Consider the following 60,948-nt stretch of genomic DNA (forward strand, 5'->3'; position numbering starts at 1 on the left):
GAAACCTTAGTTATTCCCACCACTAATTCACTGTGCATCATGCACCAAGCACCATGCTATATTTTAAACAAGTATTACCTCATTTAATCTTCCTCCCAACCCTTCACAGGAAACCAAGGGTTAAGGCTGCATCACTTGCCAAAGATCTCACAGCTAGTAAATGGCAGAGGCAAGATTTAAAACCAATTGTTTCGTTTCCAAAACCCATTTTTTTCATCTTCATGGTATCTAACTCTACTAACCACCCCACCATGGCAAAGCCTTCTGTTCTACCATGAAATATATAAGGCCTCCAGTGCAAATATCCTTGGAAGAACCAGCATAGAAAATACAATAACTCCACACAAGTATTTAAGAAATAAGACCTAATCATCTCTTAAAGGTAACTTGTTATAGAACCTAAGAGCACTAGTGCCTCAAAAGAAGGAGAAAAAAGAATGCAAGCAAACTTTAAAGTTTTATGTCATCTGAGCTCCAAAGCTTAACCTCCATTTTTCAGATCTTCGCACTCTGGAGAGTCTAACATCTGACAGTAAGTGACCTCTGGCATGGTTACTTACTGGCACAACAGATAGGAGAAGTCACCCAACACATGAGGAACACTTCTTTCCCTACCTCAATCAACACACGCACACACACACGCGTGCACACACACACACACATATCACCTATACAGCTAAGAACCACAAAACATATTATCTACAGGGAACAATTCACTTCTTTTTTTCTTTTTAATTTTATTTAGAAAATTAACTTTAACAGGGTGATATTGACCAATAAGAGTACATAGGTTTCAGGTGAACATTTCTATAGCACTTGAATTGTTGATTATGTTGTATACCCATCACCCACAGTCAAATCATTTTCCATTACCTTATATTTGTTCCTCTTTACATCCTTCTCCCTACCCTTCACTTTTCTTCTTTAGATCTAAATTTCTTCCTATCTAAAATAATGTGATTCTACTTGAACTGATCTCTAATGTTCCAACCAAGCCTGAATTTCTGTGTTGAAATAACCATTTTTTTTAACGTTTTATAGCCCAGAACCGTTGGCTTAGTGGTAGAGCATTGGTTGGCCTGGCATGTGGATGTCTTGGGTTCAATTCTCAATCAGGGCACACAGGAGAAGTGCCCATCTGCTTCTCCACCCTTACCCCTCTCATTTTTCTCTCTCTCTTTCTCTCTTTCTCTCTCTCTCTCTCTCTTTCTCTCTCTCTCTCTCTCTCTCTCTCTCTCTCTCTTTCTCTCTTTATCTCTCATCCCCTCCTGCAGCTAGGGCTATATTGGAGTGAGTTGGCCCTGGGCAACTGAGGATGGCTCCATGGCCTCCACCTAAGGCCCTAGGAAGAGCTCAGTTGCTAAGCAACAGAGCAATGCCCCAGATGGGCAAAGCATCACCCCCTGATGAGCTTGCCATGTGGATTCCAGTCTGAGCACATGCAGGAGTCTGTCTCTGCCTCTCCTCTCACCAAATAAAAAACATGTATATATATATTGATTGATTTTAGAGAGAGAAGAAAAAGAATGAAAGTTGAGGAGGTGACCAGGTGGTTGCTCAGTGGATAGAGAGTTGGACTGGGACGCAGAGGACCCACATTCAAAACCCTGAGGTTGCCGGCTTGAGCACGGGCTCATCCGACTTGAGCACTGGCTCACCCAGCTTGAGTGAGAGGGTCGCTGGCTTGAGCATGGGATCATACACATGAGCCCATGGTCACTGGCTTGAGTACAAAGGTCGCTGACTTGAAACCCAAGGTCTCTGGCTAGAGCCCAAGGTTGCTGGCTTGAGCAAGTGTCACTTGCTTTGCTATAGCCCCAAAGTCAAGGCACATATGAGAAAGCAGTTAATGAACAACTAAAGAGCCACAATGAAGAATTGATGCTTCTTATCTCTCTCCCTTTCTGTCTGTTCTTATCTGTCCCTCTCTCTGATTCTCTCACTGTTTCTGTAAAAAAAAAACATATATAAGAAGAGGAAAAAAAGAAAGAAAGGAAGTTAGAGGTGGGGGAGCAAGAAGCATCAACTCTTAGTAGTTGCTTCTCAGATGTGCCTTGACTGAGCAAGCCAGGGGTTTTCAATTATGACCTCAGCATTTCAGGTCAACACTTTATCCACTACGCCACCACAGGTCAGGCTGAAATAACTATTCTTGCAAGAAAATGATGAAAGTTATATATATTCTTATTTCTGTGGGTCTACTAAACAATGGTAGGACAACTTGTCCCCCATCACAAGCTTCCATTGGCTGGAGTGAGAACAGAGGCCCAGAACTCTGCTCTGGCTTCTCTTCACTATTTACGTTCACCACCATGCTGATCTCATCCATGCTTGTAAATATCCCACACTGTCTTGGGCAAAGCATAATTTATCTCTAGCCTAGACCTGTCCCTTGAACCCCAGACTTGTATAAAATAGCTATCTCCACTTGGATGTCTAATAAACATCTCAGACTTACGTGTCCTAAACTAAGCTTTTGATATTCAGCCTCAGGCCTGCTCCTCACCATTCTTTCCCATCACAGTTAATGGCAATTTCACCCTTCTTGAAGCTCAGATGCTTGACTCCTCTTTTTCTCTAATAACCTCCATCTAATCTCTTATGAAATCCTGTTGACACAACTTACAAAATGTATCCAGAATTTAATTATTTGTCACCACCTCCACTGTTACTGTCTTGGTCCAAGTCACTCTCATCTGTCATTTGGGGCATTGAAGTAATCTCTAATTGATCATTTTCCTTCCAACCTGCTCTCCCTAGAGTCTTTTCTCAGGAAAGCATCCAGAATTATCCTCCTAAAACAAAAGTCAGATCATGCAATTTCCCTGCCCAAGCTTCCCAATTGATTTCTTCCTCCTTCAATGGAAAAGCCAAGGCCAGTCTGGCCTTGCATGGCCTCCCTAACCTTCTCTCCCTCCCTTTGCCCTTTTCTCACTCTGCCCTATGCTGTGACTTCTTGGTGTTTCTTCATTTGAACTTTACTCCTCCCTCTGCTTAGAATGCTCTTCTCCAAAATCACACGACTCACTCAATCACCTCTATTAGGTGCCTTCATATTAAAATTGCAACCTCACATGACCAGGTGGTAACGCTGTGAATAGAGCATTGGACTAGGACACAGAGGACCCAGATTCCAAACCCCGAGGTCACTGGCTTGAATGCAGGCTCATTTGACTTGAGTGCCAGCTCACCAGTTTGAGCGCAGGGTGGTTGGCTTGAGAGTGGGATCATAGACATGACCCCATGGTCACTGGTTTGAAGCCCAAGGTCACTGGCTTGAGCCCAAGGTTGCTGGCTTGAGCAAGCGTCCCTCACTCTGCTGTATCCCCTGGTCAAAGCACGTATGAGGAAGCAATCAATGAACAACTAAGATGCTGCTATGAAGAATTGATGCTTCCTGTCTGTCCCTATCTGTTCCTCTCTCTGTTTCTTTGTCTGTCTCTGTCGCAAAGAAAAGAAAAGAAGAGAAGAGAAAAGAAGAGAAAAGAAAAAGAAAGAAAAGAAAATTGCAACCTCACCCTTTACCCACAGCAGTCCTCTTGTCTTAACACTTATCATCTGACATACTACATATTCAATTGATTGATTGATAGATTCTCTCTCTCTCACTCTCTCACACACACTCACATCAAACACACACACACACACAAATACACACACAAGCTCTACAATAGATTACATTTTTCTAAAAAAAAAAAAAGCCCACAATATTGGAGTATGATTGACAGGTACAATGATTTACATTTTTGCTCACTGCTATGTCTCCAATGCCTAGAACTGTGCCTGACACATAGTGGATATATAATATTGGTAAATAAATTGCTTGAGATGAGTAGTATGCTTCCAAATTATGGGTAATGAGTAACCACCCAAGTCTAATAACAATGTGTGTGTCCAGTGTGTACTTACAGGTCTTCATGCTTGCACAGCACTGAGACTGGCAGCTGAATGCATTGTTCAGAGTACCCATAGCTGACCTATCCCATCATTGTCCTTGCAAACTCTGAAGGAAAGCTTACAGTCACACTACCACGTCTCTGAAGTACACTATACCTTGAGTCACAGTGAGTCTGTGATAATTCATTTGGGTCTCTATAGCAGGCACGGTGGATAAACTAATCCCAGATCACCTGGGAACTCCACAGTTGGGTGTTGCACTACCACCTGTTAGCTCCCCTAGCACCCAGCCTGCCATCAGCACAATGAGCACAGGATAGGGTCTCTAGATTCAGAGTTGCTTGAGGTTGAATCCATCAGAGCTTAAGTAGCCTCCTTCTCTATGTCTTTCTAAGACCGAAGGCAGCCAAGAATGTGGTGTGAGCTTTGCGTGATGCTGGGAGCGTGTGTGGGTTTGGTTTTGCACACAGCTTTGATTTCCTCATTTGGGCCATTCTCACACAGTGTACAAAAAGCAACAGGATGTTGGCTCAGAATGAAGCCTCCGCAGCTGAGATTCAGTGTTACAGTGTCTTCTAGAAGAGTTAGTGCCTCCGGCCCAGTGCGTCCTCTGGAGGCAGAGGTGGTGTGAACTGGAGAAGATACAGGGATTAAACAGAGTTTCAAGTTTATTTCTCCCATAGAGGAGAGATCTTTGTTTCCACATCTCTGTCATGGCCATGACCTCTTTTAGACCAGGGACTGAGTCTGGTTTAATTTTTCTTCCTGGGCCCCTGGCTTTGTGCCCTGCACATGGCACGCTCAGTAAATCTGTTGCGTTGCGCTCAGTGCACATAGCTTTCCAAAGGGTTCCCCTTGAAATTAATACTATTCTTTGGGCTTATCATGTCTAATTTAGTTACAACACACAAGGATTGCTTTTGTAATAAGGGAAAAAACAAGTCACTGTCCTTGCCTTTTTGTCTAATAGCATACAAAGCTTAGTCTTTGTGTTTCTCTCCAGAACTGAAAAAGCAAAATAAAATAAATAAATGTCATCAGACAACTTTTGCAGAGTAGGGGAGCATGTGGTATGGTAGAAACTAATTACAGAGGCAAATATTAGAAGTGTAATTTCATGACACTTAGTCATCTTAACTGAGAGTTTTTAAGTACTGCTGCTGACGCAAGAAACACATCAGAGAGCCGGGCTCAGGGAATAAAGCACAATGGCTAGGGGCCAGACTGTGGCATTAGCCAACCTGGTTCCAGCACTTGCAAGCAGGTGATTCTGCATAAGTTACTCAACCTCTCTGAGCCTCAGCTTCTTCATCCCAGAAGTGGACATAAAAAATGGTGCTCACCGTAGTGGGTTGCTATGGGAAGTAAACAACATAATGTCTGTAAAGGGCTCACTTAGCACAAGTACTCAATAAGTGATACTTATCAGTGTCACTATTGTTATGAATTGGACCTCCCCATACTTCCCCTTAGTCTTCTCCTTAGGTCTTATCTCTTTTCCAGTATCAGAGAATCACAGTCTTTTTTAATGCCATTCTAATCAGTGTCCCTTCTTTGAGTGCACTGACATTGATTCCAAGGAAATTCTGACTGTTGAATGTTTTCTCCTGACTTTAAGGAATGGGTCCTACTCTCTCCTCTGTGCATTCTGAAACTTCTCTTCTTTTTTTGTGTGTGTGTGTGTGTGTGTGCGTGTGAGAGAGAGAGAGAGAGAGAGAGAGGCCGAAGAAGGGACAGATAGGGACAGACAGGAAGGGAGAGAAAGAGAGATGAGAAGCATCAATTCTTTGTTGCAGCACCTTAGTTGTTCATTGATTGCTTTCTCATATGTGCCTTGACCGGGGACCTACAGTCAAGCCAGTGATCCCTTGCTCAAGCCAGTGACCTTAGGTTTCAATCCAACGAGCTTTGGGCTCAGGCCAGCGACCATAAGGTGATTGATCTCTATGATCCCACACTCAAGCCAGAAACCCTGTCTTCAAGCTGGTGAACCTACGCTCAAGCTGGTGACCTCAGGGTCTTCTGCATCTCAGTCTGATGCTCTATCCACTGTATCACTGCCTGGTCAGCTCCTTCTTTCTACTTTAAACTCAATTAGAGACTTCTCTTATTAGCTCTAGCACAAGGACTCTTTGCTCAACATTTTCTTACAACATCCACTCTCTCTCTCTCTCTCTCTCTCTCCTAGAATTTTTGAGGTGGTGAATAATTCGGTGGAAAATACAGAGTTTCCATATACCTGCCTCCCCAGTTTTCCCAATTATCTTTTTGCCTACATTTGTTCTACCAATAAACCAATATTGATACATTATTGTCAACTAAGGCCTGTCGTTTGCAATAAGGTTCACTTCCAGTGGTATATTCTTCCCTCATCTCAGTTTGTCCATTCTTTCAGAGCTCTCCCTACTTTCTGACCTACTCCCCTTTCTGTTGAAGGCTCTGCCCCATTCCATCATTTTCCCAAACAGCCTCTAAGTCACTAATGCTTTTGCCAAATCTCCTCTAGCTTCACAGTACAACCTATGTCTTCAAAGCAATCTCTCCGCACGTTTTAAAATAATTGGGTCCTCACATGCACATTTAACACCAGGGTTCACTGGCCCAACCTATACTCTTTTACTTCTCAAAATCAATCTTTCCTCTAGCCTGACCAGGCGATGGCGCAGTGGATAGAGCGTCAGACTGGGATGCAGAGGACTCAGGTTCGAGACCCCGAGGTCGCCAGCTTGAGCGCGGGCTCATCTGATTTGAGCAAAGCTCGCCAGCTTGGACCCAAGGTCGCTGGCTCAAGCAAGGGGTTACTCGGTCTGCTAAAGGCCCGCGGTCAAGGCACATATGAGAAAGCAATCAATGAACAACCAAGGTGTCACAACGAAAAACTGATGATTGATGCTTCTCATCTCTCTCCATTCCTGTCTGTCTATCCCTCTCTCTGACTCTCTCTCTACCTCTGTAAAAAAAAAAAATCTTTCCTCTAAAAAGCCTCCCTGTGGTTCCAGAGTCAGCCAGCCGACACCTGCCTTTGCACAAGTCTAACTAAGGGTAGAATCCACAAGGGAAGGCAAAAGACTGCTTTTCTCACTCTGCGCTGAGGTGCACTTTCCCTGACCACTTATTCTCCATCACCTTTGTCCTCATCAGATCAAAAAGAACAGAAAATGAAATGGATACCAAGACCCTCTGGCCCACACCTTCCTTTCTTCCCAGAGCCCCTTCATTAGCTTAACTAATTAGTTAATGGAAGAATGTCAGCGAACACCCTGGACTTGAAAGGGTAGGCCCGTCAGTATAAGGTGTTAGTGGTGGTGCTGTCATCAGCAGGTGACATGCCCATTCTTCTCAATTTCCCTGTCATTCATGCTTATTAACGCGCCAGGAGTTTGTCTTCAGGTTCAGAGATGTCTTCTTAACAACAGGCCCATCCCCTTGGCAACACCTTGGCTGCAGTTTTTCCACCAACTCCAACAAAACTAGAAATTCAGTACCTGCCAGAGTCCTAATGTTAGGAAGCTGATGTTTGGGGAATGCATGCTGGTTTATTAAAGACTTTCCTATCCAACTCACTGGCTGAGCTTCAGGCCAATGGCACATTTAGTTTACATCAACATGAATCAGTTTGACTGAATTCAGTAAAATATGTGTGCGTATAATTCAACCAGAGAGCTGCATTTTCTTTATCCACATGACACCGGTGATGAATTTTTCACTCTTTAATCAGTTGTTTTGACAAGTGTAGTCATAGATTAAATTACCATTTTGTCTTTCTGTTTTATAGGATCTGAGTTTTAAAAAAAAAAATCTCGGGGCACAAGATATTTAAATGGAATTTTCAAGTTACAGAAGAGAGTTGCCATTTTCCTAACAACCTAAAATGCCTTAAGGATTGAGTTTAATTGCATTCTCACCCCATCTCGCACTGCAAAAAACTTACAAGCCTCGGTGGAGAATTTGGGGCCAAACTCATCGTTAAATAAACTCTGGAATGCCCAGGCAGGATCGTTAACTTGTCTCCACTACAGACTAAATGTCCAAACAGCCACCTCCCTCCTGTGGGTTCCCACGGGGCCCTGGGTGTGCTCCAGATCCTGCCCCCTGGCAGGAGGGGACAATCGGGCCATTATATCTGCACCAAGAGAGAGCAGTCTGCTCAGTTCAGCTCTGTATATAGGGGTGAAAAGGGGGGGGCACCAACTATAGACCACTGGGACAATTTATTTGTCTTAAGAGTGTTTAAGACACACAAGCAAGCCCCAGCAGGTTATAAATGATCAGCTTTGTGCAATTACTACATACGTCTGAAGAGTATTCTATATGGAATCAGTTTAGAAACCCGATGGTGGGTCACTCCATGTAGGTGGTCTTGACAACAGTCTCCCTCTTTGCATCCGTGGCAACCCAGGCAATTAAGGACCCAACACTCTTCTCCACATTGTGTTTAAAATGATTTGTATCAATGTTTTCCCCAAAATGTTAGTTTGAAATTCCCAATTGTTTCCCAGAAATAAAACGTTAAAATTAGTAACTCTTAAAACTTCCAAAAGTTCTGGTCTAAATGTCTAATTTTCAGCAAAGGAAGCTGGTGGCCAGAATGGTTCACACACTGGTTGAGCCAGCTCAATTCTAATTTTAGCTTTATGACCAATTCACAGTTCAGTATTTTTTTAGCCTAGGTTACTATAAGGGATCACCAAAACTGTTGACTGCAAGTGAAATATATACTTGTATGCCTACAAGGCTATTTTAAAAAAGGAAAGACAGGAAGGAGGGAGGGAGGGAAGGAGGAAGGAAGAAAGGAAGGAAGGAAGGAAGGAAGGAAGGAAGGAAGGAAGGAAGGAAGGAAGGAAGGAAGGAAGGAAGGAAGGAAAGGAGGGAGAGAAGGAGGGAGGGAGGGAGGAAGGGACGGAGGGAGGGAAGGAGGGAGGGAGGGAGGGAAGAAGGAAGGTTTAGAGCCTGGTTTTCTCATTCATCCTTTATAGCCTATCTTTTGGGGAGACATACTGGGGGGTCTCCCTTGTTTTCCACCCACCAGAATCCTCTCCCTTCTATCAGAAAGCACTCATTCATTCACAGTTTCTAAGGATTTCAGCTGATCTGGCTGCTCATCCTCTCCTGGAGAAGTCAATGTGCCATCTGTCTATTCCTGCAATTCAGCACAGCGTACTGCAGAAGAGACTCCTGGGGACAGTGCCTTAACCCACAGCAGGAGGAGGCCTCCACCGGCCTGGCAATCTTTGAAGCCCTGGATCACTGTGAGGGGAAAGTTTCCATGCAAGGGCAGCTGCCCATGAAGACAGAGGTGGGCTGGGGTGTGAATAAGTGTAAAGGCTGTGTGAGTGACAGCCGTGAGCTTCTCCCTTAAAGACAAGTGGCTAAGGGATAGAAGCCTGGACAGAGAAAAAAACAAAGCTATGTACAAGCACAGGAATAAGACTGCAAGGTCATTTAGCTTTGTATTCCAACACTGCCATGGACAAAACTAAGCGAGAATGGCAGAGAGGAACTCAAAGCACCTCCTCATCCCACCCCCACCCACGCAGGAAGGGACTGCTGCCATCTACTGTTGACAGAGCTGACTAAGCAGTTCCAAAGCCAGGATGACACACTGAGGTTTTTTTATTTTGTTCTGTTTTTCAAAGTGCCCCATCCACCCTACCTTGCTCTATTCAGCACTCAAGATGTAGACAGTCTCCAATCAGCCCCACAACCCAAGCCAGAGTCAAAGTGGCCACAACCCAGAAAAGCCTGGTAGTAGAAGGGTCTGTCCCCTGGCAGCCTTCTACAGTTTTCTTTGTGTTAAGGTTCCCTCCGTGTGTCCCCACCAATGAGTCCCATGTCTCCCTCTTCCTTGCTCATGGCATTTTGTAAATGCTAAACTTGCAAGATGAAGAATGGAAACACTCGGGACCAAGAGAAGGAACACCTGGTCTGGGCTTCTTTCCACATCAGCAGAGACCAGGAACAAGCCCCTTAACTGGTCTGATCTCTGTCAAACTGGGATAATAACCAGGGAACATAGTTTAGAGTTGAACCTCTTTATAGGTAAGAAATTAGTTGTGCAGCGTGGAGGTCAGAGACTTGCAGTTTAAATCTCAGTTCAACCACTTGCTAGGTGGGTAAACTCTTGTTTCAATTTTCTCTGAAACTGCAAAATGGGGATAATAACATTGTGTCAATGAATTGAGGCAATGTACATGGAAATGAAATATGATAAAGCAGTGTTTTTCAACCTTTTTACACTTAAGGACCAGTGAAAATAGAAAAATTGTTTCAGAGACTGCTATAATCACTCTGAGCATAAGCAAATTCGACTAAGATCATTGGATCCATAAGCTTCATACAGTGTTAGGGTGGCTAACTCATTCGCGGAACCCCCACAAAATTTCTGGTGGACCAGTCTGCTGACTGATGGTTGAGAGACACTGTGATAAAACGTATAAAGTTATTAGCTTGGTGCCTGGTGGGAAGTGAAAAGTCAATAAATGTTAACCAGTCACATGGCCATTATCACCATCCTCTGGTGAAACAGAGGAAAGCGAAATGTTTATGTCTCCCTGAAAAGAATCAAGTGTGACACATATAATTAGCCTTATCACAGGGAGTCTGGATTGCCATTTCCTTCAGTCTATTTCACTATGGGAAACAAAGGGCAAAACCTTATTTCACTCTGGGGAGCTAATTGGGATCTAAAAAACGGACATTTGATTTCAATTCTCAAGGGATTTAGAACAAAAGAAACCTGCAAAGCTCAGATAAACGCAGAACAAAAATTACCAAGATTTACTCTAATGTCCTTGAATCATGAGCATCTCCTAGTGGTAATTTCTCAGAATAACTCTTGAACAATCATCCTGTACAAAGTGAGGGAGAAACCACAGCAGTCACTCAGATTTCCAAGGTAGTCTAGGCAACAGATCAAGGCCATTCACTGAGTTGTTGTATTTATTTATGGTTTTCTTGGTCTGGTGATTTGTTTTTCCAGGTTTATTGAGACATAATTTGCATATAAGTTTGTGTAAGCTTAAGGTATACAATCTAATGATTTGATACACATAATATTGTAAAATGTTTACCACCATAAGGATGTTACCACATCCTTCGCCTCACATAATTACTATTTTGTTGTGGTAGTTGTTATGGTGAGAACATTAAAGCTCTACTCTCATAGCAACTTAACAGGTGTATAATACAGTATCATTAACAATAGTTACTGTAGTATAAATAAAAGCCCCAGAATATATTCAATGTGTCATTGAAAGTGTACACCTTTGGCCAACTTTTCTCTATTTCTTCCACCCCTCAGCCCAGGACAACCACCAACTCTACTCTCTGTTTCTATGAGTTCAATGTTTTAATTCTGCATAAGTGAGAGCATGCATTATTTGTCTTTCTCTGTCTGGCTGATTTCATGTAATGCCCTCAAGGTCCATCATGTCATTACGAATGACAAGACTTCCTTTTTATGGATGAATTATATATCCTTTTCCAGGGATAAACAGAGCCCAATGAGACATTAACTGTGAAAGAATGAAGAAACTAACCTTTAACATGCAACTCCACTCCTAAACTGGAATATTCCTTAGAAGATATTGTCTCTCAACATCAATGTATACATTGTTATCACATTCGCTATCGCATCCACACTGCACGAAGATGTCCTTGGCAGTGTTCACAACTTCGTTTGATGGTAAAAATAGAGTGGTTATATAAATACCACACATTCACACAATGCAATATTGCACAGCCATTAAAGTGCTTATAAAGAAGTTGCTATAACATAGAAAGTGTTTGTGCGGTAACAAAATTTATAATGCAGGAAGAAATTTTGTGTATGCAATATAATCATCACTATATTTAAAATGAAAATAAAGGGTCTGGCAAGAAATATACCAAACTATTAGCTGTCATTTCCTCTATATGGAAATACTTTGATGAATTTATTCTCTATATTTTAATCTTCAAAAATTTCTCTAATTTTAATGTGTTCATTTCATTACAGAAAATAATAAGGTAGATTCAGAAGCTGACAGGAATCAAGATAACAACATAAGAGTTTCTTAAACGTCTCTACTCCAGAGAACGCACCAAACATACAGCTGCACACAACAATTCCCTCTGAGACAAGGGCAGACGCTAGCGGTGGTCCGAAACTAGAAAGCAAGTCTAAGAATAAAACAGGAAACTTTACAATATGTGGAGATTAAACAATATGTACCTGAACAATCAATAGGCCAAATAGAATTCAACAGGAAAAGTCAAATAATATCTCAATTCAAGTGAAAATTCTAAAAATGTTGATTTATGGGATGCAATAAAAGCTGCAAAGATAGAAGCTTATTTTTTTTATAAATTTTTATTAATGTTAATGGGGTGACATCAATAAATCAGGGTACATATATTCAAAGAAAACATGTCCAGATTATCTTGTCATTCACTTATGTTGCATACCCATCACCCAAAGTCAGATTGTCTTCTGTCACCTTTTATCTAGTTTTCTTTGTGCCCCTCCCCCTGCCCCTCCCCCTCTCCTCCCTCCCTCCCGCACCCCCCCTCCCCCCATCCCCCGGTCGCCACCACACTCTTGTCCATGTCTCTTAGTCTCGTTTTTATGTCCCACCAATGTATGGAATCATGTAGTTCTTGGTTTTTTCTGATTTACTAATTTCACTCTGTATAATGTTATCAAGATTCCACCATTTTGTTGTAAATGATCCGATGTCATCATTTCTTATGGCTGAGTAGTATTCCATAGTGTATATGTGCCACATCTTCTTTATCCAGTCTTCTATTGGAGGGCTTTTTGGTTGTTTCCATGTTTTGGCCACTGTGAACAATGCTGCAATGAACATGGGGCTACATGTGTCTTTACGTATCAATGTTTCTGAGTTTTGGGGGTATATATCCAGTAGAGGGATTGCTGGGTCATAAGGTAATTCTATTTTCAGTTTTTTGAGGAACCACCATACTTTCTTCCATAATGGTTGCACTACTTTATAGTCCCACCAACAGTGAATGAGGGTTCCTTTTTCTCCACAGCCTCTCCAGCATTTGCTATTACCTGTCTTGTTGATAATAGCTAATCTAACAGGTGTGAGGTGGTATCGCATTGTAGTTTTGATTTGCATTTCTCTAATAACTAATGAAGATGAGCATCTCTTCATTTATCTGTTGGCCATCTGTATTTCTTCCTGGGAGAAGTGTCTGTTCATGTCCTCTTCCCATTTTTTATTGGATTGTTTGTTTGTTGTTGAGTTTTATGAGTTCTTTGTATATTTTGGATATTAGGCCCTTATCTGAGCTGTTGTTTGAAAATATCATTTCCCATTTAGTTGACTGTCTGTTTATTTTGTTGTCAGTTTCTCTTGCTGAGCAAAATCTTTTTAGTCTGATGTAGTCCCATTCATTTATCTTTGCCTTCACTTCTCTTGCCTTTGGAGTCAAATTCATAAAATGCTCTTTAAAACCCAGGTCCATGAGTTTAGTACCTATGTCTTCTTCTATGTACTTTATTGTTTCAGGTCTTATATTTAGGTCTTTGATCCATTTTGAATTAATTTCGTATAAGGGGACAAGCTGTAGTCGAGTTTCATTCTTTTGCATGTGGCTTTCCAGTTTTCCCAGCACCATTTGTTGAAGAGGCTTTCTTTTCTCCATTGTGTGTTGTTGGCCCCTTTAAGATAGAAGCTTATAGCAATAAATGCCTACATTAAGAAAAAATGAGGCCCTGGTCAGGTGGCTCAGTGGATAAAGCATCATCTGAAGACTATACTTTCAGGGATCATTTCTATAGTTTGTTAAAGCATCATCTGGGCACACCGATGTCATGGTTCAATCCCCAGTCAGAGCACATATGAGAAGTAATCTATGAGTACACAACTATATGGAACAGTGAGTTGATGCTTCTCTATTCCTCTCTCTCTGTCAAGCAACAGAAAAAAATTTTTTTAGAGAAAACAGGAAAGGCCCTGGCTGGCGGCTCAGTGGATAGAACATCAGCCTGGAGTATGGATGTCCCAGTTCAATTCCAGGTCAGGGCAAACAGGAGAAACAACCATCTGTTTCTCTCCTCCTCTCTCTCCCCTTCTCTCCCTGATCCCCTTCTACCGTCAGTGGCTCCATTGGTTCAAGCGTGACCTCAGGCACTGAGAATACCTCCATTGGAGCACATCAGCCTCAGACATTAAAAATAGTTTGGTACTCAAGCATCAGCCTCAGACAGGGTTGCTGGGTAGATCTCAGTGGGGGCCCATGTGAGAGTCTGCCTCACTATCTCCTCTCCTCTCACCTAAATAAATAAAGAAAAAGAAAAAGAAAATAAGAAAGCTCTCAAACAACTTAATTTTACTCCCCAAAGAACTAGAAAAATAAGAACAAACTAAGCTAAGCCTGAAGTTACTAAAAAGAAGTAAATGTAATTTTAAAATAAATTCTATTAATGTGAAAGTATAAAGCTCTCAGATGAAATTATACTAGTAAAAATATTGTTGAAACAAGTCAATAGGTCTTTACTCCCAACTGAAACTAGGTCAGTTGGCCACTAAAGGACAGAAAGAAAGAAAATGAAATCAAGCATGGCCTGACCTCTCCCAAGTTGCTCGCCTCTGGCGATGGTAGTGTGCAATAGAACCCATGAGGAGAAACAGCCGTGTCCTTGCCTACCAGATGGCCAGAACGGATGCCAAACTAGGAAAGCATTGTGAGTTAGGCACTCATCTCAGCTATAATGACTAAGAACCACGAGGACACGCTAAGAAACGTCAGGCCTGGAGTAAAGTGATGTCCCATATAGGGACACTTAGCTCCCTTCCAGTGTTAACCTGGCACAGATGTGCTTGACCCTAGAATTTCCTACACACAACATGGCCTCAAGCCTTCCTGTTGGGCAATTAAATACAATCAAATCACACAATTTTAAAACTAAAATATAAAATTTTCAAATAAATTAAATTAACTTTGCTCTCCCATCAAGCTACTATACCCTTCCTTTGACCATCAAGTTTTTCAAAAATTTGCCTATGCTGACTCCTCTTCCTCAGTACTTAGAGCAATGATTTATTTAAGTAGCCATTCCCAAGGGGGGTATTTAAAAGATTTAACAATGGAAACAGCAGCAATTAGCATGGAGCCTACATCAAGCAGACTGGGCAGCAGCCGTGAGGAGCCAGTGTGGCTGCAGAGGGGGCACCAGTGAACAGCTGCCCCCACACACCCACCTGCACACAAAATTTCCGGGACTGTAAAAGTTTCATTAACAAAAACATCCAATTTAATATTAACACAAGGACAAGTATCAGATGAGGGCAAATTCTCTCTCTCTTAATTCCGCATAGTATTTTTCCAGGTCTTCAAGTTTATGTCCTGACTTACAATGTCAACCCCACTCCATTCTCATGCTTTATACTCCACCGCCCACCCACAGCTTGGAAATACAGAACCACTGCATAATCTCTCCTTCTCTCTCCCCAAGAAACTCCAGGACACTCAGTAGCTACTATGAGTTGAATGTATTTGCCCAAAAAGATATGTTGAACTCCTCACCCCCTGTACCGAGTACTCCTATACCCCAGACCCATTGAGTTGTTTCAACAATACTTTTACTAGTATAATTTCATCTAAAAGTTTTATACTTCTGAATTCAGAGAATTTATTTTAAAATTACATTTTCTTCTTTTTAGTAACTTCAGGGTTAGTTTGTTCTTATTTTTCTAGTTTGGGGGGGAGTAAAATTAGGTTGTTTGAGCTCTTTCTTGTTTTCTTTTTATTAGTTAAGGTGAGGTCAGACTGGAGTAAAGAGGGTCCATGATCCAATATGACTGGTGTTTTTATACAGAAGACTGAAATTTGAAGAGAGACACAGAGGGAAGATAATGATGGAAGTAGAAATTGGAATGATGCTGCCACAAGCCAAGGGACACCTGAGACGACCAAAAGCTGTGGAAGCAATGAAGGATCTCCCTGGAAGCTTCGGGGGGAGGATGAGTCTACCAGAATCTTTATTTCAGATTTCCAGCCTCTAGAACTTTAAGAGAATGGATTCCTATTATTTTAAGCCATTCTGCTAGTGCTGCTTTTTACAGCAACCAAAGGAAACTGATACAGCAGCTATTGGAGAACACTTGAGTTGTTTCCACATCTTGGCTATTGTAAATAATGCTACAATGAACATGGAGGTGGAGATATATATATATATGTATATATCTCTTTTCAAACTACTGTTTTCATTTACTTTGAATAAATGCCAGAAGTGGACTTGCAGGGTCATATGGTAGCTCTATTTTTAATTTTCTGAGGCATCTTCATACTGTTTTCCATAGTGGCTGCACCAATTTATCATTCCCACTGACAGTGCGCAAGGCTTCTCTTTTCTGCACATCTTCATCAACACCTGTTATTTCCTGTCTTTTTTTTTTATCATATCCATTCTAATAGGAGTGAGGTGGTATCTCACTGTGGTTTTCATTTGTATTTCCCTGATGATTAGTGATGCTGAGCACCTACTAGGTACCTGCTGTCCACGTGTATGTCTTCCTTGGGGAAATCTCTATTTACTTCCTCTGTCCATTTTTTAATTGGATTGATTGGGGGGGGCGGGTTTGCTTTTGAGTTGTACGAGTTCTTTTTATATATTTTGCATATTAACCTACTTTACATAGATGATTTGTAAATATCTCCTCCAATTCTGTATGTTGCCTTTTCATTTGTTCATGGTTTCCTTTGCTGTACAGAGCTTTTTAGTTTGATGACACCCGCCTGTTGATTTTTTGCTTTTGTTGCCTTTGCTTTAGGTGTCAAATCTTAAAAAAAAAAAATTTTTTAAACACTGCAAGACCAATGTGAAGGAGCTGACTGCTTATGTTTTCTTCTAGGAGCTTTAAGGTGTTAACTAATCTTACTGCGGTAAACTTTTTTTTTTTTTTTTTTTTTTTCTGAAGCTGGAAACGGGAGGCAGTCAGACACTCCCTCATACGCCCAACCGGGATCCACCCACCAGGGGGCGATGCTATGCCCCTCAGGAGCGTCGCTCTGTCGAGACCAGAGCCACTCTAGCACCTGAGGCAGAGGCCAAGGAGTCATCCCCAGCGCCCGGGCCATCTTTTGCTCCAATGGAGCCTCGGCTGCGGGAGGGGAAGAGAGAGACAGAGAGGAAGGGGAGGGGGAGGGGTGGAGAAGCAGATGGGCGCCTCTCCTGTGTGCCCTGGCCGGGAATCGAACCCAGAACTTCCACACGCCAGGCCGACGCTCTACCACTGAGCCAACCGGCCAGGGCCACGGTAAACATTTTACAATATAGTATCAAACCACATTGTACACCTTAAATTTACACAATATTATATATCAATTTTATCTACATAAATCTACACACTACAGCCTAGATAAACCTCAAAAACATTATGCCAAGTAAAGAAGCCAAGGTCTATTGTAAAGACACATGCAGCCCCATGTTCATTGCAGCATTGTTCACAGTGGCCAGGACATGGAAACAACCAAAAAGCCCATCAATAGATGACTGGATAAAGAAGATGTGGCACATATACACCATGGAATACTACTCAGCCATAAGAAATGATGACATCGGATCATTTATAGCAAAATGGTGGGACCTTGACAACATTATACGGAGTGAAATAAGTAAATCAGAAAAAACCAGGAACTGCATTTTTCCATACATAGATGGGACATAAAAGTGAAACCAAGAGACATTGATAAGAGTGTGGTGGTTACGGGGGGGAGGGAGGAGAGGGAGAGGGAAGGGGGAGGGGGAGGGGCACAGAGAGAACTAGATAGAGGGTGACAGGTCAATCTGACTTTGGGTGATCGGTATGCAACATAATTGAACTTTAAGATAACCTGGACATGTTGTCTTTGAATATATGTATCTTGATTTACTGATGTCACCCCATTAAAAATAAATAAAATAAAATATAAAAAAAAAAAAAAAAAAAAAAAAGAAGCCAAGGTCTATAGACTACATATATTATGATCCCATTCATATCAAAAATGGAAAATCAAGGGAGACAGAGAGCAGGTCAGTGGTTGCCTGAGGCAGCGAGTGGTGAGTACCTGCAGAAAGGCAAGGGGTGTGACGAAAAGTTCCAAAACTGCAATGTGGTTCTGGCTGCACAACTCAATAAATTTACTAAAAGTTATCGGACTGCACATTGACAATGGGTGAGCTTTCTGGTATGTATGTAAATATACCTCCATAAAACTGTTCTTAAATGGCTAGAAAAATGACACTTATCTGTGTTTAAAAGAACTTTTTTTCCTCCCGGTTTTTTGATCAAATCATTTTTTCCTGTCATTTCCTAAACATCTATATTTGGGGTAAGTGCTGGGTCTCTCCTCTTTACCATTACAAACTTATTTACTATTCACTTTAGAATCTTTTTTTAGCAAAAGAAAAGAGAGTTGGTTGCCCAGGCAACAAAGCTCTCATTTTCAAAATATATCATGTGCTCTCTGACAAGCTCACTCTGGAGAACTGTATTTCAAGGCCGTCACTGCTGACATAAAGCAGGGGCCAGACAAGTGACTCAAGGCTCAGGCTACCCAAAGTCAACCCAGCCTCTCTGGTCATGACCTCTAGCTGGTTCTGTTGGTCACAGAACAGATGGAATCAGCATTTCCCTTTAGTGCACATACAAATCTTCTAAGAAGGTCATTTAAATGCAAATTCTAGGGCTCTCTGCCAGGGCATTCTGGTCCAATAAGCCTGGGGTGGAGCCTCAGAATCTATATTTTTTACAAGCATAGGAACATTGTTAAAATCACAGGCTTCAGATATAAGTGTACCTGGGTTTGAAACGCTCCCTTAGGCCATGAGCTAGCTGTGGCCAAGTCTGAGCCTCAGTTTCCTTATCTGGAAAAGGGTGTTGGTAATAATACTTCTCTTTTTAAAGTGTTATGAATTTTGAATTGCTCCACGCTTTGAGAAAGCATTCAATAATAAGCAGTAGGGGTTTTTTTGTTTTGTTTTGGTTTGGTTTTTTAAATTAATTTTAATGGGGCGACATTGATAAATCAGGGCGCATATGTTCAGAGAAAACATCTCCAGATTATTTTGACATTTGATTATGTTGCATACCCCTCACTCAAAGCCAAATTGTCCTCCATCACCTTCTATCTGGTTTTCTTTGTGTCCCTCCCCTCCCCTCACCCCCTCCCTCTCCTTCCAATCCCCCACCACCACCATCACATTCTTGTCCATGTCTCTGAGTCTCATTTTTATGTCCCACCTATGTATGGAATCATATAGTTCTTAGTTTACAATAACATGGATGGACCTTGATAACATTATACGGAGTGAAATAAGTAAATCAGCAGGAGTGTTTTTTTCACACTTTTGTGTGTTTTTTCTAGAGAGTCTGAAAGAATGGAGTTTTGCCAGAGCGCCAGATTGAACCCTTTTTTCTCAGAATCAGGTCAGCAGTAAACATGCTGCTGGGTTGGATAAAATAAACCCAACAGAAAAAGCAAAACCACCAGACCTGCAGCCCTCAGGCACTGTGGATAGGTGTCCCTTGTGGGAGACTTTAATATTGGGAGTTGAACTCCATTGACTCACATTTATTCTGTTACCAGCTTTCAAACACCATCCTGAGGAAAATAGGCAAGAGGAGAAATCGTGAGGCAAAGGTGACACCTACTGGCCACAAGAGGCCCCTGCAATGGATTAATCCTTGCTCTTCTTCCTTGGCTCTCACACTGAAACGTTATCGAGGAAGTATCAGAAATGTGAGCAAAGGTTTAAATGCAAAAGATTTCATCAGATATGTTTACAAAAGTAAAATGTTGGAAAAACTTAGTGTCCCACAGTGGAAAATGGGTTAAATTTTGGTACATGCATATAATGGACGATCCAGTCAAAGCTATGTTTTCAAATCATTTTAATAACATGAAGAAATAGCTCATGTAAATATTTTAAGTATAAAACAAGTTTATAAAACAAAACAAAGGATAGTGATTATGTAAAATTAATGTATGCCTATGCCATAGAAAGAAATCTGTAATAAAATGTAGAAAATGTTCATAGTGATCATTTCTGAGATTATTGGGGAGAAGGGTATGTTTTTGTATTTTTCAACTTTTCTGCAGTACACATGTATTACCATAGTGAATAGAAAACAAAGGAATAAAAATTATTTTTTATTTTATCTAGCTTTATTGAGATATGATTGACATATAACACTGTGTACCGTTGTATTCAACTTGGTAATTTTTCACACACATATATTTCAAAATGATTAGCACAAGTTTAGCAAACACTTCCATCACCTCATATACTTACAATTTGTGTGTTTGTGTGGTGAGCACATTTAAGATATATTCTCTTTTTAAAATTTTTTTTAAATCTCAGTGCCCTTTTAAGGAGCCCCAGGACAGATACCGACGGGCAGTAGTGGTGATGCTCAGGGGTGAATAGTTGAGACTCGGATCAGAGAGGCTGATGAGAAACAGTGTGATGCCCATGACGACATGAGGACCACCTGCTCCTGCAGCACCACAGCTGTGGGACAACAGAACAAAAGAATGATGCTACACGTAGAGATCTAATGCGCGGTATAATAAAAATGGCCAGTAATATCAAATATTGAAGCAACAATGACTGTGATAAATATTGCTTCAATGAAAATCATATTACAATTTATTAAATACATCAAAGTAACATGCCACACACCTTAAATTTACAAATAGTAATGTGTCAAATTTATTTTTACAAAAGGCTATTTCATTATCTAAGAAGTAGAAAGTGTTTTTGTTCTCCCTGTCTCCCCTTTTGTATTATCTAGAGAATTGTCTTAAGTCAATGACTGTGATTCAAGATCTGCCTTGCTGGGTAGACCAGTACAATTATATGTCCTCAGCGAATGCCTGACTGCTTTCCCCACCCCCTTGCTCCCTCCACCAATCGGGCAAAGACCTAGGTGTTTTCACACACCAGCCCTGTGAAATCACCTGACTTCTCTGACCTTCATGCTTCTCATTGATAAAATAAAGATGACAATAGCCACCCAGCTGACCCCCACAGTTGTGAGTTTTTTGTGAGATAATATGTTTTGAAAGCAATCTTATGCAAATTGCATGTAAGGTCACGGCAGCCAACATCCTTCGTGGAGTGATTTTGTGCCAGACTTCACTTCACAAGGTGCTTTATTACATATTATTTCATTTAATCATCATAAAAAGCCTATGAGTGAGTATAATCCCCATTTTACCCATAAGAACACTGAGTTTATAACCTGCTCAAAATTGAACACCTTTTACATTGCAGAGCCAGAATTTGAACTCAACCTCCAAAAGCCACACTCTTCAACACAATGCTGTAGAACTGCATAGAATCTTAGCACTTGAAGGGGACCCAACAGGTCATTAGGTTGAATTCCTGTTATTTGCAAATGAGGACACAAAGGCCAAAAGAGGGGACATGACTTGCTCATCTAACCAACAAAAAAACCCACAAACATCACTTCACAGGACACTAAGATCTGCATGGTCAACAAGCCAGTGTGGTTCCTGGTCACTCAAGCCTAAGTGGTGGGCTGGGGTTTCTGTCCTCTGTGGGCTCTACTTCCCCATTTCCGGTAACCAGAAACTTCTGGATCCACCCTAATATTCAACGGTCAAATTACATAGTCAGAACTGAGTGAAATATTGAACTTCTGGGGAAGTGATCTTCTACGCAATTAAGGTTCCACTACGACCAAAACCAATGTGAGGGAGCACAAGATGGGGCAGAGAGGTCACCAGTAGGAGGGCTACAAGGTCGCCATCCACCCCAAGTCCCAGATGGAAGACGCCCTCCACATTTATTATCTTTAAGCATGGAAGGGGATGCTATTAATAATCATATTACTGGCCTGACCTGTGGTGGTGCAGTGGATAAAGCGTCGACCTGGAAATGCTGAGGTCGCCCTGGCTTGCCTGGTTAAGGCACATATGGGAGTTGATGCTTCCAGCTCCTCTCCCCTTCTCTCTCTCTCTGTCTCTCTCTCTTCTCTCTCCCTCTCTGTCTCTCTCTCTCTCCTCTCTAAAATTGAATAAATAAAATAAAAAATAAAAGAAATAATCATATTACCACATCCATACGGTAAAGCCATTGTCAGAGGCACTGACTTGACAGAGGAACTAGCAAGAAGCAGAGGTACCAGAACCTCTACGTGAGAGAGTCTGAGGCTAGAGGCAGAAAGAGGAAGAAGGTTTGGGACATCCTTCTGAGTTGTGGTCCTGAAACAACCAAATTATCCGTTATTTACCAATACTAACTGTCACTTCTCTGGTGCTGTGCTTAGCCCATAATAGAAGTGGCTGTAGTATACGCAAAGATCACAGTTTAAAAGTCAAGCTACGCACCAACTTTGTATGAATATAAATTCACCACCAAAAACTTTCCCCATTTAGCTCATTCCAGCTCCCATATAATGAAGGTAGTGTTTCCCCCAGTAAAAGAAAAAGTAGAACTGAGTAAGAGAGATCAAGGTGAAAATTTTAAACAGGGGGTCAAGAAATACATCATTGAAAAGTTACATTTGGGCAAAGATTAGAAGATAAAGAAATTAGCCATGAAGGTATCTGGAGGAAAAGTACCCCAGGGAGAGGGGACAGCCTCTGTAGAAGTCCTGAGGTGAGATCCAGTCTGACATGTTCCAGAAACAGCTAGGTGGCCAGTGTTGCTGGAGCAGTGAGGAAAGAGGGGGTCTGACCAGAAATGAGGTCAGAGTGGTGTTAGGGGACAGATCACAGGGCATGGAGCAGGCCACTGAAAGGACGCTGACATTTCCTCTGAGTGAAATGAGAAACTGCTGTAGGGTTTTGAGCAAAAGAGTGGCACACTCTGACTCACTTTCTTAAAGGATCACGCTTGCCGCTGCATCAGGTATAGACTGTAAGGGCTAAGGTAGAAAAGCAAGGAGACTTGATAAGAATATAAGAGGCTCTTATACTAATCAAGGCAAAGGATAATGATGGCTTGGACCAGTGTGGTAGCAATGCAAGTGGTAAAAGGTGATTGGATTCTGACTGTCCTTTGAAAATAGACCTTCCTCCCTGGCTATTCCCTGACTAACTGGATATGGGATTTGAAAGAAGATGGGTCAAGAGTTTTGGGCTGAGCTATAGGAAGAATGAAGCTACTATCAACTGAGATGAAAACACAGTCCAGTGGACTGACCAGGTGTGTAGGGAAATCAGGAGGGTCAGGGGAGTATGTTGAGTGTGACCTCCAAGTGGAGCTGTTCAGTAGGAGTTGAATACATGAGACTGGAGGGCAATGGAGAGCTCTGGAGTCATCGACTGCAGGTGATATTTAAAGACTGGAACTGGAGGAGGTCAACAATGGACTCAGTAAGACACAGAAGACAGGAGGCCAAAGACTGAGCCCCGGGGCCCTTCTGCCTTAACCGGTCTGGAGACAAAGGGCAATCAGCAAAAGAGCCTGGAAAAGAACCACCAGTGACTTGGAGAACTGGGCAAGTGTAGCAAGGTAGTTTCTAATCTCAGTGGGCACACAGAATTTCCTATTGTCCACCTTCTTCTTCGGTTCTTGAATCAATGCAAATAAATCCCACACCTCTGAGCACCTTTTTCTTCTACACTTAATGCCCAACCATTTCAAGCCCTCTCCCCATGATCACTGTATATGTCTCGTAGTAGCCAGATCGGTATCCCTGGCGTCAGGAAAATGGCTCCGACAGGCAGCCTGTCTGCGGTTTTAATACACCCTATGTCCAAAGGGATAATTGCCAATCCAAACAGACCCCACAGATGGTGCCCTACTCAATACTTTCAAAATACAGAATGAGAGCATGCACAAGGCAGCTGCCTGGGGCAAACTGTCAGGGTGTCACACAACTGGGGGAAGCTCAGCAGTGTAGAGAAGATGGTGTTCTAAATCTGAGGAAGAAGACAGAGAAATTTGAGGACCCAGAGCATCCTACAACTTGCGGCTTGTCACCTCTTGCTTCTACAAAGGCCCTACCTTGTCTCCTTGTGGGGAAACATGCAGAAGTTGCCTGAAGGAGGCAACAATATCTAGGGATTAATTTTTGTGGTTTTGAAAACACAGAAACATTTTCAAAGCTTCAACTCTACAATCTGATTTACACACTGATGCCACCGTAATCAGAATTTAATCTCTTGATTAAAAAAAATGTTTTTAATAAACCCTGCTATCCATCACTTTCACCTCAAAATGGAAACACAGAGTTAGAAAGAAACAGGAAGAAGGGTCAGGGTGTGGACCACGAGGATGGAGACCCGGCCCCAGCTTCCACCCACCCACCGCCCAGGGTGGGAAATGGTCCGGAACTGGGAAGCAGGAAACGGAACCTCACCACCTGGAGTTTCCCCTGCTGACAGATGTAGGAGGAAGTCATGGGGATGAGTCAGAAACTCTTTAGTTGATGCTTTAGAGCTGCCTATGCAAATTTTCAAGGTGGGGAAGGAGTGCTTCTTCACAGTAAACTGCCTAACCCCGAAGGCCTGGCCGGTACACAGAAGACTGAAGGAGAGCAGGTGACTGTTCTGAGGATCTGAGGGCAAGTGTCCCACTCAAACCTGAAGGAGCTTCAACTTCCTCCCTCTGACCCCTCCCCTATCAATCTTTTTCTGGCCTTTTACTCTTTGCCCACGTCGACATATCACCCCCAAATTTTACCCAGTGATGAAAAATATTCTTCATCCCACTTTATTTCATAGCCCGCATTTCTTATCTCCCTTCCGTAGCATTTCTTTAAAAATGTTTTTCTTTTGAAGGAGAGAGGTGAGACCAAGGGAGTGCTCTAAACCCTCTCAATGTTCTTGCTGCTCTAAGTCAGCCACTTCTCTGAGGACAGCCTTCTCAGAACCTGCTAGAAATGAATGGTCTCCCTTTGACTGGCCCTGGGGAAGGAGGCCAGGCACAGACAGCTCACAGCCCAGCCTCAGCCTCAGGGCTCTCGTGAGCTTTGATCTCCTGCTACATGGCTTTCCTGTGATTCCGAAACAGTCTCAGCTTGTTTAGGAAAAGTCAGGAGGCCAATGTGATCAAAATGAAGTAAGTGGGGAAGAGCGTAGTCAGAGGTGAGGTCAGAAAGGTACAGAGACCAGATCGCGTAAGGTCTAGCCAGCCATGGTGAAGGCACTGGATTCTATTTCCAGTGAAATGAGAAGCCACTGAAGGGTTTTAGTCAAGCAGTCGTGTCACCTGTAATGTAACAGGATGGCTCTGGCTCCTGTGTGGATGGAGAGGAGACTAAGGAAGGAGGCTGGAGCAGGGAGGCCAGGTGAGGGATGATGGTGACTTGACCCAGAGTGGAAGCTGTGCTCCAAAATGGACAGATTCAGAACACAGTACAAAGGAGTACAACAGGATCTGCTGATGACTGAGAGAGAGGGGTCAGCAACAAAGTCAAATTTTTCATTAACTGAGAGGTGGGAAGAACAAGTGGGAGAATGTGGGGAACCATGAGTTCGTCTTTTCATGTCTTTTTTTTGTGTGTGTGTGAAAGATACAGAGAGAGAAAGGAACAGATAAGAACAGACAGACGGGAAGGGAGAGAAATGAGAAATATTATTGCAGCTTCTTAGTTATTCATTGATTGCTTTCTCATGTGTGCCTTGACATGGGGTGGGAGGAAAGCTACAACAGAGCGAGTGACCCCTTGCTCAAGCCAGTGACCTTGGACTTAAGCCAGCAACCTAGGGCTTCAAGCCAGCGACCTTTGGGCTCAAACCAGTGACCATGGAGTCATGTCTATGATCTCACGTTCAAGCCAGTGATCCCACACTCGAGCTGATGAGCCCATGCTCAAGCCCGTGACCTCGGGGTTTCGAACCTGGGTCCTCTGCATCCAGTTTGACGCTCTATTCACTGTGCCACCGCCTGGTCAAGCTTTGCATGTTTTCATTGGAGGTGCCTTTGGAGCATTCCAGTGGAGATTCCAGGAAAGGCTGGGGCTGGAGATAAAAATGTGAAGATTGCCTGCACATAATTTTAGAGGCGTGGGGCTGGATGAGCATACCTGGACAGTGGATGCAGCTGGAAGAGAGATCTAAGAACCAAGCTCCAGAATATTGCCACTTTTAGGAGTCAGAAAAACAAGGATGATGCAGCAAAGGAAACAGAATGAGAGACTGGTGAGGTGGGGACCAGGAGAAAGTGACCTAGAAGCCAGTGAGTGAGCGATCAACCAAGTTGTTTTGTCTGAGAAGCAGTGAAAGGAGTCCGAGAATTAAATCAGAGTTCCAAGCTGTGCTCTGCAGAGCCTTAGTCTCATGGAGTCCCATGCAGGTGGGGAGGGGCTATGGGGCGGGGTTGAATGAGGCTTAGCCAACGCGTTCCAGGCCTCTCTCAACCAGGTCTGCTCCTTTTTTGGCTTTGAGGTTTTATGTGAGATTTCCTCTTACAAGTTCTACAACTTAAAACACAAACCCTCCATAACTGCTGGAGCACATTCTATCCCTGGGAAAGGGACCAGGATGTGGGGAGGGACTCTCTCTGAAGCACTGCCCCCAGGGGAAAATCTAAAACTGAGGGTGATCATTTCAAGGGCCTCTTTCAACTCTAAAATACTTGGGTTCCACTTTCTTGGCCCCAGCCCCTGAGCAACAATCCCAGTTCAGACTCCTCCCATGCTCTGGTCTGATAATGATCTTGATGGAGACACACGACCTGGCTAGCCCTCATGCATGGGCTTGATGACATTTATGGGCCTTTGAAGAGTGGTGTAAGAAACATCAAGTGTGTCCCTGAGCGCTTTGATTTTGAAAAGACCTTTTGGACTAAAAGTTCATGGTGTGTCAGCAAACTCTTCCTTCTCCTACCATCCCTGGCCCTCACCGGCGGCACAGTCTGTCTGCCCTCAGGCATGGTCTGGACAAGGTATCACCCAGGACTGCCAGCCTCCAGTAGCAAAGCAACTTACCTTTCCTGGTCAATAGCTAAGTATCCTCAATTTCTTGGTTTTTCAGATACTGTAATCTCTGTCTTTCTGCCAGGCAAAAAAATGCTAGCAAGTCTAGGTACCCAAAGATGTCCCTCCTCCTTTGGACGTAGTTTTCTAAGCTTTATACACTTGCAGTGCAAGTCTGGGGAAGAAACATCATTATTCTGAAGAAAACTCTGAGCGTGGGGGAAGCAACTTTGTTTTCCTTTGACAAACTCTCATTTCCCACACCAGGATCTGACTATAAGAAATGAAGCGTGAGCAGCTGGATTTAGGAATCCTCCGATCCAGGTGTTTGAGAGCCTGAGGCATGATCTTCTCTTGTAACTCCTGTGTTCCTTTTCTGGGATTTTGACCCTATATTTTAGGAATGTCAATAGAGTGAAGAGAACGTGATAATGCTACATCCTAAGTAAGAGAAAAACAGAGGCAGTGTGGTACCATGCCTTAGGTTTGTGCATAAGTCGCCTCACTCGCTTGCTGTGGTGAACTTCTGTTGCTCTTGTCTGTACAACATCCGTTTTCTAGACCTTCCTTGGGATTCCCCTGTCCCACCTTTATTACTGTGGTCTGGTAAAGCTAACCCCCCTCCTCCCCATCTATTAAGGTAGGTATGAACCATGGGCCAAAGTCAATTAGTGCATTTCATTCTGCAGCCCAGAGACTGAGTCAGGAATGGACCTGGAACCCCACTTGGGCCAATGGCAGTCAGGCCTAGGACTTTGGAACTGTTGGACAGGAGATGGATACTCTCTTTTCACTAAAATCGGATATGTGAGGATGTGAGCCTGGGGCTACTAGCATTCACCTTGCCCCCAGAATGAAAAGTTTTCCTAACTTTGGAACTGACTCAAGGAGAGCAGAGCAGAGGAATAGGAAGAGATAAGGTTCTGGATTCAGCTGTGCCTGAACCAGAGACATGAAATAATTTTTTCTTTTTTATTTGGGTAAATCTGAATTAGGTGTTCTGTCACCTGTAACCAAAAGAATCTTACATGACCCATCCTTTCTGGATCTTGATATCTGAACCTTTAGAATGAAGATGTTGAAAACTGCAATAGTCAGGGTTTCCTAGTGGAAGCTCTAATGGCATTTGGCGAGATAATTCTTTGTTGTGCAGAACTGTTCTGAACATTCGTCTTTGCTCCTGCCCACAAACTGCCGAAGTACCCTTCAGTTATTACAACAACCAAAAATCCACCATCCAGGCCCACCAGACACACACACACACACACACACACACACACACTTCCCAACACCCCCCAGGGGATGTACTCCTTCTAGTTAAGAACAAATCAACTAGAAAATCTGTGAGGCCCCTCATAAACCAGCTGAAATTAGCCATGTAATGTACCAAAAATCAAGTTCTCTAGAGTCCAGTCTTAATATCAACTGAGAATAAATTAGTCTCTGTTGTGATTTGTTTTAAAAATGAGGGCATTAGTTTACAGCTATATGGATGAGTAAACTGTTAAAGAACCACTATGATAAATTACTCGTGGGAAATAACTCTAGCATAACCGAAAATGATTCTTCACATTCCCAAGAGAAATATCCTAAACACTTTTGAATAGCATTAGAGCTTATAATATGTCCCCTAAGGCAGCAATTTTAAAAACCTGGAAATTTTAAAGGGATCTTTTTATATTCTTAACTCGCCTATCAATAAAAAAGTACAATCACTTATAAAGCTACTCTGTGTCACCATTATTTCTCTAGCTCTTTTTAATTTCCTCTCCAGCAAGAGAGATTAGCTTAGAAGGTGTGGAGAGTGGTGGGGGTCATTTTTTTACAAGCAAGTAGGTTTTATGATTTCCCGAGTGCTAACTGCACGGATGAGCACAGAACAACAGTGACATGATGGCTGACAGTCAGCTACACTCATTTACTTCTCCATGCCAATCTCAGCGCGAATAATTTATTGCACATCCTTTTTTGTCAGCCGAAACCACAAATGTTAAATCCTTGAATGCCAAGGACCTCTCGTACCCAACGGTGCTCTGTAAATATAAAAGAATAAAGTTTTCGTTGCTGTTTACAATTTAGCAGTTGTAAATTCTACTTCACATGATCTTTGTAACCTTTGTGAATTTTTCATCTTTTATTTTGTTTTAAACTATTTTTTTTCCTCTACTTGGCAATTGCGTGCTCTTCGTATTCAGACTGAAACAAATGGTTTAAACCATCCCCTGGCAAATTTGGAGATGTCGGAGAGTGGGCTACATTTCATGTGCTGCCTTTGAAATATGAGCACAGTCAGATGACTTCACATTGCGTGAGCACGCCAACCAAATTCAGGCAGAGGGCTGCCGCCACGACACAGACGGTTCTTTCATCTCAGCTCTCCCCAAAAGTGCCAGAAATTATTGCTGTTGGATGTAGTGCCAAGATCCTGGGGCCAATTTCCATGTTTAGGAGGATTGGAGGGGTATCCTATACCACACTACGGGCTCATCCAGCTCACGACCTCTCCTCTCCACCTCAGCCCTTCCACGAGACATGGTGGTGGCTGTACCACCCTGGCCTCTGCCCCTGGCAACAAAGCAGCAGCTTGGCAATTTGAAGGCTGAAAGAGAGGTACCAGAGAAGTCAGAAAAGAGAGACAGAAGGGAGAAGTAAGGGGAGGCAGTTAAACCACTTCAAAACTACTTTTAGAACTTCAGACTGCGCAGAAGTGGGCCCTGAAACTCAGAGTGAAACCGTGCTTTTTCATACATTCATCTTTGAAGCCAGAAACTGGTAAGAAGGCTGGCTACATGAGCACAGCCCCAGACCTTCATGAAAAGCAAATGTAAGTATTTGCCTCCGATGTTCTATGTGAGCCTTGCTTTGCATTACTCTGGCTACCACGAATAGTCTCCCTTACATTCTCTTTATGTCCTCTATCCCCACGCCACCATTCCTCAGATTTAGGGCTTGCAAAGGAACTGAGATTTTATTTTCAGCGGAAAATACCGTGATCAAGCCTCACATGGGCTGTCTGTACGTTGGAGAACTGGAAGTGTCTTGTGTTTCGTCTGTTCCCCCTTAAGACAAAGTAATCACCTCCAGCTGGGCCAGGTTGATGGAGTGAATGTTCGGTGCTCACGTGACTTTGCTCCAGCACCATAACAAATGTACCTCTTTGAAGAAAGAAAGGAGGCCCATGAAGTAAAGAGTTTCAGGATTTGGAGTTGGAGCTGGAAACATGGGCTGCTTTGTTCTGGTGACAACTGCTTCCCCATTTGAAACATTTCTCCATTGTAAAGGTTCTGTCTTTTCTCTCCCAGCCACAACCCTCAAGCTACAATAACAGGCTCATGATTTTTTTTTAGATGCCAAGGTTATGAATACTCTTTTATGAATATTTTCCTTTGAACTCATTTCTCCTGAAAAAAGAAAAATAGCCCTACATGTTGCAGAGTTGACAGTAATAGACAAAGCATGCAAATTGTTCTCTTAGGGGTAGTGAAACGCTCTAAAATGCACATAGGAAAATCCCAAATACAACAGAATGTTTATTGAGCACTGCCTTTGCAGCTATAATTTTTTTAAAAGTAATATTTCTGACTAGTGTGTATTATACAGAACATATTTTAGAGACTAATGTCAAGATTAATACCTTAAAAGGTTTCCTTTTATGACATCATGACTGCTTTTCTCATTTTATTGCAAACTCTTAGTGAACAGAATTTTAGGATGTGCCATTTAGAAGGAAGGAAACCTTCATTGAATTAAGCTGCTTATGTTTTTATTTTTCCCTTTATCTCATTTCAACATATCCTCCAACTTCCTCCTCTAAATATAATTCAACTAATGCCAACTCAACAAATTACAGTAAATCTGTTGTAGTAATCATTTGAAAGGAACTCACTTATTAGGCTTATAATTATATATATATATATATATATATATATATATATATATATATATATATATATATATTACTGTTAACTAATGTTTAGATTCCTTATAAATTCCTTCATTTCATTCTTTTTCAATAGCACCAGTTAAATCATTTCTTTTCTAGTGTTAAAAAAAAAAATGTGTTTCCCTAAACCTCTTTCAAATGTTTTATCTTATCCAAAAGTTAATCCAGAAAACTCAGCCTCCCTTAATCCTGCTTTGTGGCTTAGATTCTTTAGCCCTGGAAGCACTCACGTTGCTTTCTGTTATACCCATGCTGGTGTAAAAACAGCCTTTGCTGCGGCAGAGAAATAATTCTGCATGCAAATGGGCTGTCTCTGAACCCTAATGCTGTTGGCTGAATCATGGCTACAGTGCTTTACGGATGCTCTCCCAGACTGAGTGAATGACCCGTAATGATTTCAAGATACAGTTGTTGCTCTGCACTTGGCATTAGGAATAGTCGGCAAAGTTCTTCTCATGTAAAGAGGCAGTACTCTACAGTGGTTCAAGGCATGAGCATTAGAGCCAGACTGCTTGGGTTCAAATCTCACCATTGCCACTTATCAGCTGCATGATTTGAAGGAGAGATTTAACCACTCTAAGCATCATTGAATAGGGTTAATTATATGTGTAAAATTATATTTATGCTTCTTTTTTAACTTGGAAAATATGTTTTAGTAAGTGAATTCCTTCCCTGGTGACTTTATCATTGAACTTAAAGCTGCCACTGCTTCCCCACTCAGCTGATCTGCCTCCAGCCCCGCCCACCCAGCCAGCACACTACTTCAGTGAGTGTGTATGAACTGTCTGCTCAGACCAGGGAGCATTTGAAGAACAGAGGCCCCAGCTAACTTCATCTATATAGCAGGATCAATTTCCTAATTGTTTAGCGGGTCAAGTTTGTATTTATAGATAATTGCTTCCTATAACCAAAGAAAAGTCCATGAATTCCTATGTGTTTCCAGCCCAAACAATTTTGCTTCCATGAATCAGATGAAAAAAATATATATGCCAAAAGTAATTAACTAAACTTAAATAGCATATAATTTTCCTATGTAAAAATTATCATAACTTCTGTGAACTTAACAGTTTATTAAAAGATTTTTTTAAAGATATTTATTTTTCATTTTCCTTAACATTTCCTTTTTTTTTGTCTCTAGATAAAAACTAACAGGAGCCTGACCAGGTGGTGGTGCAGTGGATAGAGCATCGGACTGGGATGCGGAAGGACCCAGGTTCGAGACCCGAGGTCGCCAGCTTGAGTGCGGGCTCATCTGGCATGAGCAAAGAGCTCACCAGCTTGGACCCAAGGTCGCTGGCTCCAGCAGGGGGTTACTTGGTCTGCTGAAGGCCCACGGTCAAGGCACATGTGAGAAAGCAATCAATGAACAACTAAGAAGTCGCAACGCGCAAAGAGAAACTGATGATTGATGCTTCTCATCTCTCTCCGTTCCTGTCTGTCTGTCCCTGTCTATCTCTGCCTCTGTAAAAAAAAACAAAAAAAACAAAAAAAAAACTAACAGGAAATTTAGGACATAATGTAATTCTAAGATTTATTAATTATATATTCAAAGCTACCAACAGGATAAATCTCTGGGTTAGAAGTGTCCACACAACATTAGTCTGGAGTCAGATTACTTTAAATAGTTCTTTGACTTTGGATTCAATACTAGATTCAATTGCCATACACTAAATGAGAATATCACAAATGCAGATATTCCAACACAAAGACTTGTATGATTTTGTTTAGATTGTCAATGGTTGCTTCATCCAAATTTTCTTCATTGTCATCCATGGTATGCCAGACTTCAGGGAAAGGAGATGCTATCAGATGCAAAATTGGAACACCTAGTAAGAAAAAACCAACTTGTAATTAAGTGCATATTTAAACTAGAAAGTGATCATTTGGCAAGCAAAAGTCTGAGTGGGAGCTCTGTACTATCCATATAAAGTCAGCTGATAATTCATCATCTTCTGTGTACTCCCTATACTTTACCCTTGTACTCCAAAGTCATTCATTCATTTAACAAATGTCAATTGATTCAGTAAATATTTAGAAAGCACCTACTATGCCTACATGTACTAGTCCCTATTCTGGAAGTTGATGTTTCATCAGGAAAAAGGCAAAGCCCTGCTCATATAGAGCTTACATTCCAGTAAAAAAAAGAAGTTAACAAATGTTAAAAATAATTTTAGAAAGTGATAAGGCCTATAAATTGCCTGACCAGGTGGTGGCACAGTGGATGATAGATTGTCAGTCTGGGATGCAGAGGTCCCATGTTTAAAACCCTGAGGTTGCCGGCTTAAGTGCGGGCTCATCTGCCTTGAGTGTGGGCTCACCAGCTTCAGCAAGTGGTCACTGGCTTAAGCATGGGATCATAGACATGACCCCAAGATTGCTAGCTTGAACCCAAAGGTCACTGGCTTGAGCAAGGAGTCACTGGCTCGGCTGTAGGCCCCCCCCATCAAGACACATATGATACAGCAATCAGTGAACAACTAAGGTGCCACAATGAAGAATTGATGCTTCTCATCTCTCTCTCCCTTCATGTCTGCCTGTCCCTATCTGTCCCTCTCTCTGTCTCTCTCACTAAAAAAAAAAAAAAAGATGATAAGGCTTATAAATAATAAAATGAGGTGAGAAAATAGAGAATGAGAGGCAGACAGCAGAGCCAAGAAAAAGATATTTAAAGTCAGGGAAGGTCTCTGTGAGAAGCTAACATTTAAATAAAGACATGTAACAAAGGAAAAGCAAGCTGTGCAGAAATCTGAGAAGGAGCATTCCAGGCAGCAGTTTTAGCAAGTGTAAACGTCCTGAGGTAGATATGTGCTTGGCCTCCTTGGGAACAGCAAGGAGCCCAGGGTGGCTGGATCAGAACGATACTGATTGGAAGCAGAAGAAGGAGGTGATGTTGGAGAAGGAGAACAGAGTCAGAAAATGGAGGCCCTTGTAGACCATGGTAAAGACTTCTGGTCTTATTCTACATGATAGCAAGCCACCCGAGCATTAAAGCATGGAAACAACATAATTTGATTTACATTTTTGAAAGATAACTCTCGTTCTTATTTAAAGAATAAGGAAGCAAGAACAAATGCTGGAGACCAATTGAGAAGCTACTGCAAGAGTCCTTGGGTTTATTTAAAGTTCAACCACTGACATCAAGGATATTGCTTCCTTATTAACCAGAAAACATCAGAGTTACACCAAGTGTAAGAATACAATCTAACTCTATAAAAGTGAAGGCACAGTCAATGAAACATGAGCTTTCATAAATATTCTGGGTGTTGGGAAAAATATATAGATAAAGGTGTACTCAAGATTTTGAGTGACTTTCATGAAAAACATAGAAGCCATAAGATGATTGGTGGATGACTTAATTATTCAATTAAATGTAATGGTTCTTCACTTTTCTAGGTTGTTGCAAAAGCACATAAAACACAATAAATACAGTAGGTTAAAAATGCACATGTGCATGCACACATATCTGCATGATGCTTATACACACACACACAAACACACACACACACACACAATTACCTCTTCTTAAAAATGGAATGTGATCATCCTGAATCACACCTCCATAACCATGACTCTCAAAATACCGCCTCTCCAAAGAATGATCCTTGAGCAAACCTAGTTCATGGAGTTCATGTTCTGCAGATGACAATTAGACAATAGATGAATATCTTTATATAATCGATATACAGCATGCATATGGAGTTTGAAATCTTAGCACATGTGGTCATGATTTTCAAAGCATGCAGCAGTGAGCACATGACAATAAATATTTGGGCTGAGCCTGGATGTGTACATTTTGGAGTAGTTCTGGGTTGAGAAGGGTCACATATGGCTGTAGCTCCACTGGTGAGAAGCTCCTGAGTGGTAGAAACTCAGTAGAACAATGGAGAGATGAAGAATGAGAAAACCAAAGGGAAAAATGGGAGGGGAAACATAAATGTAGATACTATTAGATTTTAGATCCTGTACGAAGAATATACCTTAAGAGGAGGTGTGGGGCTTGAAAGAGTAATACTCAAACAAAATAGGAATGAAGTATATTGAGCGGCCACTCCATGGAAAAGAGTTATCTGGTATTATGACCTGTATTAGTGGTTCTCACAGTGTGGTCTCTCACCAGAGGTATCAGCATCACCTGACAACTTGTTAGAAATGCAAATTACCTGGTCCCACTTCAGACCCATTGAATTAGCCCTCCAGGTGACACACACTGGCCTGTTTCCATCACTCTTCACCTTGTAACATAGAACCTATGTGTTAAGTTACATGGTAACATATAACATGAATTCTGTGTTACAAGATGATAAGAGATCACAAGAAGAGTAGTAGACAACGAAATGAAATTTATTAGGATAGCAGGGGTGGAGGTTATTGCTAAATTTAAAGTGTAAATTTAGACCAAGTGGTAAGCATGCATATGTAATATTTTAGGCACATGGAGAAAGCCCTTACCACTAACAATATTCCCATCTGTTTATTGGCACTTAAAATTCTTTCATCTTAGGCTGCTCTTTTTCCTTATACAGTTAGATATGGTTTGAGGTGTAAGTACCTCTAGGAGGGAGCAGCACAATGAGTTAAAAATACATTAAGGTGCAAGTCACTGATATAAATTCATTCTGGAATAGAGGAAATAAAAAAACATGCACAAAATCTATGAAGAAAGGCCAAACCTAATTTTTTGAGGCTAACCTCAAAGTTAGGAAAACATGCTGCAAGAAAGAGGTCCAAGAAGCTTATATTAATCATACCATAATAGCAATTCTTTCAAACTAGAAATTGAAATTTGCCAAAGAGGAGTATCTGAGGTTCAGGTAAAGTTTCTGTTGTAATATTCTAGATCTGCATGTTGGCAACTTCTGAACTCATGGCAAAAGCATGAGCTGAGATGGCGGTGCCTCTCCCACTGCTGAGAACTAAGTCAACTGTGCCCTGCTCCAGGAAGTCGTGTAAGGCTAGTGAGGAATTCCTAAGTTGGAGGTCTTGCCTCAAAAGCGGGGCTCCTGACCTAGATTCTGTAACAAAGACCTATCTCATTTTCATCTCTCCTTTATGTCAATTGGTTTTTGTTGTTGTGCTTGTTGTGTGGGAAGACAAAGGAGAGATGTTTGCGCTTGGGGGAGGAGGAGAGTGGAGAGATGGAAGGAAAGAACTTATTCTCCTTTTCCTTCTCCAAGGCCCACGCCTCTCTTGAGCCAAAGATATCTTTGTTTCTTTGTCTAACTGGGTCTGGCCTCATCTATTCTCATGATTTGACACTAAACCTTCTCTGGAAGGATCTTAGCTTTCTCTTGCATCCCCATCTCTTACTTTTTTGGAAAAGAGGCTGAGATTGTACTTGATTTAAGGAAAATCAGGTCTGGATAAGGCAGAAAATAGAAGATGACAAAGAAAAGGATGGAAAGGAAGGAAAAACTAAAAGATATCTTCTGGTATCGTTATTAGGACTTAACATTCCTCGTTAGCCAACATACTTTGCTTAGTGCAGTTTTTCCAGAAATATACTCCATATGCTTCACAAAGGAGTCTGGGAAAATATTTTCAAACCTTTTCTAAGGATATGCTAATATGAAATGTAGTATTTTATGTTTCCTAATCAAAATGCAGTTTCATGCAGGAAAATAAAGTGGGCCTACTAAAAATGATAAATGAAAACAATAAACTAATCCATGAAGTGGGGAGAGGGGAGCCAGTATGTTATAGATTCAAATCATACACTTATATCATAAATTTTGAATTATAAAGTGTAGTATTTTGTCTGTAGAAAGGAACCCGGTTTGATTCTTTAATAACGGTAGTGCTTACCAATTGTTTGAAGTCTGTCAAACCATCTGGCAGAGTTTGGGAAAAAATTGGGAAATGTTGGGTTTGGAGCTCCAATTAAATCTAATAAGACCAATAAGTCCTAAGGGAGAAAACAAATTATTTAATCACTGTCACCAAAACATGTTTCATACTCATCAATGGGGGGGGTACAGTCAAAACAAATGGCATTTTAATAACTGAGAATAATCTAGGCAGCTGTATAAATAAACAAAAGGTTTAATAACACTGTAAGCTAATCATTTGGAAAAGTTATCAAATCTTGCTTTCCATTAAATGGCAAAGTATAGATTTTTTGTGTCTGGAATCCCAGAAGAATATCATCATCAAAGATAAATTATTAAGAGGATGTTTGGATAAGTATTTCATATAGATTTAAGCAGAATACATTTAACTTTGTTTTTAGATGGGAGTCCAAGCTTGTCTGATCTGCTATTCCATTTTATTCTTTGTCTGTAATGACACAACCACCCACATGAGAACACTTAGCAACTATTTATTCCTCAAAGCAGCATATAAAAAAATTTCTTGACTAGGAACTATAGGACCTTATTTATGTCTCTGGGTCTCCATTTCCTTTTCTATCAAACCAAAAGCTCAAACTTTGTGGTCTCTAAAGGTCCCTTCTAGTTATAAGCTCTACAATTCAACCAGTGTTCCTTAAGTTGTTTGAGCCATAAAACATCAGTAGGCTTGAGGACTCCCTGGTAAACATCTAGTATAGCTCCTGACACATGGTAGATAAATAATTGCAGTCTATGATTGTAAAGACATAGTATCTGTTAACTCATGAATAATGATTAAATATACAGGGCTTGGCAAAAGTAGGTTTACAGTTATTTATATGAACATGCGGGTTATGATTATTACAACAGCTTTATTAAGACAAAAGAATGTCACTCACAACTATAAACCTACTTTTACCCACCCCTATATTAATTGGGGAAAAGAATAAGCTTGCTTGCAATAGGAATATATTCACAAGTTTAGATAAGCTACTAAGTTTGTTTCTGGAGAAAAAAAAATGGTTTTAACCATCACTATGGTTTCTATATTTGGACTGATAAATAACTTTGTTCTTCCTACTGATCAACCAGGTTTCTCCTCTTCTTCTGAATCCTTTTTAGCCACTTGGGCTCAAGTGTGTGAATGAGGTGCCTACCATATTCTTTTGCTCCATCATGAGCAGCCAGTGGCCCACAGGATGAAGGGAATGCCAACTGGGGATGTGTCAGAGTCACGAGGACATTTAATGTGGCCATGTGGATGCAGAGGGTGAAGGTCAGTTGATAGGGCAAAGGACTGAGATGAGTGGAGGAGGTTCAGAACAGGCTTTCAGGCCACAGATAGGGTGAAGGTCAGGGATGCATGAAGTCCTGGGGGGAAATGAAGACTCAAGGGTAGCATGAGGTCACAAGCCGGAGTTAGTGAGGACTCAAGGCTTAGTGAAGGCCAAACATGGGAAAGAATGCAAGGGCAGGATGAAGGACGGAGTGGGGAGTGAGTTCAGGAATGGGAATGCAAATGGGGTCTTGCGTTGCATCTACTACTGGGTAATAAGAGCAGGATTTTAAGGCAGCAACAAAATGTCTCCACCCCCATTGTCAAAAATACCACATCAGCCCTGGCCGGTTGGCTCAGTGGTAGAGCGTCGGCCTGGCATGCAGGAGTCCCGGGTTCGATTCCCGGCCAGGGCACACAGGAGAGGCGCTCATCTGCTTCTCCACCCCTCCTCCTCTCCTTCCTCTCTGTCTCTCTCTTCCCCTCCCGCAGCCAAGGCTCCATTGGAGCAAAGATGGCCCGGGCACTGAGGATGGCTCTGTGGCCTCTGCCTCAGGCTCTAGGATGGCTCTGGATGCAACAGAGCGACGCCCCAGAGTGGCAGAGCATCACCCTCTGGTGGGCATGCCGGGTGGATCCCGGTCGGGCGCATGTGGGAGTCTGACTGCCTCCCCGTTTCCAGCTTCAGAAAAATGCAAAAAAAAAAAAAAATACCACATCAAAATCAATGCATGAAAATGTCATACACACATTTGCAGTCATTATAACACTTTGAAACAACTGAGGAAATTCTTCACTCCCATCTTCATACCATGTTTCACTCTAACTCCATTTTCTGAGACCCCCTCCTCATTCTCCTCAGGCCTTAGGGAGGCCTCAAAGAAGGGGTGCTCTCTCCACCTCCACACAGGACCAGGGCAACGCGCATCTGCTGGACCAAACTGCATCTGATCTCTCCTCAATCTGATGGTTTACATCCTTTTAATTAAACCTTTTTACATTTTTGAAAATTTAAATCAATAAAATTAAATCTCTTAAATTTACAATGTGAATTTTTATATCATTTTAACAAGAAATAGTTTAGCCTGACTTATGGTGGCACAGTGAGTAAAGCTATTCAATCTGGAATGCTGAAGTCGCCAGTTCGAAACCCTGAGCTTGCCTGGTCAAGGCACATACAGGAAGCAACTACTATGAGTTGATGCTCCTCGCTCTTTCCCACCCCCTTTCTCTAAAAGCTTTTTCTCCTCTCTCTAAAAATTAATAAGTAAAATCTTTTTGGAAAAAAAGGAAATATTTCAATCAAATATGCAATAAAAATATTTCAATATTTTAATGAGTCTGCTAACCCAGAATCATTCTTTTTCACTCTGGGATTCCTCAAAAACCCCATGCCTGCCAAGGAATGCTCTATTATAAACACTGCTCCAAGGATGCCGCGGCTGATTTCGGTCTGTAATTGGCTCAGCCTGGCCTCCTCTGGGGCAGAGCCTGCAGCCACGGCACCAGGGGTACCACCAGACTAACCATGCCATGCAGCTGGGTGGTATCTCTCGCTCCGGGCGGGTGTGGGGTCGATGCCATCTTTGAAGCCAAGTGCCGAGACCCATACAGAGAGTCTTGAGGGGACCAGTGAAGGAAAGCCTCTTCCCCGTCAAAGAAAATTAGCTGGAGTGACAGATCCGGCATGGAGTCTGAAACGTTCTGGTAGAAAGAACAGTGAAAACATATCAAAAACGGCTGATTTAAAAAAAAAAAAAAAAAGTCCATTTCCTTATTAACTGGAAAGGAGACAGCTATGCCACGAAGAAAGGGAGGGTGACAAACTGAGTGACAATGTGCCCAAACTGGCTCTGTACCACTTCCTCCCTGAGCATCATCACACCTCTCATCGCCTTCCCCCACACACATCTCACCTTCTCCCACCACCCCTGAAAATAGAAGTCGTACATCTTCTCTAATTCCTCAGAGCACTTTGGGACTCTGGGCCTGCGATGGTGGACACGGTGACACACGGCCCAGTTCCTCCTCAGAAGGATATCACCCCGCTGCCGTGAGGGCTTTCCACAGACAGCCTTCAGCTGTTTGCCCCTTTAAGGATCATCTCAACCCTGGGGTGACTGGCCTAAGCACATCCTGAGGACTCTATAAAGGACTATGACACCTCCAGAACTCCTCAGAGGTTGGCTGAGGCTGTCGTACCTGCAGGACAGCCTGCCTTCTCCCTCTGCCTTATCTCCTCTCTCTGCCACAGGTGTTGAGCTGAGAGCACTTCCAAAGAAATTGCCTAAATGCTAAATTCCACATCAGAATGTGCATCGCAGAGAACCCAACTTGAAAACTTGAACAAATCCTTTTTGTTTCTTACCTGATTTGTCTGCAGTTTTATTTGTTTGTTTGTTTGTTTTTTAGTGAGTCTATATTCAAAGATCTGCCCTAGGAATGCAATAGGAGCACAAAGAGATAATTACTGTATAGCGTTTCCCCCGGAAGTTGCCTACACTTGAGTTGGGGTAGGGAAGATATAAGAAATACACTAGCATGGCAAAATGTGCCAAGGATCACCAATGTAAAACTCATCCAGGAACTCAATAGACTGAGAGGTTGAATCTGGGGGGTGGGATGGGGTGGTGTCAAGGAAGACATTATGCAAGAGACGATTATTTCACGCTTAGAAGTGTGAGCAGGGTTCTGATGGGTTTTTTCTACCTTCCACTGTCTGACAACTCTCATCTTTCAGATTAGTCCGGCTGTCCCCGAATCCCCACAATTCATTAACTCCACTGGAATCCTTAACTACTGAATAATTCATTTTTTTCAGACTACTTCACCCCCATGATGCCCTTACTTTACTTCATCTTCAGCTTAAATTCCAGTTGATCATTTTAATCACTCCCTTGAAAACACGCCCAACTCCCTTGCCTTTCTCTGCCTTGGTCAAACTCACACGGCAAAAACATAACCCGAAGTCCAGCTCTGCCTCCGCTGTGCCTGCACTCGTGCAGCTGAGCCTGCCCGGGGCCAAACAACAACCCCTGCTCTCTCCCCGCACTGCAGCATTGGGAATGTGCTCCCAGAAACTGCATCTGAGGCTTCCTTAATCCGTTATAGATATAACTTCTCCTCTTATCTCTCTAAGGATATTAAAAACTATGTCAAGTTCTCTTCTGCTCCTTGTCCTCTTGCCTCAGAGTTCACTTTTCAATTGGTAGTTTCTGTTTTGCTTGCTTGCTTTCATGCTGGAGACTGTTCTCAAATGTCTCGTCATCCTTTGTGTCCATTCATATTAAAGAAGAAGGTACTATAACGCTGATTAGAAACCTGGTTGGCTTCACTGCAGGGCAATCTGGTACCCTGTCAGTGATTTCACTGAGGCGGTTCATATTCTCCAGAGCAGGAACCTCCGGTGTCCTATCAGCTGGGTGTAAGCTGGCTGCTGGTTTCCTTATGTTGGAAGTGGGGGAAAGGCTGGGGACTCCACTGTCCAATGTGCAGACTTCCACCTAATCTTGATTTCCATGAGGCACCTCACTACTACACTCTTTCTATCTGGTGTCCCTATATCCAGAGCCTCCCTGGTTCAATTTCTCCAGAAAAAAATATTCTGTCATCTCCCACAAGAATACAGGTGGGTAGTCACTTATCTGCCAGGTGTGGGGTGGGAACCTACATATCTAAGTGCTCCTTGTATTTATCAACACTCTCCTCCCCAGCCCCCTGCCTCCCCCCTATCTGTGTGGCTTGGTCTGTGAAGGTCTTCCAGTCCTTCATGGCACTACCATAAATGCATAATTACCAGTGTCAACATAGTCGGTGAATTATCTGCAGTCTTTTTCTACCCAAAGCTATCACAGCTAATGCCACCATGATAAGGTGTGAAAACCACCCTAAACTCAGTGGCTTGAAACAAGAATCATGTGTCTTCCTGGGTCTGTAGGTCAGCTAGGGGACAACTGATCTAGGCTGGTTCTGGCTGGGGAGCTCAGCTTCACTCTGCAGTCGTCAAGGTTGGCTCTGCTCCACACGTTTCTTATTCTCCTCCGGGAACCAGCAGGCCAGCCAGAGCATGTCTTTTTCCTGGTGATAGCAAAGGCACAAGGGAGCGAGCCCAATTGCACAAGCACCTTTCTAGCCTCTGTCACATCTACGAGTATCCCATTGGCCAAGACAAGTCAAGTAACCAAGTGCTGAGTCAAGAAATGATAAAAGTACAACCTGTTACGGGGGAGGCCACAGCAAAGCTGTAAGAAAAAAGATGTGACTGTAAAATTATAATCTTATTACTGAAGGGAGAGGGCTGCAAAGTGTTGGAACAATAATCCAGTCCTCTTCCAGGTCACATTCCAACACCACCTACCCAATCTATGACAGCTGAAGAACTTAAAATAACTACTTCATACAGATCAAGTTAAAATACAACTGGAAGAATAAGTCTGACACTCATTTTTTTTTCTCCTTTTCCAAATGAGAGGAGAGGAGATGAACAGACAGACTCTCACATGCACTCCAACCAGGATCCACCCAGCAGTCCCACCTACGGCCAATGCTCTGCCCATCTGGGGCCATGCTCACAAGCAAGCTATTTTTAGTGCCTGAGGCCGAGGCTCCATGGAGCCATCCTCAGTGCCCAGAGCTGATGTGCTCGAACCAATCAAGCCATGGCTGCAGGAAGGGAAGAGAGAGAGAGAGAGAAAGGGGAGGGAAGGGAGGGAAGCAGATGGTCGCTTCTCTTGTGTACCCTGACCAGCAATCAAACCTGGGACATCCACAGGACAGACAATACCCTACTACTGAACCAATCAGCCAGGGCCCAAATCTGATATTCTTTTTTTTCCTGAAGTGTGAAGCAGAGAGGCAGAGAGACAGACTTCTGCATGCACCTGAATGGGATCTACCTGGCACACCCACCATGGGGCAACACTCTGCCCATCTGGGGCATTGTTCCATTGCAACCAGAGCCATTCAAGTGCCTGAGGCAGAGGCCATGGAGCCATCCTCAGCGCCTGGGCCAACCTCGCTCCAATGGAGCCCTGGCTGCAGGAGGGGAAGAGAGAGACAGAGAAAGGAGAGAGGTAAGGGTGGAGAAGCAGATGGGTGCCCCTGATGTGTGCCCTGGCCGGGAATCAAATCTGGGACTTCCACACGCTGGGCCAACACTCTACTACTGAGCCTGCCGGCCAGGGCCCCAAATCTGGTATTCTTAATACAGGTAGTCCCTGGGTTCTAAACAAGATAAGCTCTGTAGGTATGCTCTTAAATTGAATTTGTATGTAAGTTGGAACAGATACATTTACCTATTAAATGTCACTTAGAAAGATGTTTGTCTTAACATAGTATTTATTTTTACCTTTCTGTGCATATAAATACTTAAACATTTTTCAACCTACAGAGCCTATCTCATTCATAACCTGGGACTGCCTGTATTTATATCCAAAACTAGCCTTTTAAAAAAAAAATTCCACATTACTGTTTACCTCTTTACTAAGGATAATTAAGAGAATGTCTGTGTAATTTTTAATGGGGATCTTATCCAACAATTCATTCAGCCCTTTCTACCAAAGCAGGTCTGAGCTACATGGAGAAGGCAAAGGAGCTCCCCCAGAGAAAACACAGCCACTACACAGCCTGTGCCTTTAAGTCACACTTATTCATTTCATGTCTTTACAATAGAATGCAAATTTGAAAAATTAAACTGTTATATCAGCTTCTGAACTCCCTCACCCAATAGCTGGGGAAGAGTTCTCATTGAAAGCAGGGGAGAGCATGGGACAAAGACATCATAGAAGGTTCAGAAAACAACACAAAATGGAAAAAAAAAAACAGTGAAAAGGATACTGAGAGGTTATAAACAATTCTTGCTTTCTTCAAGTTCAGCATATCCAGCAAAAATAGAACCAAATATCTCTATGACTTTCATTACAAGATAACACTTTTACTTCTTTATCCCCATTGTACCAAAGGCTGGCCCCTTCATAAAGTTCTGAGAGAGAAAAAAGGCATTCGGTGCCTGTGAACCAAGTTTTTTGTTTTGGCTTTGTTGTGTTTACTTGGTTATGAGTGATATCTGAACAAAATGTCTTCATCTAGTTTAGCACTTTTTTCCAATATACCCCTAAGAACACAGAGACTGAAATAACATCTGAGAGTCCCAGAAGTGGTTGGGGCTGAAAACACCACAAAAGCTCTGCTATGCTACATAAAATTGAGCCGAGATTCACAGATAATAACAATAATGCATTTCTGCTGCATGCTTTTCATCTTGATACATCTGAATTACTCACTTTTGAGAGCCACTTTCTCTCAGATCAGAAGGTTGTGATGTTAGTGGCTTCATAAACAAGAAGAAATAAGCAGAGTTGTCATACATATGACCATAGCAACCTTCTGCTTTCTTCATTATTCACAAAGAAGTGTTGCACTTAATTTAATATGTATTCAAAACTAAGAAGTCAGGTGCCAATTAATAAATTCACTGTCATGTATCTTAGGTTTATTGTCTCTGGTTGACATTTCAAATAACGTACTCTTCCAATTAGTATTCATTCAAACTTATACCATTTTGCAAACAATTGATACAAAATAAAATGAAAATCTACATTTTAAAATGACCTTCTCACTCCCCCTAGGATTCTAGAATTCACTCTGAGTTATGCTAATGTATTTTATCACAGGAATCTATGAGAGGGAAATGGATACCTTCAAGGAGAGGAGCTGTGTGTCTAAGGCACGAGCAAGTTCCAGCATCATCGCACATGGCACGGCTGAATCAGTGGCTCCCACAAACACCCTGTTGTCCCAATGGGGAAAAAACTTGGAGTCGTAGTGACAGGCAAGGACCAAGTGTCGTTTAGCAGTGGGATCGAGGGTGCTGATGATATTTGAGAAAGACCGATACCCGTAGGGTGTCTGACTCAAGAAGGTGTCTACTTCCAAGACCCAGTCAGCTTGAAGTCTCTGAATTCTCTGCATGATGTGCTGATCAAAACAGAAACAAAATTTCAGATTCAGACAGGATTCATTTGTTCAATATGTTTTTTTTTTTTATACGATGCCTGAGGCCGTGAACATTTCTACCTGTCAGGAGATAGAGATCCAGTTCAGTAAAGTCTACTTTCAATTTTTCTACGAAGCTAAGAAGGCATGTTTCAGAAACCGGTTATATCAGGGACCTACAGGTCTCAACTTCCACTCCAAGCTCTTTGAGGGCAAGCACTGCACATGGTAGCTCTTTTTGTCCCCAGTGGATAGCATGTGTCCAACAAACTCTTCACAATGGAATGAACAGTAACAAAAGATACCGCTGCTCACCTGCTAAGGCTAATACAAACAGAGTCTCACAACAAGGGGATGGTCAGGGGATATGTGAGGTCCTGCCCACTCTAAGAATCAATAAGCAACTCTGAACCATAGTGACCATCAAGTAGCTTTCCTTCTGCACTCAAGGAGGGTCCAGACCCACTGCACATGCTGGTAAAAGTAAGAAAGAAACAATTTTCCTCTCTCTCCTGGTTATCTTAAGCCTTCTGAGCAACATGGTAAATGACAGAAGAAAGTAGTAGATAGGAAAGATACTCCAGCCTGGCCTGTGGTGGCGCAGTGGGTAAAACATTGACCAGGAATGCAGAGGTCGCTGGCTTGAAACCCTGGGCTTGTCCAGTCAAAGCACAAATGAGAAGCAACTATTACGAGTTGATGCTTCCTGCTCTCCCACCCCCTTTCTCTCTCTTTCTCTCCTCTCTCTAAAATTAGTAAATAAAATTTTAAAAGAAAAAAAACAGAAATTCCACCTCAGGGACTAGAAGGGTCTTCTATAAGAATCCAGAATTCGTGGTGTGAGAAGTTCGCTGTTCCATTTACCCTTACCTGCCTTATTTTCCCTTTGCCTCATTTTTCTCAATGGATCCCACTTATTTTATTTTCAAACATATGCATCTTTGTAAGTTGCCTTAAAGAATTAAAAAAAAAAAAAAAAAAAAAGGTCAGGTGGCAAACTAGCCATCCACATAACCGGCAATCTATTCCACAATTAACATCAGTGAGGATGGACCTTGAGATGATAAACAAATAACATAATAACTGGAAAAAGAACGGGAGACCTTTTTTTCTCCCAAGGAAATACAAAATATTCTAGCCTTGCCAAGTCTTGTGTGGCCTCCTGCCCTAACTAATGTGACATGACACGTAGGCCGGGGCCTTGGGAAAACTGTGGCAGGAAGCTTCCAGGAAGAGAACTAAACAGGGCGGGGGGGGGGGGGGGGGAGAGACAGTGACTCTACAGCCAATCCTGCAATAGCCATATAAACACATACTTCTCCAGCTACACGCTTTTTGCTTTCTGTAGTGAGGTGGACCTTGGCCTAAATAGCACATCTACACAGAAATATACAGTACTTAACCTTTTTCTATTACAGGTTGACAAGTTGTCTTTCCATATTATAAAAAGAAACGTTTATAACCTTTTTGAAATTACCATTTACATCTCATTTCTTTTGTTATTCTCCACAATTCTTAGTATCCAGCTTTGCTCACAGTTGGCTAGCAATAAATAAGGATTGACTATAATTAATAACTTATCTTTTTCATGCTTTCAATTTTTTTTAATTGTTATTCTCAATGAAAACATATATATAGAGTGCATCTGTTTCTGTATCATTAAAACCTTGCATAGGTGTTTGTGACATCTGGAGTTAGGATAAGAAAATCAGCATTTATTCCATATGCTCAAAGTCTTTATTATGTTGTCAGTATAACATAATATTTTTAGTTATCACATATAATTGTGTTTTCTACATTTTGCTGGAATCACCTAACAACAACAGCATCTTTATATTTTATAATAAAAGCAACCCAAGGGTCACCTCTATTTTGAAAGTTTATTTAATCAGAAGGCGCTGTTGTCAAAGCACTGATATCAATTTTTACTGATGCTTTCATTTAAAACAAATATTTAATGCTTACCCAATATTTGTTGCTCTGTGATATTTTATTATCTCTGTCAGCATGCACTGATTGATTACCAACAGGTAATAAAGACATTGGAAGTATATATATAAAATATTAGTAGTCTGAGTAGAGAGGAAGCACTGTGAATCTAAGACAAACTTTACACAGAATATGAAAATAAGTTATCCGCAGGCTTGCAGGAAAATTTTTTGTCCATAAAAGGGTTCATCTAAGAAAAAAAAACAACAACCATGTATTCCAGAACATCTGGTATCCAGATGATGAACTGCTCCATATAATGTCTTCAGCACCAATAGCAGCCTGCATGCTGACAAAATGAATTGGGATTTTAAAATATGCCTCTGTTAGCTTTGCTCAGCCAAAGTCTCACACACAAACTCCTTTCTCAACTACTAAACAGCTCATGATAATTTCTGATATCTGTGTTGACACTAAAATCCTCAAAAGCATCAGCAAATGCCTCAGAAAGAATTCTCCTTAAGTCAATCTTTTTCAGTCAATATAAATATTTTTATTTGTCTTAGCAACTAATTTCTTTACAAACAATCAAATTGGTTGCATAATATAATTACATCAGCAACACTTCTTGCTGTGGTGCATTTGGCTTTCAGACTTTATCTGCAAGCTCCTATAATTCTGTGCAGCGGGCTCCACAACTACTGCTTAGGACACTAGCACGCTCCCAGGCAGGGAGTGCTTGGCTGTGGGAAGGGGAGTTCGAAGCTGCTGTGCTTCCCTAACTCCAGGCAGCAAAAGCCAGGACCCAACAGCCATGCTGAAGTGCAACTTCCAGCATCGGCTATATTTTTTATTATTATATACCTATTTTTTTAATAAAGAAGAGAGAAAAAGAGAAAGAGACGAGTAGATGGAGATAGAGAGAAATGAAGAAAAAGATAGACAGAGGCTAAGTGGAGAAAGAAAGAAAAGAATACAAAGATAGAGGTGGAGACCAGAAGAGAGAGAGAGATGAAGGTGGAGAGAGAGAGAGGAAGAGAGATAAAAGATAAAGGCAAATAAAACAACTTCTACTTCAGGGGTGGGAGGGGAAAGAAGGGAGGAAGTGGGGGAGACTTTAGGTTGACTTTAGGTTAACATTAGTGAATGATCCTGGATCTAATTTACTTCAACTTAAATTCTCATTTCCAGGTTCTGAGAAACACCAGGTTCTGCTGTATTTGCTGCACTAAACCCACAAACAGACCACTGTCGGGATGCTGAATCCTGCCACTGCAAACTTCACTTACCTTTTCCTTTTTGGGTGTGCCACATATTAATTAGTCTCTTGGGCTCCAAGCTGAGGGGGCTCTACACCAGGATATGCATACCTTTCATTGAAGCAGCCCATAGCTTTCAACTTCTCAGATGGACTAGGCATTTATAGGGGACCTTAACCCTGAAATGACTATTGCCTCTGAGTGAGTGTGAGTGCGCGCGCGCGCGCGTGTGTGTGTGTGTGTGTGTGTGTGTGTGTGTGTGACAGAGACAGAGAGACGGAGAGAGGGACAGACAAGGACAGACAGACAGGAAGAGAGATGAGAAGCATCAAATCTTCGTTGCAGCTCCTTAGTTGTTCATTGATTGCTTTCCCATATGTGCCTTGAGCCCCTTGCTCAAGCCAGCAGCCTTGGGCTCAAGCCAGTGACCTTGAGCTTCAAGCCAGCGACCTTTGGGTTCAAGCCAGCAACTATGGGATCATGTCTATGATCCCACACTCAAGCCAGCGACCTTTGGGCTCAAGCCAGCAACCATGGGGTCATGTCTATGATGCCACGCTCAAGCCAGCAATCCTGTGCTCAAGCTGGTGAGCCTGCACTCAAGCAGGCAACCTCAGGGTTTCTAACCTGGGTCCTCCACATCCCAGTTCAGTGTTCTCTATCCACTGCACCTCCGTCAGGTCAGGTGACTATTGCCTCTTTTTTTTTTTTAATTGATTCCAGCAAGAGAGGAAGGGAGAGAGGAAGAGAAAGAGACAGTAACATCAAGCTATTCCTGTAGGTGGCCATAAACCAGGATCAAACCAGCAAACCACCAACCTTTGCGCTTTGGGATGATGCACTAAGCAACTGAGCTATCCAGCCAGGGCTTCTAGCTTGCCTCTTTTAGACAAAGTGTCTAGCTTATGCCTTACTGCGACTTTATCATCCTGATCTTTAAATTTATATTTTTCCTATCTCAGCTAGAAATCATTGAAATAATCGCAAAATCTAGTGCCTTCAAATTATTTATTTTATAAATAAATTATCTTCTTGAATACAAATGTTCAAAAACCCAATTGGCAACTTTAGGCTTACTGACCAGAGATAATAAAAATGCAGACTTTGGATTATTGTTCACATATTACTCTCTGAAAGGGAACCCACAGCAATGCACACCATTAACAACTGCAAAAGTTAATTCACTGATTTTATATTGAGTTCACATTTTTTGAGGTTTCAGAGTCCTGCCTAGTTACAAATCTGAAAATAAATTATTTTTAATCTAATTTAGTGCTCACAGAGGCCTAGATGAAAATATATATTTTCTATAATTCTTGTTTAAAATTAGTTCTGAGTAAAAGGTACTAATTAAAATTAAGGTCATTAATATAGTTCCCTCATAATTACTCAAGTGTCATTCATCATATCTTCAAAATGGGAACCCTATATCTTTCACAGCTTAGGGGACAGTTTTCTAAAAGCTCATGGTGATTTTCTTCTCAAAAAACTTACAAAACAGCCTGACTAGGCAGTGGCACAGTGGATAGAGCATCCAACTGGGATGTAGAGAACCCAGGTTCGAGACCCCGAGGTCACCAGCTTGAGCGTGGGCTCATCTGGCTTGAGCAAAAAGCTCACCAGCTTGGACCCAAGGTCGCTGGCTCGAGCAAGGGGTTACTCGGTCTGCTGAAGGCCCGCGGTCAAGGCACATATGAGAAATCAATCAATGAACAACTAAGGTGTCGCAACGAAAAACTGATGATTGATGCTTCTCATCTCTCTCTGTTCCTGTCTGTCTGTACCCCTGTCTATCCCTCTCTCTGACTCTCTCTGTGTCTCTGTAAAAAAAACAAAAACAAAAAAAAACTTACAAAACTGATTCTCTTAAGTGAGATTCTAACACAAACACCCTGTTAGGGTCACTGCCACATTGCCAGATCACACATAAGAAGCCCAGCAGCAGTGCACCCAAAATACCCTAAAATATATAAATAAATTTCTCATTTTCCATTACTGCAATATGACATAGAAAATGTTGTAGTAGATTCAGTTACACTTTTGAATATATATTTAATTTAATGTTTTTAATCACAACAGTTCTTATGCGTGCTCTTTGTATTATATATTCTGTTAAAGTTAAATAAATATCAAAATAGCAATAATAGTTGTATGTTCACGGACTTCTAGAGGTTACAGACAAGGAACCTCAGATCTGAGTATGTGTATTTGTTTCTGGGTATAAACAGCCTTCTGAGCAAGTGGTATGGGGAAATGAGAAAGGTTGAATTGAGTGTTATAGACCTAGATTTTTTTTCCCATGAGGAACTGAGGATTTTGGAAAGTCCCAGTAAGTGCCTTGAACTTCTTTTAAGATGATGCTTTGGAGATGATGCCCAGGGAGTATCATTAAAATGAGTGGGATGTGCCTCACTTCCCAGCTCAAGTATGAGAAGGTCCAAAGTTAGTGACATCTGTGAGCACACACCACAGAGCTGGCCGCCCCAGCACCCACTCTCCAGAGATAGGATGGAGAAGTCAAGCAGTCCCATTTCGGTCCAAATTCTAGGCTCATCACTACTAAGTGTACATCACTAGTAAGTGTACAACATTGAGCACATTAGTTCAGGTCTTTTTGAATCTGCAGCACTGGAGTAATCACAGCACTCTCATGGCAGCACTGTTGTGAGGACTGAATGAGATCATCCATGCAAAGAACTCCATCCAGTGCCTGACCTTGAAACAGTGCTTGGTGAAAGCAACCATCATCATTATTATTACTTACCATGCCTAAAAGGTAGAAAGAACTAAGGTGTCTTTGGTCTCTACCATCTAATTCCTTAGGGGAAGCAGGAGCTATTTGGGTAGAAGGCAAGATGCTAATAGAGTAACAGACAGTGGCTCTCTGGGCTAGGCTTGAGGGGCAGAGCCATACACTGGGTAAAACAGCAACTGGCCCAACAGCTGTTCCGCTGGCCTCGCAGGTGCCACAGTGCCACAGCACTGGTGCCTGAGGAGTTAGGCAGGTAGAGTACTCTCACAGGAGAATATGATGGGCCAGTCTCTCCCATTGCTTTCAAAGCTGCCCCTTGAAATGGGGTTTGAAATAAAAGCCATTCACAGGTAAAGGCACTAAGACACATTCAGGATTTGGCCCAGATTATGGCTTAGTCTACCTTTCAAACTATAGTGGTAACATCAGTGGGTCTTGAATCAGTTTAGTGGGTCATTATTCTCATGTTTGTGTTTATAAAATGTCATACACACATATATTTTTTTCACCATGGGTCTGAGTCAGAAGCCTGAGAAGCACTGCACTGGAGAAAGTAGTGTATCACTGATCATGACTCCCTCCCTCCAGGGAGAATACAATTGCCCTAAGGGGAATGGAGGCCTGATCCCACAGTAACTCACTCTTGGCACAGAACTGTCAAGCAAGGACTGCCTAAGGCTGTTAATGCTGGGTATTTAGAGTCCAAGAGGTGCCTGACCTGTGCTGGTGCAGTGGATAAAGTGTTGATCTAGAGTCCAAAAGATTGTTACAGAAATGATCAAGAGTTGAGCACTTACTACCGTATCTGCTGGCATACCCCACACACAGATTTCACCCATTAATTGATTTAGATTAACAGACATTTATTCATTGTTTGGTTTTCTTGATTGCTTATTTTGGTGAATAATAAGATTAAAATATAGCTCTGCATATTACATAACTCCAAACTTTGAATATATTATCTTTTTTTTTTTTTGATATCTTATCTTTCATGTGAAAGCAAAGTATTCAACAACTTTTAAGTCTGTGTGCCGCATTCTCACCTGACGAACAGCATAACTTCCAGGGGATCCTGGATATCGCTCTATCAGCAATGGTCGTAAGTCATTTTGCCACATTTCAGAAATACTGGTGCCTTCTGAAACTTGCTGAAGAGACGATGAATTCAGAATGGCTGGTTGGTGATAATTCTGAGGATTAAAGATTATTTAACAGGTTATTGTTTCATAATCTGTTAAGATTTACCCTGAAACATTTGCAATAGAAAAAGATTGACTTTGAAAAGAAGGGATAGTTCTTACATTATACAAAGCACATTAAACCAGTCAAATTAAAAAGTGACCCCTTACAGAGCATTGGCCTGGTGTGTGGATGTCCTCGATTCGATTCTCGGTCAGGGCACTCAGGAGAAGTGACCATCTGTTTCTCAACCTTCTACCCTTCCCTTTTCTCTCTTTCTCTCTCTCTTCCTCTCCCACAGCCATAGCTCAATTGGTTTGAGTGCATCAGCCTGGGCGCATCTACCTCAGGCACTAAAAATAGGTTGGTTGCAAGCATGGCCCCAGATGGGCAGGGCATCGGCCCCAGATGGGCAGGGCATCATCCCCAGATGGGGGTTGCCAGGTGGATCCCAGTTGAGGCACATGCTGGAGTCTGTCTTTCTATCTCCCCTCCTCTCGCTTGGAGAAGAAGAAAAAAAATTGACCCTTTAGATCTAGAAAGTTAAACTAATTCTTTTGGCAGCTTATTTTAAAAATAAAATTAATATAATGCTTTGAACCTGAAAATAAATACTTGACACTCATTTCCTGTGTAACTTTTAATGATTTTTGGTATAATTGTTTTTGTAAAACTAAGATTTTAAAATATCAATTATTGATCTCCTATTCTTAAGAAAACCCAGTATTTTTAAAACTACAGGTAACAAAACAATATATTTTGTTAGCATAATTGCTTTTGAAAAAGACAGTGTGCTATTACAGAATAAGTACTGTCTTGGAGTCAAAGAAACTGGATTCAAAGCAGCTCACTGCCATTTATAGATTGTATGACACTGGGCAGGTCCCTTAACTTCTCATAAACATAAAATGTCTCATTAACAATTTTTATTGTGATTACATGTTGAAATGATCATTTCTGATATGCAGAATACATACAATATATTATTAAAATTATTTTTAATATAGCTACTAGAAAATTCTAAATTTCATATCAAAAAAATTTTCTCATTTTTTTTTTATTTCTATTGAACAGCTCTAACCTACATGATCATTACAATTCCAGCCAGAGTTTAATGATTCTATAACCCACTCATTGGTACATTTTTTATCCTCAATTAAAAATACTGTATTTTAATATTCTATTAACAGAGGGAGATTTAACGGCAGGCACACCAGGCACGCACCCTGGGCCCCGACTTCTGAAGGGCCCCACAAAACCCCAACTTGACACTTTTTTCTAATGTAAGGGGACCCGACATTTTCTTCTGCGCCCGGGGCCTCAACCCACCTTAATCTGCCTCCATCTATTAATGTTCACATTCTTAGGTACACTGATATATTAGTTAAGTGAAACAAACAGATAAATAAACATAACATTCAAATTTGTATTTTGGATATTACTTTATACATGCTGCATTTTCTTTTGATACTAGTAGGGATGAATCATTTATTCATTACATGCTTATCAGGCACTCAGTGATGGAATGTGTTATGCTTCCCCACAGGGAAGTGAGTGGTTTGATCAGATAATTTCTTCCCAAAGGGCAATGATGAAGGTAACATAAGGATATTTAGTTCTTTGAAGTGCAAAACAGAAATTGGGACAGCCTTATCTATTTTAGTCCTTCCCAGGGCCAGTGTTTGTTGAATATGTCTAAGTAATCACATAGGTATTTTCATCCCGTGTCAATACTTCACGTGGCTGATGAGAAACTGTGGCATTAGAATGCTTATTGCCTAATTACTTACAGTCACCTACACTTAGATATGTCTCAGCAGTACTCTGGTATCATCACGCAAAGCACACGGGCTGTGGGCTCAAACAAACCCTCCCAACTCAGCCCCCCACCACATCCTAGCTGTAACTCTGGTGAAGCTACTTAACCTCATTACAGCTCCATTTCCTCATCTGTAGAATGAAGTTAATAATGCCTACTTCTTAGGGTAATTAAGAAAGCTAACACATGTAAACTGCCATACTAAATATTCAATAAGTTTTAGTTCTATTACCTTCTACCAAACACGAAAGGGGTAAGAGCTGGAAAGGCCATTTGGACATTATCTAGCCCAACATCCTTAACTTATGTCAGTGGAAATCGAGGTCCACAGAAACCAGCTGATTTTCCCAAGGTCATAGGAGAGTTCCGGGTCAGTCCATGAAAAGATTCCAGTTTCGTGGATTCCCAATCCCTGCCTCCCTCATCTGTTCACTTCCAGGTCACTCCCGAATGTTGATGCTGTGCCTGAACACCTTAGGTTTGTGTTTGTTTACTAGTAATACATTTTTCAATGTATTTCCTCCATAAATTTGTCACTGCAGGCTTTAAATTCCTTGGTACCTCCAGAATCAAAGTCCATCCATGTTTATTCTCAAACAGCACTTTGAGAAGAAAGCTAAAACTAAAAGACAAAACACTGAAAATGGGAAAAAGGAAAATACAAAAATGGAGGCAAGAAGTCAGAAGAGTTACGTGGTTAATTATTACTTAACCCAGCCAACAAGAGCTTGTCCAGTCCTTTCTGCTGGCTCACAAGCCCCCGGCAGGGCCACGTGCCCCAGCTCGCCATGCTTCAGTCACCCTGGCATCCTTCTAGGCCCCAAGGCAGTGCACGCCTGTGCCCTGCTGGGGCCTTTGCATCTGCAGTGCCTTCTACCTCCAAGGCTTTTCCTTTCCTCTTCGCCTGGCTAATTCCTGCTCATTTCAGGTAGGACCTTAGAGGCCACTTCCTTGGGTTTTTACTTGTTTAATGCCTGATTTTATGCAAGGTGTCAGCTCCACAAGGGCAAAACTCGTTTATTGTCTGCTCTCTTCCTAGCTCATATTAAGCACCCAATAAATATTAGGTGAAGTACTCAAATGAGGAATTGACAGGTGACTATCTTGCTAAAACTGTCTTCACTAAGACTGTTTACATAATAATAAAGTAAAATGGGCATTTTGCCATCATAAATATCCAATCATTTGAACGCACAAGCAATTATAAAGAGCTGAGAGACAGGTAGACTACTTACTGCAAAGGGCCAGGAAGTATTGTGGTTCACCATTGGTTGGCTTTGTTCTTATTGAATTTCTGATAGTCAATCTTGGTGATGATTTAGAGATGGGTTGGCCCAGGGAAGTCATTGTAACAATCAAGAGCTATGGCTTCAAAGCTGTTTGAACAGGGACTCATTTTCTATTGATCGACAATTTTAGAGCCAACCTAGTGGCTGTGGACAAGGCCCTTCCCTTCATGTCCACAGCGCAAGGAAATCAAGCTTACATTTTAACAGGTGATTTATAAAGGTTTGAAAGAGTTCTTAAGGGATTTCAGGGGAGAAAAAAAAAAGGAAAGAGGAACAAACAAATAACTCTTCAGCATCTCTAGCTGTAACAGGTAATGTGAGGAAAACATAGTTGACAAAGACCCAAAAACTGCTTAATGGATGAATAAAGGTTAAGTTCTGCAAACAGGCTCCTGAATACAGGGACTACATGAGTCGTTTTCAGTTTCCTGGGCTCAACCATTTAATTGACGTACTTGAGTAAAGAGCCTCTTCTCTCTCTGCCTCCCTAGGAGGAAAGATGCCCCAGTGAAATCTCACACAGAAAAGCTTCCCAGCCAGTGAAGGATAGAGATAGGAAACAACCACACTCAGTTAATTATAATACTTAAGCCGTTCTATTCATTAAAGCCCTGTATGGAAAAGCATTTGACTTCTCCAACCTAAATGGCACCCATTCAAGTTTTATGGAGACTCACTCTCTGAACTCAATAAGCATAAAAATCTATGGAAAGATGAGAGGACAGAAAAAGAGGAAAAGCCCGGAGAGAAAGTGTAGGCTGGGAGTGAGAAGAGTAAATAAGGCAAAAATAGTGTTGAGCCAATGTCAAGTGCAAAGCCCAAACTATTCTAAGTTCAATTCAGTTAAAAGATAACGCAGACAATTTTCTATTGGCACAGGAATTCTCAGAGGAATGAGTCTCTGTTACAGCCCCGGCCTTGTCTTTTCACCCAGGCAGAAAGGACAATAAGTCTGCTTTGGGTGACAAAACTCTTTCAGCTAAAAAAGTGTGAACCAGATATCCTGACGCAACTCCTCTAGGCTAATCATATGGTGCCAGGCCAAAGAGGGTATTAATTACATAATTTGTAGAGCTGGCCCAGCTTGCAGAGGGATTTGAGGTCCCAAATCATTGAATTAAAGGGAGATTGTTACAGCAGGTCAACCCATTCAATTCCAGTTTCCAACCCATGTGAGTATCTCCCAACAGCACTCAGGATAATACCTGTGTCTACCTGTAAATTCAACCCGGCCAGCGTTTACTGAACTCCTTCTATGTATGGGATGCCACTGACATGACAAATGCAGTTGTGGAAGAGTAGGGAGCTGAATAAGATAAAGTTACGTCTACTTTCAGTGCAAACAGGTATCTATCTAAAAGCAAAGCAATTCAGGCTTTGAACAATTTAAAGTCAAATCCCAGCTCCCTGACTTACTAGTTATGACTAGGACAAGTCTGCTTATCTGTAAAATCAATGTCATACTACTTACTGTAGTAGAAGCTCAAAACGGGATGTTTTGTCTTTTTTCCTTACCAACACCCACCTTACCACTGACCTCCCTGTCCCCACCTTGCAGCCTCTGTTGCTGTTTCCACAAGAATCATGGCAGGTGGAGGAGTGGACGGATGAATAAAGACTTGTAGAGCCATGGAGAAGGGGATCCCTAAGGAATTTTAGAATGCATGTGGCTCCAGGAGCAGAGAACCGTGAACTGCTGGGGAGAGCAGTAACAGCTTGCCAGAGCTGACCCTGAAGGCGAACTCCTGGAAGAGGCCAACTCTTCTGTATGTGGTTGCTCTGTTCAAAGAATCTGGCCCTCCACTCCCAGTATAACTTGAACTCTACACTTGAACTTCACCTTGTTACAATAAAGAAAAATTCTACCATTAAAATACCTTAGGTCCCAGGTTTGCAATAAAGTTTGGAAACAACCTTAATATTCAGCAATTAAGGTATAGTTAAATTATAGGATGATAATGATTTTGCAATCATCAAATGATGCTTTCAATAAAATTAATGGGCTCAAAGAAACAGTCATACAATTAAGCAACACAGCAAGATATAAAACTGCATATGCAGCACAATCTCCAGTATGAAATAAAGATTCATGTGTGTTTATTTTAAAAATAAACAAGTAACTTTTATTGAGCATTTACTATACAACAGCCACTGTGCTAAGTGCTTTACATGAATAGTTTATTCAATTCTCATAAAATTTATAAGATTGGTATAATTTTATCATTTCTATAAATATAAATACACATATTTATATACATATGTGTATGTCTGTGTATATATGTGTGTGTATATTATATATGCAGGGTGGGGCAAATGGAAGTTTACAGTTGTGAGTACATGAAACAGACTTTATTCTTGTATTATTTATTGTATTATTTTCTATATGAAAAACTAAACCTATTATATATGTGGGTATGTATGTCTATATCTATATCTATGTATAGATATAGAGATAGAAATACAGAGATAGAGAGGGAGAGAGAGAGAGAGAAAAATAAGAACACCAAAAAATTGTTAATAGGAATTATCTGTGAATGTGACCTATAGAGGGGTAAGCTGTTCCTCCCACCAGCCCACACTCCTTCACTAACACAGCTCCCTGAACCATCAGCCAAGATTTACCTACCTTGAAGAAGAAAGTGGAGGAGGAAAGGAGAGAGGAGGGCTCTTTAGTTCACTGGTGTAATCGTGGTTCAGTTTTCATCTGAAAATTGGGGATAAATGTACCCTCCTCACAGATGCTTTGTGATGTTCATAATATTGCTACTATGGAGAAATAGCTTGCAGGTTTCAAATAACCAGATCACAATCTCCTGGACAAAACCATAAACTAGGGTTGAACTGTTTATACCTATCAGATGCCACTGGAAGAGACACACCTTTATTTCACAGCAAAGAAAATGGATTTCAAAATCAATGTTTTACCACGCCTAACCTTTTGGCAGATCACTGTACCAAGGGCACACCTCACATGATTAAAATAGATATGCCATCGAGAACAAGAAGGCATGTACTTTAGTGGTGACTAATTATTTTCCCAAGCTCAAACTAGTAGTGGCCACCTGGAAAAATTTGCGAAGACCTACAGAAAAAGGAAGGTCAGAAGTCAGGAATTGTCACAGCTGATTTTGTCATGTGTTTGTTTGCTTGCACCGTTTTCCTAGAAAGCATCCAGTTTTCCAAAACAATAGCAACTAGAAGTTTCTTAAAATAAAAGTAAAAGGGACTGGTGCTTTAAAGCAATAGTCCCCAATCCCCGGGCCGCAGACTGGTACTGGTCCATGGGCCATTTGGTACCGGTCTGCAGAGAAAGAATAAATAACTTACATTATTTCCGTTTTATTTATATTTAAGTCTGAACAATGTTTTATTTTTTAAAAAATGACCAGATTCCCTCTGTTACATCCATCTAAAACTCACTCTTGACACTTGTCTTGGTCATGTGATACATTTATCCATCCCACCCTAAAGGCCGGTCCATGAAAATATTTTCTGACATTAAACCGGTCCATGGCCCAAAAAAGGTTGGAAACCACTGCTTTAAAGGACGCTTTCTCAAACTGTTCCCATCTCACTTACTCCTGATGGACCATAAAGACAGATTTGGTGTGGCTGTCCATTCTGGTTCTTTGTGTCCTCTTCCCAATTTCTGACCAGGACAGTTCTCAAGGTGAAGCAAAGGAAAGGATTTGAGTGTGTACCTCAAGGTTCCCCAATGGACATTACACCTATTGACAGTTACTTTCCTTATAATTAAGTTATTTTTGTGTTGACTTCCTGTATCCCTATCAGGTTCCTTGTGGCTGATGGTCTCCATGCATAACTGGGGTCACGTGTGCCCCTGAATAGTGAGGCTAATGAAGCCTAACCCAGAGAATTGAAGTGGGCTGTGCATATCCATATGGGCAGAGCAGGCTGAGGAGAGAGCGCAGGGCCTGCGCCTTCTCCAGGCTGCCCGGTATTGCAAACGTGTGAATAAATACATGTTGTAAGCATTTAAAAGATCTGTTCAACAACACTGTCGAAGTTTTCATCCCTCTACTCTGCTGCTTTTCTCAGTATCTTTAAGAGCATACCATTTTAGCCTGACCTGTGGTGGCACAGTGGATAAAGCGTCCACCTGGAATGCTGAGGTCACCAGTTTGAAACCCTGGGCTTGCCTGGTCAAGGCACATATGGGAAGCAACTATGAGTTGATGCTTCCTGCTCTGCCCCTCCCCTTCTCTTCCCCCCTTCTCTAAAATGAATAAATAAGAAATCTTTTTAAAAAAAAAAAAAAAAAAAAGCATACCTTTTTACTCCAATACCATTAACGCTTGCACAAATTCCTAGCAATTTCATGATTTCAAAACTGTTACACAAGAAAGAGAAATGGTTGTGAACCCACTTACTTCATACAGAGGGCATTGGCAAAGCACTTTAATTCTAAATTCCTTATATGAAATGCGCCACTATAACTAGATACATCTCTCTGACAATTGCGTTTTACTCTTTTAAGACAACGTAATTTTTTTTTTTTAAGTAAAGCAAATCTCCAGTTACACTCGTTGATTCGAAGCTGCTCCGCTTAAATATCTGAAATGAACTATACTTCAGTCCAGAGTCTACATGGAAAATTCAACGTCTCCAGGGCGTCCTGGGATGTAGTGTTGGGGGAGCGTGGGCACACCCCCAGGCGCGCCCCGCACCAGGAAGCCGGGAACGCGGGGACCTCTGTCTTCATGGGTCCCCAGTGAGAGGCGGCGCGGTCCCTACCGGCCGCCACCCGCTAGACACATTTCCTGCGCCTACCAGTACCCGCATCCGACCCAGCCGAGGGGAGGCCGGTGACATCACCCAGCCCCCGTGGCGTCCCCGAGGCCAGCGAGGCGCCCTGGCAAGGACGTGGAGAGCCCGCTTCTCTGGGCGCCCGGCAACACGGCTGCCTGGGCCGGGGACTGCCGCTCTGCCCCGCCTCCCTCCCTGCCTAGGTGAGGCTCGCCCGACCCCAGATCCCCGCACCCTGCAAGAGCCGCCCAGGTACAGTCGCGCAACATCAGCCCCTCACCTTCTCTTGGGTCCAGGCTGCGGCGCTTCGATTAATCCCGCGAGTTGCCAGAGGCAGGGCGGCCAGCAGCAGCAGGTGGAAGGTGCGCACGACACAACGGTCCCCGCCGCCTGCCATCTCTCCAGGGCAGTCTGGGCGCGGGTTCCCTGGGCCGCCGGCGGTCACGAGCCCGGGAACGCGCGTCCTTCTCCTTTCCTCTTCTCCACCCTTGGGTCGACTGCGCCCGCCCCCCTTCCTCCATCGCCTCGGGATCGCCTGCCCACTGCGCCGCGCAGGCTGAAGCTGCACCTCTCCCCCCGCCCCCACCACCACCCTCCTCGCCCCGGTCCTGAGCAACCCCCGAGCCGGACTGTTCAGAGAGCCACAAGCTTCCGAATCCAGGGGAACAGAGATGGCTACATCCTTGTCTTGGAGAGAAAGAGAGGAAGGAAGGAAGAGACGTGGAAGAAGCATTTTTATGATCCCCAGTGCCATTACTGGGAATAGAAAGGGAGCAAGGTTTCATCAGAGGCGGTGCGGGTATGAAGTGTTTTCCCACAGCTCCTTTTTCCCACAGGGAATGACATTTACCGAGGCTTCTGTATGGGGCACTGCCTGGGGTGCTTTCCCGTCTTCCCTCATTTAATCTCGTTTTACAGATGGAGAAACTGAGACTCCCCCCCCCCCTTTATTACAAAGCCCCTCATACCTTTTCTCTTTTTTCCCACTAACAGTCACCTTGCCTTATAGGGGCAAGACTGTCATACTCCTAGACTGAGACGTGTGGGTGTACTAATCACCTGAAATAAGATCTAAAATGGTCACTGGCTCTTTAGCCAGACATCTCCTCCAACGCATGTCCCCAAAAGAAAAAG

General features: G+C 42.1%; 1 protein-coding gene across 2 annotated transcripts; it reads right to left on the bottom strand.

Annotated features, from left to right (window-relative positions):
- Positions 1-32,240: 32,240 nt before the first annotated feature.
- QPCT (glutaminyl-peptide cyclotransferase) lies at positions 32,241-60,332 on the bottom strand. Of its 2 annotated transcripts, XM_066372401.1 has the most exons (7): positions 60,095-60,329; positions 51,804-51,950; positions 44,524-44,802; positions 39,355-39,531; positions 36,529-36,628; positions 34,243-34,359; positions 32,241-32,552 (listed from the first exon to the last, which is right to left on the bottom strand). In XM_066372401.1, the coding sequence occupies exons 1-7, from the start codon at positions 60,209-60,211 to the stop codon at positions 32,407-32,409; spliced, it is 1,083 nt and encodes a 360-aa protein (XP_066228498.1). In that variant the 5' UTR covers positions 60,212-60,329; the 3' UTR covers positions 32,241-32,406. The 2 variants fall into 2 exon arrangements, with proteins under 2 accessions (XP_066228498.1, XP_066228499.1); XM_066372402.1 differs by lacking the exon at positions 44,524-44,802 and having other exon boundaries at positions 60,095-60,332.
- Between the last annotated feature and the right edge of the window lie 616 nt (positions 60,333-60,948).

Source organism: Saccopteryx leptura, chromosome 3 (genome assembly GCF_036850995.1).
Source record: "Saccopteryx leptura isolate mSacLep1 chromosome 3, mSacLep1_pri_phased_curated, whole genome shotgun sequence".
NCBI lineage: Eukaryota > Metazoa > Chordata > Mammalia > Chiroptera > Emballonuridae > Saccopteryx > Saccopteryx leptura.

Bases quoted from the DNA above. Each gene is read 5' to 3' on its own strand.
- QPCT (XM_066372401.1), bottom strand. From the start codon at position 60,211: ATGGCAGGCGGCGGGGACCGTTGTGTCGTGCGCACCTTCCACCTGCTG. The intron at 39,532-44,523 runs GTATCCATTTCC...TCTTTCTACCAG, and splicing joins CACAGCTCCTCTCCTTGAAG to AACGTTTCAGACTCCATGCC. The intron at 36,629-39,354 runs GTTAGTCTGGTG...TTTCTCCCTTAG, and splicing joins CCACCCAGCTGCATGGCATG to GACTTATTGGTCTTATTAGA.